This window comes from Alosa sapidissima, chromosome 16 (genome assembly GCF_018492685.1).
Source record: "Alosa sapidissima isolate fAloSap1 chromosome 16, fAloSap1.pri, whole genome shotgun sequence".
In the NCBI taxonomy this organism is placed as follows: Eukaryota; Metazoa; Chordata; class Actinopteri; order Clupeiformes; family Clupeidae; genus Alosa; species Alosa sapidissima.
The window spans coordinates 16,473,046-16,538,797 of record NC_055972.1 but is presented as its reverse complement, the minus strand read 5'-3'; the positions used below and the strand labels follow the sequence as shown (position 1 = coordinate 16,538,797).

At 43.7% G+C, this 65,752-nt stretch overlaps 5 protein-coding genes across 12 annotated transcripts in view; all 5 read right to left on the bottom strand.

Moving 5' to 3' along the window:
* The window catches only part of prom2 (prominin 2), a 16,465-nt gene extending 13,373 nt beyond the window's left edge, over positions 1 to 3,092 (bottom strand). The window contains exons 1-2 of the mRNA XM_042065967.1: positions 2,835 to 3,092; positions 2,108 to 2,429 (exon numbers count right to left, since the gene is read on the bottom strand). Coding sequence (XP_041921901.1) covers positions 2,108 to 2,363 — 256 coding nt within the window. The 5' untranslated portion in view covers positions 2,364 to 2,429; positions 2,835 to 3,092. The remainder of the gene's footprint in view (positions 1 to 2,107; positions 2,430 to 2,834) is intronic.
* Positions 3,093 to 7,348: 4,256 nt separating this feature from the next.
* ldb1a (LIM domain binding 1a) lies at positions 7,349 to 30,825 on the bottom strand. Of its 8 annotated transcripts, none has more exons than XM_042064979.1 (13): positions 30,474 to 30,820; positions 30,057 to 30,106; positions 26,516 to 26,617; positions 14,505 to 14,607; positions 14,283 to 14,327; positions 14,098 to 14,173; positions 13,722 to 13,824; positions 13,367 to 13,539; positions 13,047 to 13,169; positions 12,656 to 12,739; positions 12,231 to 12,354; positions 11,833 to 11,975; positions 7,349 to 10,860 (listed from the first exon to the last, which is right to left on the bottom strand). In XM_042064979.1, exons 3-13 carry the CDS (start codon positions 26,541 to 26,543, stop codon positions 10,630 to 10,632), a joined length of 1,233 nt encoding a protein of 410 aa, XP_041920913.1. In that variant the 5' UTR covers positions 26,544 to 26,617; positions 30,057 to 30,106; positions 30,474 to 30,820; the 3' UTR covers positions 7,349 to 10,629. The 8 variants fall into 8 exon arrangements, with proteins under 8 accessions (XP_041920913.1, XP_041920911.1, XP_041920917.1 ...); XM_042064977.1 differs by having other exon boundaries at positions 11,827 to 11,975; positions 30,474 to 30,816; XM_042064983.1 differs by having other exon boundaries at positions 7,349 to 9,821; positions 11,827 to 11,975; positions 30,474 to 30,815.
* Positions 30,826 to 34,609: 3,784 nt separating this feature from the next.
* On the bottom strand, positions 34,610 to 40,179 carry polr1c (RNA polymerase I and III subunit C). The gene is made up of 9 exons (XM_042064985.1): positions 40,037 to 40,179; positions 39,701 to 39,772; positions 39,505 to 39,612; positions 39,258 to 39,390; positions 39,048 to 39,167; positions 37,827 to 37,979; positions 37,148 to 37,297; positions 36,198 to 36,314; positions 34,610 to 35,441 (listed from the first exon to the last, which is right to left on the bottom strand). The coding sequence occupies exons 1-9, from the start codon at positions 40,106 to 40,108 to the stop codon at positions 35,323 to 35,325; spliced, it is 1,044 nt and encodes a 347-aa protein (XP_041920919.1). The 5' UTR covers positions 40,109 to 40,179; the 3' UTR covers positions 34,610 to 35,322.
* Positions 40,180 to 47,194: 7,015 nt separating this feature from the next.
* On the bottom strand, positions 47,195 to 52,789 carry si:dkey-191g9.7. Its single transcript, XM_042066264.1, has 2 exons — positions 52,474 to 52,789; positions 47,195 to 49,339 (listed from the first exon to the last, which is right to left on the bottom strand). Exon 2 carries the CDS (start codon positions 49,330 to 49,332, stop codon positions 47,686 to 47,688), a length of 1,647 nt encoding a protein of 548 aa, XP_041922198.1. The 5' UTR covers positions 49,333 to 49,339; positions 52,474 to 52,789; the 3' UTR covers positions 47,195 to 47,685.
* Positions 52,790 to 61,077: 8,288 nt separating this feature from the next.
* Positions 61,078 to 65,752, bottom strand: part of si:dkey-191g9.5 (rap1 GTPase-GDP dissociation stimulator 1) — a 14,408-nt gene continuing 9,733 nt past the window's right edge. The window contains exons 9-14 of the mRNA XM_042064908.1: positions 65,008 to 65,142; positions 64,475 to 64,600; positions 63,107 to 63,246; positions 62,779 to 62,905; positions 62,558 to 62,686; positions 61,078 to 62,245 (exon numbers count right to left, since the gene is read on the bottom strand). Of these exons, the coding sequence (XP_041920842.1) occupies positions 62,118 to 62,245; positions 62,558 to 62,686; positions 62,779 to 62,905; positions 63,107 to 63,246; positions 64,475 to 64,600; positions 65,008 to 65,142 (785 nt within the window). The 3' untranslated portion in view covers positions 61,078 to 62,117. The remainder of the gene's footprint in view (positions 62,246 to 62,557; positions 62,687 to 62,778; positions 62,906 to 63,106; positions 63,247 to 64,474; positions 64,601 to 65,007; positions 65,143 to 65,752) is intronic.

The window sequence follows — 65,752 nt, the reverse complement described above, 5'->3', positions numbered from 1 at the left end:
GCAGGTATGAATTGAAATTGAAATTGAAACACAGTGATGAAAGTTTGTTGAACATAAAATCAACATTACACTGATTGTGATGGGTCTGGGTAGAATGGCATTACAATTAAATTAGAAGCTGTGTAGAATATGAGGTAAATGAGGTCAATTTAACACTCACACAACACAAAACAACAACTTTTTCATGTGTTAGCACAACAAGTACACACATAAACACAAAAGGAGGGAGAGAGAGAGAGATTTAATACTTCTAGACTTGGCTAGATTGTGTATACGCAACAATTTCCTGTTGTGGTGGTTAGTCGCTTTTTGTGCTCAGACACAACCTTAAACTTCTCTGTCTCTTGCAGTGAGACACCAGATGATGGTTATTGCTCATAGAACACAGCTATGTCACCAGGAACAAAGATCAATAACACTATTGTTACACCATGCTGAGAGAAGGAAGTCACAACAAAGGTCTAAACCCTTTCAAAGTCCCAATGCCTTTGGTCAAAGACACACAGACGTTTTGTAGATCAGGTAGAATCACTCCCCCACAGGGTGCTAAGTTAATGCATGACTGTTTCTGACTGCGTTTCCTGCGGCTCACACAGTATTTCAGTGACACAGCCCATCCTGCATGTGAATGTGTGCGTGTGTGTGTGTGTCTGTGTGCATTTGTGTGTGTGTGTGTGTGTGTGTGTGTGTGTGCATTTGTGTGTGTGTCTGTGTGTGTGTGTGCATTTGTGTGTGTGTGTGTGTGTCTGTGTGTGTGTGTGCATTTGTGTGTGTGTGTGTGTGTGCATTTGTGTGTGTGTGTGTGTGTGTGCTTTCTTGTAAATGCTGAAGACTAAGAGTGCAGCTTGTCAATGATGGCATGGCACTGCCTGGTTTCTATGGCATTTGAAGCTGCCCTTCACAGTGGGCTGGCAGTGTGGCTCCCGTCCAAATGAGGAGAGAAGGGAGGGACCCAAGAGGATTATAGCCACTGTGTCTGTGTGGCAGCAGCCAGCAGGGAAGTGCTAGTAAATGGATTCAGTCTCCTCGGTCATCTTCAGAATTTGAAGGCAATTCAGATACGAAAGTAAAATCGCAGAAGGATTGATTTGTGGAAATAAAATGTATTTGCAAATGTACGTAAATGTGTTATAAAACATTGTTACTACAAAAGGGTAACACAATCATTGTTTTTGACCCACAAAATCTGATCAAGTTTCATAGTGAACAAGTTTCTGAGTATTGTGCTTCTGTCACACTACAAGGAAGTCCAACCACAAATTATGTGATACCATCTAATTTGGCTGAACAAAGGTAATTATCAAGCTACTAAGGAAATGTCAACAATTGCCTTGGGCCCTAAACTACTGAACATCAGAGTGCCTATACTTAATGAATAACTAGTGTCAGTTAGTAATGTAGCCACTATATTTCACTATTTCATGGGTGGATCTACGGAAGTCTCAGGAATATTCAAGAGAGCGTCTACTGTGATTCTCTCTTAAGTAAACAAGGATTAGCCCATTTCACAAGATGGGGCCGCTGTGTAAATCAACTTCCTGTGGAACAACACTGTCCCATAGACAGCAAAAGAAAAGTCCACAGGAAAGACAAAAGCAGGACGACGTTTTACCCTGCCAATTAAGGCATCATTAACATCAACGAGGCCGGACACCTGGACACTGAGAAATAGGCTTATTGAAAAATGTGGAGAACAGCAGATGCGGAGGCCCCATGACTGTGTTCACCTTGAGCCCCCAAAATACTAAATCCACAACTGAAATTATTGTTATGAAAATTATGTTTTCAGATAATAAATCAGTTGAAAATCTCCGCTACCTCTGATATATACCTCATATAAAGTATTCAGTGTGTTATAATACTATAATGTTGTATGATAACACTAAAATTAGAATAATATTAAAACAGACTGACATGTAGGTTCCAGAACCTATACATATATGTCTCCTATTTGTACTTGTGTTGACCCCTACTTCCCAATCCCAACTTCACAAAAAGTACTAAGTGGTCTGCAGTGTTCCTTCATACCTCGTACAGGGGCAGTCCGTGATCTCGACTTCTCAACTCATTTTGTTTACCGTAGTTACACCCCATGGGAGAGACTCACCTTTAGGAAAAGGATTAGGCTGGACAAGGCCCAGGAAAGAATGCACAATCCCCGTCATGAAGCCAGTGTCCAGGTCCAGATTCGGGAGAGGGACATAGCGGGGCTCCGACAAAGTCTTTGGGGTGTCTTGAGATGGACACAACGCCTGACATGTCCCTGGCTCTGGCAGGCAGACCAGCAGCAGCAGCAGCGGCGTGGTGGTCAGGCAACCCCAAAACGCAGGGCTGCGCCCTGACTTCCACAAGCCCCTTCCCATGCTCCTTTTACTGTTAATAGACTGTCCTCTGTGTTACCTCATGGCCCGGCTTCTGTTTCTCCGTAACTGAGAAAAGAGGAAGCTTGTGTTGAGATGAATGCAATGTGACACTGAAGAAATACAAACGCAACCCATAGATTTCAGTAGCAGCCATGACATATAGACATAGCCAACTGTGCTTTGTAAAAGCGTCACTAAAAAAGTTCCCTCCACCAAGACAGGATGTCAGAATGTGAAAAGATTAGTCACTGCCGACCCACATGATGATTGTTTGATGACAAAAAAGGAGAGGGCAGAAAATAGGTTTAAGGACAGTCGCCACAAGCTGGTTTGAGTGAAATAAAGCACTAACAAGCATGCATTTAAACATAAACATGGCGTGGTCCTGTTTACCCTACACACAGACCTGTCTCAAGACAGCCAAAGCTGTGGCCATGTCAAAACAGTTCCACAAGAAAAAAAGAACAGTACCTGATTTTGCCTTCCTTCTTGTCGCCGCAGGCGTTGAATGACCCAGGTATCAGTAAGAGTGTGAAGGACACTCTGACGCTGCGTGTCTGCCGACTGTATCTGGACAGGTGTGAGAAAGGTCCTCCGAGGGATTGCTGATAGGCTGTGCTCTGAAGTTAAACTTGAGTGTTGCCGGACTAATGAACAGTGGGAAGTTATAGGCAAAGGGAGGGGGGACAGAAAAGGAGGGAGAGGGGGAGGATCTGGAAGCAGAGAGTGAGAGAGAGAGAGAGAGAGAGAGAGAGAGGGAAGGAGAGCAGAACATAGCAGTGCCGAGAGAATGGGGGAGGATCCAAAGGCAAATAGTTTCAGGGGGTTGGCTGGCAGTGGAAGGCAACCACCCATACTGTATGCAATATTTTCCTCTTCTCACATCAAAATCTTGTCAGAGATAAACTGGGGCAGACTCTTTCAAATAATACCTTGGGAGTAATTTAAAATAGCACTGAAAAACAGGCATACTGCTTGTGCTGACACAGCTATTTGTTTAATCAGGATTCAAAGACTGAGAGTCACACAGAACACCTGACACTAGGCTATGTTTACCTGAGAGTAGTACAGATACTCTTATGAATTTGTTGTTCAGCATACATTGTGTCTGAGAGGCGCAAACATGTAACGGCACAACTCAAAAATGCAGGAAGTACCCTGAACAGAAATCTCTCACTCTCATTTTCTCTCTCTCTCTCTCTCTTTCATACACACACACACAGACACACACACACTCACACATACTACTTGATCAGCAAGTGTCCCTTGACTACAACAATAGCGTTGCCAAAAAAGCGGAATGTCAGTGTACCTCAGCTTTAAATTATATGGGGGTTGAAGAAAAGCTTCTTCCTATCATGAACAAATGTACCATAAAGTTCATGGCTTTCCCTATGCATGCACTGTTGACTGTCAAGTGTAAATACATAATACATCAGACTGCAGGGATAATAGAAAAAAATACTGGTAGCATTGCTTTCCAACCTACATCCTAAACAAAAAAAGAACCAGGTGTGTCGGTGTTAACCATGACTAAGCTACCAGGGCAGATTGCTTGCAACTTGCTGAAATTAGGACACAACTCTAAAGATGTATTGAGTAGTTCTCCCTTTGATAGGGTGTTCACACAAAACCCTGATGAATTCAAACAGTCACAAACAATCATTTACTAAGGGGCAATGACATTAAACATCCTTGTCAGTCACCTTTTACTGTGGTGTAAACACTTGTGAATTTCCAGTAACAGGGGTAGGCAACAAGGAAATGATTGTAAGCTATAAAAGCTCTTTACAGGAGAACAGACGACCTCTAAGTAGTCATACAATTTTCAGAGCTGCACTCTAGTTCCTCTGCGAAGAGATACTGTCTCTGATTTGCATTGGAAATAGTATTCAAACTCACTTGTCTAAACTCTTAGTTCAAAACAACACAAAAAACACTGATCTCACCTGGAGACTCCTTAACATTTTCAACTTGGACAAGGATATGGTTATATTTACCTGAAAGAGCTTTTAATGGCTCAGCTCCTGAATTACCACGCAACCACAATTCAGCACTCAATGGAGGCCATTTCCTGGTGCTGCAACCTTTGAACCCGCTCCAGACACAAGTAAATACTCAGCAAAGCACCAGGCATCAGCTAGACCACCGGCTGCTCCTTCCCATAGTAACAAGACACTCTAAAGTTCTTCCATGTTAGAAATCATTTTGATTCTAAACAAGTAATGCAAACCAAAGATTCTAAAGCACTACGCTTTTTCATGCAAACATGATTGTGATGTAAAGTCCTCCTAATTGTAAGGATGGCCTTTACATTCATTTACATGTATTCATTCAGCAGACACTTGTATCTGTCAATGTCATTATGTCAATTACAGTACCCTCCAGAATTATTGGCACCTCTGCTAAAGTTGACTAAAAACCAGTATACAAAATAATCTGTTGGTGATTTATTTTAATCTCACAATGAAAAATAGGAAAAATCCAACCTTGAAGGGAAGCAAATTTATTTTGAGAAAAAGGAAAATATCATAGAGAAATAAATATTTTTTAACAAAAACACATTGCTCACAATTATTGGCACCCCTGAAAAATCTTATATACAAAACCTAACAGAAGCATTTTCCTATCTAATTTCAATTTATTTAAGTTAATCAGAGTGTGAACTTTCAGAAGTAGTTCATGACTTTTTCACTATGGTATGAAAATAAAGTCACACAGAGGCTAAATCCTCAAGTCATTTTTCAACATTGGAAAGACAAGATAATACAAAAAAAAGTGTGTTGACATTTGTCAGAGAATATCTATGAAAACTAGGTACTTTGTTGAAAATGCCTATATTTACAGTTAAAACAAAGATTAAAAGGTTCTAATCATCTGGAAATGTGACAAACACGCTTGGACAAAGACCATTTTGCCCCCACGTACAGTGTGGAGGATGGTAAGATAGGCAAAAAATTCCATAAGAACCACTGTTGGAGAGTTACAGACAAAGGTATCATCTTTGGGTCACCAAGTCCCCAAAAAAAGCCTGTCTAGTCATTTAATTACCAATGTAAACGGCAGGAGTTACTGAATGGTACAGTAACTTTGTCTGGAAGTGTGGTCTAAAATTGCGCTCTTTAACTAGAAACACTTTAGGTCTGTTTGCCATACATAGAAGAATGACTATACTGAAAAGAACCCCATGCCTAATGAGAATTATGGTGGAGGGGCTGTGCTATTGTGGGGCTGTTTTTATTTCCAAAGGCCTTGGGAACCTAATTAAGGTGCATGGTATCATGGTATCATTAAAGGTTGATCATGATTGGATCATTCATCAGGTCAATGAACCAAAACAAAGGTCCAGATCAAAACAAATATGGTTTGCTGAACACAAAATCAAGCTTCAGACATTGCCATCTCAGTCCCCTGATCTAAACTCCATAGAAAAACAGTGGGGTGAGTCAAAGAGGAGAATGCACAAGTGTGGACCTAGGAATCTGGACGATCTGGCGAGATTTAGTAAAGACAAACGGTCTTAAATCCCTTGCTTTGTATTCTCCAACTTTATGGGGTGTCATAGGAGAATATTACAAGCTGTTTTATTGGCAAAGGGAGGTTTAAGAAGTATTACAAGCAGGGGTGCAAATAATTGTGAGCGACGTGTTTTTGTATTCTTTTTGAGATTTTCCTTTTTCTCAAAATTTCAATTTTTTTTTCATTGTGAGATTACAATAAATCACCAACAGATTATTTTTTATACCGGTTTTTAGTCAACATTAGCAGAGGTGCCAATAATTCTGGAGGGTACTGTTTATTACAAGGCTCAATGTCCCCGGAGCAACTCAGGGTTAAGTGCCTTGCTCAAGGGCACCATGGTGGAAGACGGGTGAACCTACAACTTTTCAGCCTACTGCATGCTAGCCCAGATCCTTAACCACTACGCACAAGACCACCACTTCTCTTGTTTTTTTTCCTCACCTATTTTGAATGTCTACAATAGAGTGCCATCTGTATGCTGACAGTACTTCTCCAAAAGTGTTACTTTGTGAGATGAACACCAGGATTTGGGGTCTAGGACAACTCAAAAGTCAAATGAATCTTTGATTTACTACGCATCAACAAACGGCAGAAAACCATACCTCAACCTTCTTAGAAAAGGATGCATTATTAGGTTTAGTCATTTACAGTACCAGTCAAAAATTTGGGCACACCTACTCATTTGACTGATGTCTTTTTCTCACTATTTTTACATTGTAGAACAAAACTGACATCTTAGTACTTCTGTAGAATCTGATTCCAATATACAGTATATATTTCATGTTTAATTCTTGTCTTCAATTTTGTCTTATCATTATTTCCACAGACTCCATATAGAGTAGGCATGTCCAAGCCTTTGATTGGTATTGTACATGACATGTTTCATGAATCAGATTCTTCAGACACTAGCGGCATCATCATAACATCATGAGCTCGATTAACATGAGTGAATGAAAAGCAGCATAGGAACTCCTTCAGGACTGTTGGAAAACCATTCCCAATGTCTAACTTAAGGTGGTTGAGAGATAGAAAGTGTGAGAAATGTAATCATTACATTGTTTACAACATAACCCTACATGTGCTATTTCTTAGTTTCCAGTTTTGTTATACAATGTAAAAAAAGTGAGAGACGGATCTGTCAAATGAGTAGGTGTGTCCAAATTTTTGACTGGTACTGTATGTTTTCAACTGTAGCCTCAAACACACCATCTAAATTATTTGGAATTAATTTGCCCATTTTCTTTCAGGCTTATAAAAAAACGTAGTATATTTGCATTGCCTTAGTACATGTAGAGTACAATTTTATATTATGGTTCTGTACATATGAATTAATATCAACCACCACGTTAAATTTACTAGAGCTGATCTACCATATCTCTCCAAATGTAAATAGCATCAATATCACTTCCCCTAGAGACAAGACTGATCTAACTGTTCAAAGAAACAACTGAAGACACCACGAATACTTTACAAGTGAAAATTATTTTTTATTGATACCATACATGAATTATCAATGGCAGAAACTAAGCAAAAATATATATCAAACTGCCCCCTGGATCAGGGGAACAGCAAAGAGGGTACATCACCATTCAATTTCTGCTGTCACCCTGCTAGTAGCTCCTTAAGATATCCAATAACTCTGCTACTGTTCATTTATCTGCTGAATTTTGGTTTCATATCAAGAACACAGAGCAACTATTAGTGAAAAAAGTTTCTGCAAAAAGACATTTTTTTTTTATATATATATCTCATTACACCAGTGCTTTAAAGCTGGTGAGGGTATGCAGTGTGAATAACGTGACATGTTTAAGAGTGCCTTGCAGTGCCCTCTGCTGTCTTGTGACTGGTATTCATTTATATTAGAGGTGAAAATACCCAACATCAGAAAGTAAAAGTCTACTACAAATTTGTTTCATCCATTCACTAAACCTGGTCATTCTAATTATCACAACACTTCAACCAGGTAGATTGGATAATTGGAAAAATCACCTGTTTTTAAGCGCACAGGTAGAATTTGTACATGGTAGGACTTTTACTTTCAGAATCCAGGTTTTCCTACCTCTGATACATAGAACCAAACCAATGCAACCCTGTGAGAGCTGCACAATCGTTACCCTTGTAACAGGGGCACTTCTTTCCAAATGAGACTGAGCTAGAAAAGAAACAAGACAATTACTACTCGGCTGTTTCCTACTGATGTTATGTCTAACTCATCCGGTGCTTAATAAATGATCAGGTTACACACAAATGTCCCTGTCGAAGAGTAGCAACATCAAATTCATTCCCAGCAAATATTGACATATTTTACAGAAAGACAAACTGAATCCAGAAAGAATACAATGACATGAAGTCAAAAAAATAAATACATTGTACATTGAAGTAAAAACTATAATCTACTTCTGACGTGAATGGTATCTGTACCCTTTACTTTTAAACTTCATACATTTCTTTATTTGACAAAAATGTTATTGTTTTTTTACATAAGACAGGGATGGTCTTTAGGGTGTTCTAAAGAGGAATACACTGAAGTACAGTTGTACAGAAACTGGCTACTGTCTTAAATATACAAGCACAAATACACAAAATTGAAATTACAAAATGAGGGGGGGAAACTATAATAAAACTCCCACACAAATGATTTTCTTGTACAAATTTATCAGAGGGGATCTTAAAGGATCTTGCCATCAGCTCCTTGGTTTGTAGCTTAGAAATCTTTTATAGAACTAAGAGGATGGGGGGGGGGCTAGATATTACCTTAAGAGACCATTAACAGCAGTGTAAAAGGAGTGGGATTTCTTTTCCAACATAATAAAAACAAGGGGGATTAAAATAGGATGTGCAAAGACATCCAAGAAATGGTTAGTTGCACACATAGACACAAAAAAAAATATTTTCAAATGAAGTCAACTCGGAGGTATTCGGCCACTTTCTCTCCTGTAGCTTGATCAGGAAACAAAGTGCTATGGGCAATTTGAATCAAGAGGGTCATGTTAAGAGTGGACCCTTGCACGTGTGTGGGGAATAGAACATGCAGGTTAGGACTTACACTTCTTTTAATAGAGTAAAGCAATGATGTTTAAAATGTCTGATGTCTGATTTTAAAGTCACAATTAAAGGTGCAGTGTGGAATTTTTGTTGTCAAATTTATTCAAAAATAAAGGCTTCATGATGTGTAGTTCTAACGCACTTCAGAAATAATTGAAATGCTGTTTCTGAAGCTTACAGCAGTTTCCTGTACATTCTAAAATGTGTGATTATTTTACCCATTATTTAATGTTTCCTCCATCATGCCATCAAAACAAATAATGAAATCACACTGTTGTGAGACTAAAAACATTTTTCTTTTGACAAAAAAAAAAACCTACTGCACCTTTAAGATAGTCTTTTCATGATTTTGTCTGATAAATCACATACACAGACCATGTAATTACATAATCATTATGAGAACAATGCTACAAAATATTTGACAGTAATAGCTTTTATACACATTTATAGATTTTACTCTCCAGTTACACTTTTCTGATGTTTTTCGCATGTTTTAATATTAAGAGGACTAAAAAGAACAGAGTCCACCATTATAAGAAAAATAGTTTGAGAAAACAGTGAAAACAGTGCAAAGAATATTCAGGGTGTTTTGTTTTGCTTGCTAGTTGGTTTTGTTTTTTAAAAAACTGTTATAAAAAATAAAAAACAAAACCCATGTAAAAGATACAAAAAGAAAGAAAAGAACACTTCTGCTGAGTCTGGGACTTTTTTGTGGTCAGTTCAATCTGATCAGGGTGAATGTGCCCCAAACTCCAGTACCTCAATCTCAATGCTTTGAGCTTTTTTGTACTCATTTTTTTAATATTCGTTTGTTTTCAGATTAAAAGGTAGTGGTTCTCAACTCCGGTCCTCAAGCTCCGGCACTGTACAGGTTTTTGTTCCAACCAGGTCCTACAAAACAAATAGTTGAGTTTTTAAAAAAAGCTGAGTGTTTTTTTTATCCTCTCTCTCTCTCTTTTTTATCTGAAGTGCACACAATACTTTTTGTCTCTACTAAAAGCGATTTAAATAAAATATATAATCCTTCATTGTGAAGTGAGCACAACAGAAACCAGAGTGCCCATGTCAGGCAGATTGCACACAAGAGACCCGAGGTTGGAACAAGAACCCACAGACGCAGCGGCCATTGCTAACACTGCTTAGTCAGAGACCCGGACCGCACCGGACCCAGCCATTGTATGCAGCAATGGGAAATCAATACACACCCACCCACAATAAAAAAAATAATTTAAAAAAAAGTAAAATAAAATAAAACAACACACTCAAAAGCACCCACACACTTCAGCTGAATGACCGAGAGGGAGTGTGCTGTGCTGTGCTGAGGAGCGAGAGCTGAGTTTGCAGTTTTGCTCTATAAAACACCCAAACGCACATCTGAGAAAAGCTTGTTAATGGAAACCTCCATCACTAGGGACCCTACAGAACAGTGAGCAATGACCATGAGGCCCGGTTTTGAGGACTTGTATTCTATTGTGTCATTATGATTCTACACGCATATCACACAGGCACGCAAACACACACACACACATAAACACACTCACACAATATATGAATATGTCAACTGTCCTTTAGTAGTGACCACCTCCCTGGCTTCAAATTCTCCCCTTTGTTTTCACCTCCACTTGCCCCCCACTTCAGTCCACCACCTGCCCCCCCCCCCCCCCCCCTCCAAACCCCACCGCCGCGCAAGTGCAGTAGTCTACTGGGAGGACTGGGAGGTGGGGTTGTCGCTCTTGCTCTCCTGGCTGGAGGGAGCTTTGCTGTTCCAGGGGCTGTTGGCGCCCAGGGCCGGGGAGTTGTTGAAACTGTCCTCGTCGTCGATGCCATTGGCCGCATCAAACTGCGTGTTCTCCAGCCGCGTGATCAGACGCTCGTCCTCGTCCCCGAACTCCCCGCCCATCAGCGTGGGCTCGCCCACCACCATCACATCCTGCAGAGGACAGGAAGGGCCGCAAAACATTATCCCCGCTACCGGGGCTGGGTCGGGGTGGGGTGGACAGGGCAGCGCAGCTCCCTTCACGGCTCCCCCACCCAAAAAAAGAGACCTTAGCAGAGGACTAACGTGAGTGAGGGGCTTACAGTGCTGAAAAAGCTCTGGAATTACCATGGAGCTACATGGGGCCCATTTGTGTGGATTTCCAACAGGATTTCCACACCTGTCCATTATCTTTGTTATAACTGGACCTGTTAACACTTTTAACTTGTATCTAGATACAGGACTGCTGAGATGCACTATATAAAACTTGTCAGGTAAATCAAAAATGCCCAAAAAAGTCACTTTCGCTTCCCTCAGGAGTGCCCATTGCAGGGCCGACTCAGCCATGACCCTGTTCGACTGCCAGACGGTCAGTGAAGCACCCGACACCTCGGATCAACAACAGTCATCCTGGGAGGCCATTACAGCTCCGCGGACGGTCTCAGAAGCAGCTAGGCTGGGGGCACAGACTTCTGGCAGCCTTCCAGGCTCACGGCTCAGTGGGCCTGCCCTAGTGACCAGGCCGGCGGTGGGCATCCCTGATCCTTGAGTGCAGCACGGGTTCAATTCCACCTCGGGTCTCGAGTCATTGGTCAATTCGCCTGTCAATCATTGCCAAACCAAGCATGTGTCAACCCACAAACGCGCGGTCCTGAAGGACCAGGGACTGCCCATCACTGGATCATGTCCTGGTGTCTTTTTAATTTTTTTTTTTTTAAGACATGGGGCTTACCTCGCATTGAAATCAGCAGATTAACCAATCCCATGCTTCCAGTAGCTCTCTCACACACACATACTCACTTACAACTAGGTAAACAGGTCCTTCCCAGCACCCCCTCCACCCCTACCAAGCCCACCCCTCTCCCCCAGCATGCACCACGTGTGTAATATAGAAGTTGAGGATCAGAATGTGATGCTTACAGGTACCTGGCTGGCGAGACCAAAGCTGCTGGCGGGGCTTTTCTTCTTGCTGTTGTTGTTGTTATTGTTGCCGCCGCCCGTGCTCATGGTGCTGCCGCCGGACATCTTGCGTTTCCGCCGCTTATTGGGAGCTTGTCTGGCTGGCTCGGCTGGGGGAGGTTCAGACATAAAGGGCTCTCGTCACATGGGTCTTTGGCACCTTTTTGGATTTTGATCAGTTCTGAAACTCCTTTTAAGAGCAATTTCTAAGTATTCGCATGCCCACCCCTACAATTTGCAATCCTGTATTTTGACCGCAAGATCGCACAATATATGTTACGAAAAGCTGGAAACATCATTGTTGTTCATTGTGCATTCACTGTAAAAGTGAGCTGTGAGGAGGCTGTATTTTGTATTCCCATTACCTGGTGGAGCCACCATCCTTTGCCACTTCTGAAACAAGCAGGTCTTGAGGCAGTCTCGGGGACTGAGGCTGTAGGTCTTATGCCTGGACATGAGTTCCTGCATGGGCTCCAGGATCACACACAGCTGATGGAGGAGAAGGATGACATGGCAAATTACTTTCTGCAGCAATTCATTGCTTCCTAAAGTTAACAAATTACCCCCCCCCCTCTTCCTTTTATGCGGAACAAACACCACGACCACATGAGTAACTGGTCTGACCAGTCTCTAGGTCAGTGCACCAAACTGGAATCTGAGATACAAAACCAAATTTATTCTTTAACCTTTCAAGCCCTATGATTTACGCAAAGCAATACTGCGGATAATGCTGCTGCTAGAATTCAACAAACATACTAGACACTGGAGTATCTTTTAAAAGCACACTTACTCGGAGGTAGTTTAACGTGGAATTGGAGAGGCCGCATCGTGTGATGTTTTTTGACAGCTGCTCCAACATCTGGGGATCCTGGGCCTGACACGAACAAGAAGGTCATGATTATTTACAAATAAACAACATGTGCTTCTTGACATGTACAACACAAAGTCATCCTTGTTAGAGTATGTATTATAAATGTCCCTATTCTGTAAATAATGTTGATAACATATGACTAGGCACAACCAATTATACATTAATCAATGTCCACCGCTGAATTGTTAAACAATTTTATAAATTTCTTTTTGTTTTCATGTCTAAGTTTTTTTTTTTTACCACTCGCAACTGGGTAGGTCATGAGACAAACTCAATGAAACCCACAATCTACACAGTTGGAGATTCTTACATGCATGGCCAGGATGCTGCGGGGTACCACCTCGCGATGCTGCCGTATGCTGAAGTGCCACGTCTTGATCCTCATCATATCGTCAAACATGAACTCAAGGTACAGACGGCCCTCCACGTAGACCTGTGTGGTAGGTTGAAACATTTTATATTACTTTATATCTATTTTTATTGCTTGTACTTGTCTTCTATCAAAACAGTTATTTCACATTAAGACAAACCATTTGTTTACAATTCCTAAAATTGTGTTGACAGGATCAATCTCAGAGATACATTAACAAAGTGGTCTTATCTTATTTAACAGCAATGGTGGTGCTATACCTGTGTGAACATGGGCTTTCCATTCTGTGTGACCATTGTGCACTGATCGCAGTCCAAAGACACAAAATTGTTGTGAAAGGACTCCTTAGGATGCTTCAGAACATAAAAAAGCTCTGTAGCTCCCCCTTCAAAGATACTCCGGAAGTATCGGGGAATCAATGTCCGACCAATAGCTGTTGGAGGTAGGGGATAAATTGTTTTCCGTTATTACAATTAACTTGTAGGCGCTGTTAATTTCTTTATTTTTAAAATAAACTACTGATCAATGTCAATTATTACTTTCTTTCTTTGAATAACATAGGTGATAAATAGCACATAATGGCGTAGAAGATAACAGAACATTATTTAAGCTTACTATATCGTTTGGGCCCATCTTCCAGACAGAACGTAATGGTGAGCATGGCATCATCCTCAAAGAACTCGGTGGTGAAGGCATCCCACCATAAGTTGTCACAGTCCTGTGAATTCAGACCAAACACAGAGATGAAATATCAAAGCTGGCCCAGATGTGTTACTTGGTTATGCCTCTCTCTCACTGAACTGATAGCATCACTTGCTAACCAAACGAGAACATATCTATTCATTGGGAGCATAACATAAACATAACATACTTTATGTGTCAAATGACTAAAAATGCAAGATTAGCAGTTCACAGTACTAGACTTGCCATTACTCACATTTGTTTTCTAACCACGCCAATGTTTTTTTTTTTCTTCAAACAACAGTCTTACCTCTGTCCAGTTCTGTAGCCGTTTATTAAGCTCAAATATTCTGTAGTCTGTCTGGTTCCCATACGGTGTGTGCCTCCTAAGAAAACAGAGATTGAACAGTTTAACAGTATACCAGGGTAGACGGGGTGTTTGGTTAGTTAGCTACTCTATAAAAACGTATCACCATGCAACAAAAATCTACCTACCCTATTCCCGGCTCCAAGTATGTAGGAGGGTACATTGGTGTGGGGCTGCAAAGCCACAAACATGCAGTTAAATCTGATGCAATTCTACACAAGCACTCAGTAGAAAAAGGGCATATCTAAGAAGATATCTGCTGATGGCTTATTAAAAAAAAAACTCTCTCGGAGGAAGTAATAAGCTGATGATTATCTAACACAAGCACTGGGCTCTGTTAGTAGACCTACCCCACATCTCTGTCCAGCATGGTGCCTGGGTGGAAGGGGGGAAAGGCACTACCGTTGGGGGGCTCCTTTGGGGAGTACAGCTTGAAATTTTTAGAGGAGCAGCCTGCCAAGACAAGAGAGAAAGGGTTGCTGAGTGAGCACCTGCGACATGGTCAGAGTTCCAACACAGCCTTAAAACATTCCAACGATGGACCATAACAGGCAAAGCCAAAATTCCACACAGGACATGGTTGCTGTGTCCATCATGGCACATCCCACATTTTGTAAGTTCTTTCATGTTAACTTGACATTATTACAAGGTTCTGGCAAATTGCATTTCTGAATGCAAATTGCATCTGAAAAAAAAAAAAAAAATGTTTTTTTTCCTTTTGCTAAATAGAGGCTACCAATGTGTATTAATACCAACTAGCCAACGCAAGAAAATAAATCAGGTACTACAAATAAATACTACAAAATATTCCTGAAATAAAACATCTTGTGATGATCCTACTGTTATACATCTAGATGGCTTCTTGCATTCAGAGCCATCTCCACCCCTGATAAACACTCATTCCTGTCCCTGCCCAAGAGGGAGGGACCACGTGATCCTCTACTGCACTGCCTCCATCTCCTTCCCTTCTGTGTGTGTGAGAGAGTGTCACCCAACCCCCACTCGCACTCCCTCTCGCTCAGCCAGCCAGCAAGCATTGTTAACCCTTGACGTTCCAGCTGCAGCACCACTACAGCCATGGAAGCTGGGTGAGAGGAACCATTTTGCAACCCCCTTGGCTCCATACCTCCCCTCTTCCTTCCTATAGATTCCACACAGACTTAGATGACACTTTAAAAAATGCCTTCTGCCCAGCTGAGCTTCCCAGTTTTGTATGGGAAATGGCAGTCATTAGTTGCTCAGGGCAGGGTTCATTAGCAGCTGGAAAGGGGGAGCACGGCCGTAAAAGAGTCCTCAGTGCCCTCCTTCCGGTCTAATGCACAGCTGTGTGTGAATGCCGGGGCCCATTAAAACAGCCCTCACATCCCCAAGAGGAGACCTTGTGTAGCCTGAGAGGGTTATTACTATCATTATGATTTCCTCAGGAGATGAGTGAGTGAGTGAGGGAGGGAGAGAGAGATGGATAGACAGAGGGGTAGAGAGAGAGAGAGATTCCAATTTAAAGGGGATTGCCATTATGAAAACAGGAGGCTGCACACAAGACTGCAGCCTTAACAGCAAGAGTTGTTTTTACCTCCCATCCAATTATGACTGGGGCAGGTTGACTCTCACTATGGAGACCAACGTGCCTCCAATGTCCCAACCCCCACTCCCAGTCCTCCTTAACATTCACATAAACCCAGTTTTTATGAGCCCACCCTTGCTTAACTACACCCAAAGAACCAGAACTTCGCTTAAAAACTAGTGTTAAAGCTGTAACATCTGGGTTACAGCAAATCTGACCATTTATTTCTGAACAACCTATGAGCTGCATTAGGTGCACCATTGGTTGTGGCTCCATGACACTTTACAAATTGCCTAACCAGTAAAGTGCCACTGCAGTGTAAACAATGTTACAACCTTTTGGTGTCCTGCCGAATTTAAAATCCAGAAAGCCACAAACGTAAATTAACTAAATAAATGTATTGTTTAACAACGTTATCTATAAGTACGTTTCATCATTTTAAGGTTAATTGAATTTGACAATACTTAATGCCATTTAAGAATAAAATGTTTCGCTTGTGAGGTACTCATGCTGACGCTGGCAGTTTAGTACACAGTAGTAGACAGATCAAAGACACTTCAGGTTTCAGAGTATCATAAAGGACAAAACACTGGAGGAGTTAACGACGGTAATGCAACGTTATTGATACTTCTCACGCCAAAGAGAATACATTTTCAAGATTTTATATGATAATAAAATGACAAATGCCTACATGTTAGCGCAAACTTGCCTATAGATGTGTCCTTTAGAATATACACCAGTTTTTTCAACAGCAAAACATAGCCCACACAATGACATGGCAGGATAACGTACCGAATGAAAAGCGATAAAGGGGGTCGCTCGGTTTAAACAACTAAGTTACACCCCAATTCAAGTGTGTTCAATATTTATGGACAGTATCTCTTTTCCCGATGGCCAATTTAAAATATATACGTCTAATAAAACCAAAGACCGTGCAAAGTGTATTACACGAATAGCCCATTAAGTGTGCATCTGCCACAATGTTCGTCGTCAACAAAAACATGGTTAGCTACTAGGCTATGAGCATTAGCTTGTAGCCTAGTGTGCCATCTTTAAAATATTGCTGGAAGTAACCACGCAGCAAGTTATAACTAAATAAGTAACCAAGAATACAGTACAGCAAACATTTGTCTAACTTTAAAGCAGAATATAACAGCAATGTAACCTTAAATCTGGAGCTGATCGACGATTAAATCCTGCTAATAAGGTTAGCTGGACCCCTTTAGTATACTGTCAGCTAACGAGAGCTCTGACGTTAAGCCTGCTAACTACAGTTAGCTTCAAGATACCAGCTGCAGCTAGCTTGCAGTCAGTCGGGCCCGTGGCGACACAGTTTTTCTCTAGGTTTTGTAAAGCAATGGAGAAAACTTCGAAATCAAAAATGGGTAAATTGAATACACTTCTACTATCGATAACATGCACAGCATCCACACTTACCTGCAAGAAAGTCTGGGCAGAAAATGCTCCTCTATTCTAGCTACTCTCGTCAGCTAACGTTACAGTTAGCTAGTTAGCAATTCCGTTCACCGTCCCAGTCGAGAATGACAAAAAATCCCTCTAAATGAAAAACATTTGGTAAGCAACAGAAGAGACTAGAAGCGATACACTCTAACCGAATGCACCACAACGATTAGTTTGCAGTCGCTGATAAAAAGGCCTTGTGTACGGGTAATTGGAGGTAGAGAACCCCGAACAAGCCTTTGTTCCTGGCCAGGCTTGAACAATAGCTAAAGCCCTCCTCTCTGGTTCCGCGCTTCCCCCAACATGCACTCCCCTTTCTGCCTCCACATCAACCCATTCGCATTAGCCCGAGTGAAACCCCCAGCAGTGTTCAAGCTTACTGCAGCTACCCTCCCCCCTCAGGTCAAACCTCGGGCCTACAATTCTTGCTACATAGATATTACGTTACAATTTTTGATGGGTGTTAATTCTAGGGTAATCCTCATTTCCTTCACCTAGAAAACACTAAAAAGTCGATATGTGATAAATTATGTAAAAACATAAATAAAAAAAAAACATGAACAGCCCATCTTAATTCAAGCCTTTTAGAATTTTTACTAAATAAATCTTGTTATATAATACACTATAATATTGCACTTAAATACATGCAACACAAATATTTAATACAAAATCATCCTTCACAACAACTCGCTGTCTTCAGCAGGTAATATAGAAATTTCTGCAGCAGTGATTATTCGGACTCAGATGAATCAAGACCCTTGTCTCCCTGAATAGCCTCTCTGGTGGATAATGTGATGGCCTGTCCCCATCACAGACGCAGACTGATTATGAGCCACTGGAGAATTAAGCCCTGCGGGCACATCTCACTGAATTATATGATGTACAGTATATTTCATAAAAATATATATACATTACATAAAAAAATATTAAAACCCCCATGATATTCAAGCTAAGTAACTAATCGGATCCTTCATTACAATCTAGCTATGTAAAAATGAACATCCCGGATGAGATCATCATGGGTAATAATGCGTGATCAATGTTCCACAAAGTAGCAAAACAACTAGGCGAGGCTGTCAAACAAACAAATTAGCTTGCTAGGACATTTGTGGACATATGCCGTTCTCAACTGGATGTTACAGCAGAGAGGAGATGCACGCTCTCTCACAACATGTTGTGAATTAATTATTGGGGGTCGCCAATGTTTTGTGACATCAAAATAGGGTCACCTTCCAAAATAGGTTGGGGACACCTGATCATTCCATCATACATCTACAGTACATATTCCCAAAACAAAGCAGTGAGGAAAGAAAACAGCTGGTCTAATCCTCTAGTCATTACAGTAACACTGGAGTGTCAATCTGCCATCACTACCATACTGTCATGGCTGCACCAGGAATAGAGGGCCCCGCAGCATCAAGACCAGCAGCACAGGCGGGGGGGCTCCTGAGGGGAGACCCATTAAGACTCAGACTGCCTAATTCTAAACTGGCTGTTTGTCCCATGTGAGGAGCATGTGATGGGTCATGCCTCTCCTGAGCACTGCTGCTCTCGACATTAAGGGAGCAGCACGCCGCAATGATGTGAGACAGTATCTCCATCTACTGGCATTATATCTAACTCCAGTCTTACTGATAAGGCTCTGCTGATACAGGCTGCAATCTCTATACAGCGACCTGATCCAGCTTAAGCAAGCTTAGATGTATGTGCTATGCATAATCTGGGCCCTGTACAAATAGCATATGACCTCATTTAGGATTAAAAACATTTTTCATACAACTGTGATCAGAATATTTAATGGCTTTTTGAAATCATTGTTTTTCTATCCTTCAGTAAATTTAGTGGATTGGAACATCAGATGTACACTACAACACAACAACTTTTTGCGCCATATATTGAGGCACAACAACCACAACAAAGATGTTTTAATCTGCTTGAATTCTATTGTTTTCAGTTATTTTTCAATGCAGACACACTTAAGCTACTATAACGTAACTTCATTGCAGTTAAGTGCTGATAAGGTCTACCACTCTTACTGGCCGAGTGCTCTGCCTGGTTTATTTACTCATTTTAGTAAGCTGTTCTGAGAGATAGTCTTCACTGAAATCTCTCGGAAAATGTGTCATAGTGTCCTATGAGCATGTGCCTCCACACAACCCCCCACCCAACCAGATGGGGGAGTTGCATAACACATGTCATTCAAGCAAATGCCAGTATGCCAAGTAAAATTCAGTTATTTAACTCAAGTCTGCCTTTCCCACATAATAACCAGTGTGTTTTGGCTTGTTCTACCACATAAGGGTCCAAATTTCAATAACCCCCTCCCCCCTCCCCCCTCCCAAAACATCCCTGAATGTCACCCATCCACACAATGTGGATTCTGTTTCCAAGGTTAAAATCCTCCACTCTGAAAAAACACTTGACTGACTGGCACCGCAGGGGGGTTGAAGCCAAGCCGCTGCACAGAGTTGCAGTGTGCTGCGCTCTGCCACACGCATGCCCATCACTGACCAAATCTTCCACGCGGATGATAAGTTGGCCTGCCACTCCTAGCTCCAGGGGCTCTCTGATAGCCTGCCTATCCACAGCCCAGCCCCCCCCCCCCCCCCCCCATCAGAGCTTCACTCACGCGAACCACTCCCAGCTACACGGCTGGCAGAGCGCGATAATGCACAGGCGACAGCCGCCGCATGTGTGAGTGCCATACCAACTACTGTTAAGAAGCCGGAGGCAGAGAGGAGAGCTTTTTTTCTCAGTCATCCTGGATCATTTCCTGCCACCATGTGCCCTGGTTCAGTCTACATTATTCACGGCCAGGTAGCCCCAGGAAAATAAATACACCAACAGAAATACTTAGTATACGAGAGGTCTTTTATAAAATGAATATGGTAAAGACAGGATGCCGAAATGGCATTTAGATAAGCATTCTCTAATTCAAAACATACTTTTTGCGCCATTTTATAGAGCATGTTAGAAAGTTGCCTATAATAGTAACAACTTCCGAAGGAGAAACATGATACTAATATAATAAGAAAAATATTTCCCTTGGCAATCATAACCAGTACTTTACTGTCAACAACTCCCGGGTAACCTAATACTCTGTCGCCACCCTGTGGTGACTTTGAACATTAAAACATTTGTGGTGGCTAGTGGGTCAACCTAATTACATTAAGTGCATCTCTTTATGAAAAGGCTTGCTGTAATGACAAATAATTACACATTTATGCCTTATGATTTTGCATCCCCACATCATGTTCCATATTCTTAAGAGGACTCCGTCTGAGTGTTGTTCCTCCAGAGCACAGTGCAAAATAGACTCTGAAGTTGACCCTGACCAGCAGGAGAGCAGGACAAAAGGTCTTCTGGTGCGTGGGGACTAATTAGCTGAGCTAGAACTCCTTCCACTGGATCAGCACCAGAATCTCACTGGATCAAACAGAGCTCTCTCTCTCTCTCTCTTTCCCTCTCTCTCTCATTGCCACAGAACATTACTCCAGAGTGGGCTGGCCTGCCTCCACCATTACAGAACTGCTGAGGGGGGAATATTTTGACCGGCGAGGGCCAGAGATGTGGCTACCTTAGCTGATCTCTCCATCTCCAGAGCTCCACTCCATTACCACAATACATGCTTAGACATTAAAGGCTTTCTCTTGAGTGGTTATGAAGCAAAAAAAAAAAGTGTACTGAATAACTTGTGGTTCAACAAAGGTCAGACTTTGAATTGTGGCACTTTGAAGGTGAGCCACCTCGCCAGGGTCCATTAAATCTGGTCCAGTTCTAATCAGATGGTATTTTGTGTGAAGAAGCGGCTCTGATATGAGATCTAAAATATCTATGTAATGTTCCCCACTGTTCCATTCTCCACTTCTTGGAGCAGATGAGTGAAAGAAAAGCATGTTCATTCATTTAAACTTTCAGGAAAACTGGAGTTACAGGGGGATATAGGGCAAGACATAAATCATGAGAACCTTCCTCCTAAGAGAGGGAACGACAGAGAAAGATGTTTAACTTGGCTTCCCCTGACTATGATTCATGTGACTGATGTTATTTTCATGACATGCTGGGTGCATGCTTTTGTAACAAAAAACGATGTCGGGATTGTCACAAATGGCCGCTGGTGGTTGTGATGGCAACAGGCAAAGCCGCCAGCAAAGCAAAGACATCTGCTTCTCAGTTGCTGTGGTTTTGACATTAGCAGCAAGTCAGAGAAGGGGAGAGAACATTGGTATGTTCATGTGAGTGCAAGAGCACAAGTAGGTCTGTGCGTGCGTGTGTGTGTGTGTGTACATGTGTGTGTGTATATGTGTGTGTGAGAGAGAGAGAGTGAGAGAGAGGAGGCAAGAGAAATGGAGCACTCATGCATATGCAAGGACAAGAAAAATATATGGACATTAGAAAAAAATAAATAGTGAATGTTGATGTGGAACATAAGCGTATAAACTGTGAATGCATGCATCTGTGTACGGTACGCACACAGATACATGCTTCTTTGAGAAAGACAGAGAGAGAGAGAGAGAGAGAGAGATGGTGACAGATAAAAACAGCATAGCTAGCTGTGCATGCCTCTACAAGTGCGCACAAGTAAAACGGTCACAGCAGCAGAGCAACTGCTACCAAGATCGAGGCATATCTGTGGCGAGATAAACAAACCAATTTCCAACCATCCCCCTCAACCTCCCCAGCACACAGGTGAGAGCCCAGAGTGAGTTGGAGGTGACTCCACTCTCTCCCTCTCTCTCTCGAAGTGGGCACAAGCAGTCGCCCGTGGCAACGTACGCCGCGGGGTCTGGTCAGCGGAGTGGCATGAGTGTGTTCCTGCCCGGTGAGCAGAGCAGAGCCTTCATCTGAACGTCATCATGAGCTCCTTTACACACACACACACACAATCAACTTTGTTGTTTCCTTTTCTGTAATTGCTGAGTGTAAAAAGCTCTTAGCCATTCCTCTCGATCAAGCTTGATAGTATCAATGGTGATGAGTGCGCTGTTAATTCCACACTAGCAGAAGTCATCAGTAAAAATTGTAGGTGAAAAATTACAGAGATGTACATGTTGATTACCATATATTTTATCATCTGATGGATTCTCAGTGAGATGAGGGGGAAAATGCCTGTGTAATTTGTATAATTATTAATGTAATTTATTTTGTATCCAAAAGAGGTCACTAAGCACAGAACCTGTTTGCCTACTGATAAAAAAGCAGCGGGCAAATCTTTCTCCCCAAAAAAATCCCCATACACAAACAAAGGCTTCCTCCCTCCCTCCCCATCTCATCTCAGCTCTTCCCCTCCACTCGAGTGTTTGGTTGGCACATGCCAGCTCCCCGCGACCATTCTCTCACCATCACCGACACGTGACATCCCTAACGAGTGCCTGCATCCTCGTTCCAAGCTGCCAGAGGCTGACAACAAGAGGAGTGCTGATTTTCTGCACAGGAAGCCATTTTGTTCTTGCTCGGTGTAATGAGACAGTTCTGTGCAGCTCGGGGGTGGGTGAAGGAGAAATGGGAGGGGGGCAGAGAGAGAGAGAGAGAGAGAGAGAGAGGTGAGGGGGGGGTGGGGGGGGGGGGGCGACTCACATCGCAGGCAGCACCAATCCAGCAGGGAAACAGTGAATCAGAGCGCTGTGTCTCCCTCTCTTATGCTGTCTCTCGTTCTCTCTCGTTCTCTCTGTCTGTCTCTCTCTGCAGGCACACCCTGCCCTGGCTCTTGGCTCCTCGCTTGGCTCCATTGTGCAACACCAAACAGCCTGGGCTTTGTTGAGTTGCCATTTTAGCTCTGCTTTTAGTCGTTCCCCTCTAATCAGTGGAGTCATGTGACTTTCTGCATGAAGTAGCACGGCTCCTGCTGATATTGAGCGCTTGTGTGCGAGAGGTAGAATGAGGGAGGGGAGAGAGGGAGGAAAGAGAGAGAGAGAGAGAGAGAGAGAGAGAGAGAGAGAGAGAGAGAGAGGAGAGAGAGAGAGAGAGAGAGAGAGAGAGAGAGAGAGAGAGAGAGGAGAGCAGAGGAGAGGAAAGAGGACAGGGGGAGGGAGAAGTGGGGGCGAGACAGACAGACAGCGCGAGAGACAGACAGAGAAAGCAGAGGCAATCTAGTTTCTTGCCATTTTGTCTCAACAAAGGCTTGTGCTCCCTTCACATTAAATATAAATAGAATGCCTCACATTCTGCTCAGGATCACACTTGTGTATGAGCATGTGGGGAAGGAAAAAAAGGGGGGGGGGGGGGGTCAGTAGGATTTCAGCACTGCAAAATAGAGGACAAAGAAATCCCCTCCATCAGTCTAGGCACCATACCAGTGAAATATGGCATCTTTCAGCAGGGTCTGCTTAGTGTGTGGGATGGGACGACTGGACTGGGGTTCCCCAAAACCCTGTGGAGGAGAAGTGCAGCACAGCCCACATCCAGACTGGAATGTAAATAAACGGGACTTCAAACAGGACCTGTCTGAAGAGAGAGGAGGGATGGGGGGTGGGAGGCCGACTAGGAGTTAGAGGTGAGATTACCTCTTGTTTCTGGCGGCAGCCAACATCAGGTTTTATGAAACTCTGGTGTCCTTTACAAGGGGGACCCCAACATAAAGATAGCGTGGGGCCAAAGGAAGAAGAGGCGAGTTGAAACGAGAGCGAAAAGTTCACCCCAAAAACCAGAATAGTTTGGTTTGTAAGTAAAAAACTGAACCCAGACAGTTTTCCACCATCTCTCCTTCTTTCCCCATTCCATCTTGTTCTCGCTCTCCCTCTTTCCTTCTCTCTCTCTCGCCTCATTTTCTCCCTCAACCTCTCTCTCCCTCTTTCCTTCTCTCTCTCTCTCTCTCTCTCGCCTCATTTTCTCCCTCAACCTCTCTCTCCCTCTCCTTCTCTCTCCTTCTCTTCTCTCTCTCTCTCCTTCTCTCTCCCTCTCTCTCTCTCCTTCTCTTCTCTCTCCCTCTCTTCTCTCTCCCTCTCTTCTCTCTCCCTCTCCTTCTCTTTGCTCTGCTCTCCCAACCACCCCCCCACCACCAAAAAAAGAACAATCAAACAGGACACACGTCTGTGGAAATTTCCATGACTGCGCTCATAAAAAATGTACCCCGGGTGAACATAATCTGCTTGATTTTAAACAAATGTTACGCGCCAAATGTTGGCTTGTTTATCGCCGGAGCTGCCAGAAAGGCTTTCATGGCTGGGTCTTGGGCAGAGATAGGGATCGCACTTGGGTAAGCGAAACGCCACTCGCCCGCGGCTGGAGGTAAATGGCAGGAAGCTACGCGCTGGTCCCAACTTGCCCCACAGCCATTTGGGTGAGGAAGAAGAAGAAGAAATAATACCCAGCATTGCTAATCTTCACCCTCATCGGCCATGCAGAGTTTTCTCGAGGAGCCAACACACATGTGTGTCTGTCGCCGATGGCCACCGAGATGCAAATTCAGTACTGGTATAGCACAGGGCTCTCAAATTGTTCTGTTTTCTTCGGGAACCTGGGGTTTCATGGACTTTTCCCCCTTTTGTAAACATGAAGCATGTGGACTCCATTAAAAACACATTTGGATTGGCAGTTAAGAGTCACAGAAAGAGAGAGGGAGAGCGAGAGAGAGACATAAAGAGAGAGACAGAAAGATAGAGAGGGACTATTCCTGTAGCAGCCAGCTGGTATCAGTCAGTGGTCTCTGTTCAGGTGCTATTACACTCCATTGTGATAGCTTTGTTTACCGTTCCATAGTGTGCCACATTCCAACTCACTACAGCGACCTCTGCCTCCTCTGGCAGCTAGTCGAGGGCCACTGACGCAAAGTCATACCTCCATACCAATCTCATAACATCCATCATTTCTTATTTCTGCCAGCCAGTCCTCTGTAACGGTCTCAGTCAGAGTTGACCTGGAAATGGGCATATGGCTGCTGACATGATGTGAGCTGATGTTGATTCATTGGCCTTGCAATAACCTCTAATAGCAACATCAGAGTCAGCTAGGGGGGAAAACAGCATGTTCCCTGGCTAAGTGTCGCGGTTTAACACAACAAGGCCCTTGTGGGGCCCCCACTGGTTTCTCGGCGAGCCTCCCTTGAAGCGGGCAGATAACCTCTCTCCTCTATGGAATTTAATATTGCCATTAAACTGATGGGCGGCGCCACAATTCAATCTGCCGGTTCTAAGAGTCCCGGCGTGGACGGCGCCTATTAAATTCAGTGGCCCTCAGATCCTCGGCCGCTTGTAATTTGTGTCGCTACCCCTTTTTTCTTCTCCTCTGCTCACTGATCAGTGCCAGCCAGCGGCACAGACATCCAACCAGCCACCCAGCCTCAGAGAAAGAGAGGAAGAGAGAGAGAAAGAAAGAGAGGGAGAGAAAGAGAGGGAGAGAGACTGGAGATGTCTCCCAGTGACGTTCCTGTGAAGGTCTCTGTGTGTGTATTTTTCTCTGATCTACTGTTGCTTCAGATATTCAAATTACCACATTAGCTTCAGATCACAAATATGACTGTACACACCCGAATCCCAAGACCATCTTGTCATAGTACTTAAAGTGTCAGAGGAACATGCAGTGGAACAAGATATAACCGCATCGTAAGGTATAACTTTTTAATGAGCTATTACGCAAAGAGAGAGAGAGATAAGAAGATAAGAGTGGCATATTACTGTGGAGGCATTAACATCATGCTTTTAGTGCTGGAGTGGGCAGATCGAGTAATACAGACATAACCAAGGCTCCCATTCAGCATCATCACACATAGGCTACAATGTAGCATTGCATGCATGGCCTTATGTACAAGTACTTCCTGACTCACCAAAGAGTTAACCACCCAAACACTGCCACTGTGGAAGTCCCAGTTGCAGTTGATCGGTTTATAAGAATGTCAGTCCTTTTGCGAGAGCCTTAAACTTTGGCTGACCTCACAGGCACTTAAAGCAAAGGTATCTCTCTTTCACCAACGAACGAAAAACAACTTCCTTGAAAGTAAACTCAAAACTCAGAATGACACAAACACTTTGCATGTGTGCCCCTTGAATTTCTGCTCACTTTCTTAAAGCACGTTAACTAGACAAAACCAAATAGCCCTGGTGATGAAGAAATTGTTCAGTTTAGTTAACGAAAAAAATACTTTGTTGACTAACTACGAGCCTTCCAGAAAAGCGTTTAGAAACAGAGCGGCATGTTGTTTCAAAACATGACACAAGATCAGAGCTTAGCTCACTGCTGATCACCCCCATCCCTCTTGCACACTCTCTCTCCGTGTCTGTCTCCGTGTTTGTGACGCACAGGCTCAATACGCACCTCTGAAGGAAGCACCTTTTAGCGCCGGCTCGCGGGAATGACAAACGCACTAGCGCACGAAAGAGACCATTAAAAAGAAGCTCTTACCTGGGCAAGCACAGCCTCCTACCGACATCTTCTCACATGTTTGGTTTCGCTCAGAGAGAAACGTCTGGGTTAAGTCCACACGCTGTTAGCATGGGGCTTCTTCTGAGAAACAGAAACAGAGTGAGGAGAAAAGGGGAGGGGAGGGCAATGAGGAGGAGGAGGAGTGCAGAGAAAAAAAGAAAGAAATAAAATGAAGAAACAAGAGCCCTCAGAGAAGCAGGAAGCACGACATATTCCTGCTCGGCTAGCAGCGCACCACCTCATTAATATGCAAATTGCTGTACTGGTAGGAGGGGAAAATGAGAGAGAGAGAGAGAGAGAGAGAGACGGGAGGGAGGGAGAGAGAGAGCAGAGTACGTGAAAGAGTGAGAGTGAGGGAAAGAGTGAATTAGTTAGAGCGAGAGAGCTTAAAGGAGTGAGCATTGTCAAAGTGACCTGTGAGGCAGATAGGAGAGAACATGAGCCCTTCCTGTCTACATGCGTAGGCTATGTTTGTGTCTGCGTGTGTGTCCTGGGGAGTGGTGTGTTTGTTTGTGTGTGTGTGTGGGGGGTGGGCATGTTTATGTGTGTGAGAGATTAATGTGTGTGTATGTGCTTGTGTGTTTGTGGGCATTACTGATTTTTGTTATGTGTACATGTGAGTGTGTTAGTGTGTATGTGTTCTCTGTGTATGTGAATATGTGTGAGAATGTTTGTGTGTGTATAAATACTGTGCGTGTGTATTTGAGAGAGAGTGTGTAAGTGTTGTGTGTTTGTGTGTGCATGTGTTGGCTATTTTTGCCTGCCTCTCGCTGCCTGGCTCTCTCTCTAGCTCTGTGTCGCTGCGGAGGGAGGGAGATAAAGCCTCACAGTGGGAGCCCACAGGCAGAGGCTCATTAGCGCCGAGCCGAACTGCAGCTCTCTGCACCGCGCTCCGCTCTGCCGCCCCGCCTGCCCTCACACCTCCCTCTGGGGTGCCAGATCTCTACGCTCCCACTCTGCTCTCCCACCTCCCTCTCCAGAACAGCCTGCCCAGTTTGGGTCGTGCGTGCCGAGCAGAGCAGAGCCGAGCCGGACCGAGTCGAGCAGAACTGAGCTGAGTTGAGTTGAGTGAGGCCAGACCCTCCTGCATGACTGACCTCTCCACTTTTCCACTCTCCTCTCCTCCTCCTCCTCTTCTCTCTTCTGCTCTCTCTTCTGCTCTCCTCTGCTTTCCTGTTTACCCACTTGTGTGCATTTCTCTCCACTCTTCTTTTTCTAAAAATACTCCTCCTTTCCCCACTTTTCTGGCTCAAACTCTACGCATCCCTATTTGCTCTCCATTTCTGAAGACATCCATGGTCTGTCCTTTTGAAACATTTGTCCTCCATCTCCCATCCCTCCGCTACTACTAACACACAACACAACCAGCTAAGAATATCAGGAGTGGGGAATGTTTGAGTGTGTGTGTGTGTGTGTGTGTGTGTGTGTGTGTGTGTGTGTGTGTGTGTGTGTGTGAGGGGAAACTCTTCATAAACAAACCCCCCTCATTTTCTTCTTTCCTGTGTTTCAAGTGAGACCTCCCACTATTTCTCCTTCATTCACTTCTTCTCATCTTTCTCCTTCTCTTTTCCCCTCAAAATAATCCCCCCCCTCCTTCTTGGTTTTCTTCGCTCAGTGAAGAGTCCTGTTTGTCTCTCCTCCTGCACTTTTTTCCTCTGGCTTTTGGGTATGTGCTCACTCCAGTCTCCCTACCTCCACTTGACTCCCCCCTCCCACCACCTCCCTCTTTCTCTCCTTCTCGCTTTCACTGACTCCCTCGCTCTCCCGGTCTCCCTCTCACTGCCATTCAATTACCCTCTGTCATTTGGCTGAGAGGAGAAGAGGAGCCTACTTAATGACTACAGTCAGTGGGGATTAAAGACACAATTCAAAGCAAAACACGCATACAGAGGCCAAAAAAAACACAGACACACCCTGTGAGACACCCCGCACCCCCCCCCCATCTCTCTCTCTCTCTCTCTCTCTCTCTCTCTCTCTCTCTCTCTCTCTCTCTCTCTCTCTCTCTCTCTCTCACACGCACACATGCAGTTGTTTCCTTCTGCACAGGAGCCCATATACACACCTACGCACACATGTTCACACAAATAAACAGCCCGGCTTCAAGGTTATGAAACACCTGCAAATAGGCTTTGTCTGCCAGCAGAGAAATTCAGCCCTGCCTCACGACACTCCTCATTGGCCAGGTCTGCCTGACAAGTGCCACCCCCTCTCCCACCTGGACCTACGGTGCCCCCCCCCCCCCACATTGTGAAACTCACACTCACACACACATTCTCACACGTGCACGCACGCACACACGCACGCACACACACACACACACACACACACACACACACACACTAGCCTCACTTCACCTTGCCTCTCCTTAAACCCTCTCCCTGGAGCGTCTGCACTCTCTAAAGGGATGAATGTCACACTCCGCTAGCTCCCTTATGCACCCAGTCATCCCTACTGCACGAGCAGCCTGTCGAGCCCTTCACAATGTCAGGGCTGAAGAATGTTTGAGTGTAAGTATGTGTGTGTGTTTGGGGGGGGGGGGGGCAACACACAGACACACACACACACACACACACACAGGCATCAGTGCCTTTTAAAAACAGCCCCTGTGACCGTCTGCATTTCCCGTGCATGGCTCAGGATCAATACGCTGAAGACGACAGCGATAAAGACGCTGCTTCAGCACCGGCAGCCTCCAGCTCCGGCTCCTCCACCACCGCCAGAGCGCCACCGAGGAGCTCCTGTCACACGCACGGCGCCGTTTGTGGGAGTGACAGGACAATCAAAGGGAGAATGTCATACATGCTGTCAGACGCCGCTCTCTGGATCTGGAGCAACAACTCTCCGCCTCCAGGGCCATTACATATGTTCTCCATCTCTGCCTGTCTTTCTCTCTCCCTCTCTCTCGCTCTCTCTCTCTCCCTGCCTCCATCCCTCTCTCACACACACACTCTCTTTCTCTATCTTTTTCTCAATTCTTCGGTTTCTCTCTGTGCCAAACAGACAATGAGCAATCACATTTTATAACCCCCCACCAAAAAAAGGAAAAGGAAAAAAAAAGGTTAGGCAAGAACAAAGAGACACAGTGTGTATATAAGAAAAGTAATTTCACAATGAAAGGTTCTGTGTCTCAGTGCTGCAGCTTTGGGGAAATGGGCTTTTTTTTTTTTTTTTTTCTGAGCCAGAGATTGGGCTTTGAAGCCCAGAGCCTCGGGAAATGCACTTCACCACTGACTGCACAATCAGGTCTTCTTTTGCACGAACAAACTCTCTCTCTCCCTTCTCTTTCCCTCTCTTTCTCTCTCCCTCCCACACACACTCAAACTCATAGCCACACAGCGCTCCTCTGAAAACAAAGATGGTCCAACCAAAATCTCTGTCGTTTCTACCTCCCTCTCAGTGTTTTTCTGTTTGTCTCCTCTCCCTTCTCTTTCTCTCTCTCTTTTTCTCTCTCATTGTGGAGCCCTGTGTTTCAGACTGGCACGCGCCAAAGTGATTGTGTCGTTGGTGAGGTGTTTCATACCTGTCCGCACACACCTTTCCCCCTGGCACCCCCACTGAACGTCCAAGATCCTGTGGAAACAGACACACATGTAAACACACACAGACACAGACACACACACACACACAAACACACCAAGGGTAAACAACAACACCAACAACATACGGCCTCTAAATCTGACACATTAGCATGCACAAGGATGCAACGCAAAAAAAAAAACACACGCACAGAACACACTGGAACAGACAACAGACACACGCTGACACCACAGTGCCTGCGCTCTTGACATGGACAGACACTGAAAGTAGCACATTCATTTCTCCCCCTCGCTACACTTGCCTAGCAGACAGCGTACAACACCACCAGTGTCATTGCCCCCCACCACCACCCCCCTGTTAAGTTAGTGTATTAGAGTACGGATGCGTCAGTCGTAGTTACCTTGTTCCCTTTTGTCTGGACCTTCAGGCGCACCCAGCAGCAGCATGCACTGACGACACCGAGCGAGGTCAATTAACGATGATCACCAAAAAAAAGAGAGAGAGAGAGAGAGAAACAGACTGGACTGACCAACGTAGCGACAGCGAGAAGGAGAGCGAGAACAACAGAGTAGGAATGGAGAGAGTGAGAGCAAGAGAGAGAGAGAGGAAAGAAAAGGACCAGAGTGGATCACAGGAGCGGGAGCAAGAACAGGAGGAGGAGGAGGAGGAGGAGGAGGCACGAGCAGTCAGGCAGTCAGGCAGGGAGGCAGGCAGGAGGGAGACAGCCCTCGCCACACAGATCCGCTGGAATAAATATGACGCAGAGCCAGAGCAACTTCTCCAGCCCCACGTACCCAGAGAGGGCACTGTCGCTATGGCAACGGCAGAGCAGCGATAGCAGCAGCAGCGCCGGGGCACACGTACACACTCTCACTCACTCACTCACTCAGACACACACACATATATACACACAAGGCACGGCATTATTCTCTCTGCTCGACTCCCTGGAAACGCACACAGCTCCAGGCAGCAAGGCAAAAGAGAGAGAGAGAGACAGAGAGAGAGAGAGAGAGTGAGAGAGTGAGAGAGTGGGCAAGCAAATGCAAGCAGGCAGACAAGGCAAGGTAGCCTGGCAGGCAGACCGGCGCCTCCGATTCAATTAACTCCACCAGACCCAGGCAACTCCCTCCACCTCCTCCTCACTCCCAGAGCCCAGTCACCTGTGAACACGCTGGGGTGGGCTGGGGAGGGGAGGGGAGGGGGAGGAAGCTGAGCACCACCATCAGGAGGGAGGCGGCGGTTAGAGACGCGTGTCGGCTGGTCAGCTCCATCGGCTGGTGGAGAGGGCTGAGACGTGTCTCAGATAAGACAAATGGGTGGAAAACTGCCCGTTAACTGCTTAGTCGATGGGAGGAGGAGGATCTTGGGCCGCGCGCATCAATGGGATGAATCGGTAATATGAATTGATTCCGAAAAGGGTGACAGCGGCGGCAAGATAATTGAGGCCCAGGAGGCTTCTGGGAAGGAATGGAACGCCAAGCTAAATGGAATATGACTAATACTGCACCATCATCAGATCACATCCCACCATGAGCACCTACAGCCGTCAGAGACATTGCACTCCTACTCAACACTGTCTCATACATTCTCTGATCACCTCCAGTTACTGTCTCCCCGAGCCATTATGCAATTCCATCAAAGAGACAGAGGTGAATGCATAATAAAGGAACGATGTCTCACTGACAGACTCTGTTGCGGTTTGGCAGTCAGGTTTATTGATGGTGACAATAATTTGCAGCTGTGGAAGATCAGAGAATCAGGGCTGTTTCCTGTCAGAGAGGCTGTGTAAATCGAAACAGTCCCTGTGTGACTCAATGGCCAAATAAGTAATAGACAGAACAGTGAAAGCTTAAAAACAAGTTTCTTATAAAATAGGCTTTCACTCAAGGTTATGAGACGGGTAATTCACACGAATATGCAATACCAACAGAAACATTTCCATGCTCATAGAAGTGTGATTTTTTGAGATAAAGAAATTCATGCGGGAGTGAGATGAAGTGGTTTCAAGACTGTGACCTCTTTGTAATAATCAAATTTCCATAAATATGAATTTGGAGTTGCCTAGGGCCCACGCACTCCTTGGATTCAGTGGAGCTCAGGGGTCTGAAGACACACCAAAAATATTTTGTTTGTTTCAAACTGAATTCTTCCACCCATGCCAATTTCATGTTGAAAATCTGGGAGAGGCACTATGCACACAGGTCGGAACAAGCCCCAGGGCTTCTGAAGTGTCCCCAACAGAACTGGAGTGAGGGCCTGAGAGCTGTGTTGGAGATCTACACTGTCCAGTTAGACTGCTGATTCAAAAAGTGACCAGGAGTCATTGGGTGGCCAATACAGGCAGTGAATCAGAGGTCTTGTGAGAAACTCATAGTAGAGGAATGCACACTCTGAGGTCTGCGGGGGCTTGGTGCTGCCATCTGTGTTCAAGAAAAAGGAGGGCGCATTTGGATTCACTTAAATGGCATTTTTGCCGTCCAAGTAAAGGCAGCCAGTGATTCTTCAGTTGCTCAAGGGCTGCCGATAAGGATCGCGTCCGTTTAGAGATGGAAACAAAGGTGAGGGGGACCTCTCCAAATCTACAACAAGATCAGCACACACAGGAAATACATGTTTGCAAGATGCAGGTGACAGAGAAAAGAATGCTGAACAAATCACCCCCCCCCCCTCTCTCTGCCTTTCTCTCACTCACTCATTCTTTCTCTCTCCACAAGTGGCTTTGAGAAGGAAAGTAAGCCCTATAAACAAAAACTACGGCCAGAAAGGATATGAGGTCCCCCCTCATCCTCCCCTCCCTTTCTTGCTTTTTATAGGTTTGAGGGGTAGGGTCCGTTTCCTGCCAAAAGCCCAGCGCAGTAATGAGCCAGGCAGGAGAGCGAGGGAAAGCAGGGGTGGAGGAGAGAAGAGGAGAGAAGTCAGGAGGATTCTGCGGATGTCTGTGTGCCCGGCGGCCTCAGCGCCTGCCAACCAGGGCCCCCAGAGTGGCAGCGACTGTCCTAATGATGAGTGCAGCACTACTGGAAGGTGACCCACTTTAATGTGCCTCACCACACACATATACACACACACACACACACACACACACACACACACACACAGCCTTGCCTTCCTGCTCCAGCACCTCCCTCCCACGGCTGGCCATCAGTCTCCAAAGATACTCTGGCCCACTTTCAATGATCTCCTGTACGACACACACACACCTCAATATTTATTGTGTTTGTACCAGGCAAGTACATGCAAACCCAATTAGTCTCACTCACATAGACACATGTACTCCCACCAAGACTCTTCTTTCTTTCTTTCTCTCTCCCTCACACACACACACACTCTCTCTCTCTTTATGTCTCTCTCTCTCTCTCTCTCTCACAGACATACACACACACACACACAAACACACACACACATCACTTTCTCAAAAAAATATTCACATTCACAAGCAGGCGGGGGTCATCCTGGTATGGTCAGTTTGCTGTGATCCCATGCTGTTGTGTGGGGTACTCTATATAGTAAGCCCAGCCCTGGTGTGCTCCACACTGGCCCCACCTGGAGGCCCACCTGGATAGGCAGTCATTACCGGTGACAGCACTACTGCCAGATGTGTACTTGGAAATCACAATAACAGAATAGCACTTTGGCTGACATGTCACATCACCATAGCTCAAACTCCCTGAGGTCTAGTCTATAACAGTGTTTGTAAGACAAATGTTGCATATCACACACAATGTCCCTACCTCAGATTAGGACAAAGTGGTCTGAAAGTGACTGACATTTTCTTTAATTAGGTCAAATGGATTTTCCTTAAGGGTGATGATACATGGGGCAATTTTTCAGACAATGTTGCTGCGCAACCACATAACTGTTTCCATGTGTTCTGATTGGATCATGAGCTCTCCAGAAAAACGATTGTGGCCCAATATTGACGAGAACGTGCCAGAACAACAATACTTAGGAACACTGCCCAGCAATGTTGCTCAAAACGTTGCCTTGTGTATCATCAGCTTTAGGAAACACAGGGTAACCCATTTACACTAAACAGTCAACACCAGAACACCATTTTGTATCTGACAGAAGACCAAAACACTTGCAGTTTGTGCAGTGCGGCTCCTGTTTCAAAACCAGACTTCCTCCCATGTGTTGAGTTTCTCTAATGCCAACCACAAGTGAAATGGCAGCGAAATGAAATCTCTCCCGCCTGCCATCTGCATTATTAAGGTGAATTGGGGAGGCCAGACAATTCAGCAGTAATTAAAGTGGTGTAAGAGGAGCGGCGCGAAACATGCACCCGGTGAGTAATTAACTTAAGTAGCGCTCAGTGCAACAGGCAGACATGAGCAATCAATCAATCCACCAGGAGAGGATGAAGCGCAGCTTCACTGTCCGCAATATTGCATTACCCAAAGTCAAATTCTGATTAAGACGAGCCTACTTATTGCCCGCGTGTTGCATTATTCATAGTATTTGGAGAGATGGTGGTTTTAGACCGCTTGACAGGGTTTCAGACAGAGTGAATAGTGTTCGCCAAAGATGGTTCATGAATACGTACAAATGTTTTCCTTTATTTTTTACATGGAGCCATCATTACTCACATATCATGCCTGGGTGGTTACAGACACAAGCACCTTCTGAACAGAAGAGGTCAGACTGCCTTCCTCTGAGTCGAGTGAACACATCCTGCCAGGGCCTAACACAGAACTTGGAGTGGTCCCTAACAACGTTAGACATCAGTGCACCACATTCGCTTAAGCTGCATTTCATGAACTAAACTGCAATGTTTTGTTACTTTTGTTGCACATATTTGTAACTATTTTTAATACCAGTGCCATAATTCCCAGGGCAGTTTTACATAAATTAATTGAAACTAAAGCCATACAGAATTACACTTTGCTATATAGAAGGTGCTTCCCCTGCGGCTTATGCAAAGTTAATGTGAGACCATGACTGACAGTGAGAGCAATACAAATCACAGAGTGGTTTGCCAACACAAAGCTTGACTTTGGCTGCTGCCATGTAGCAGTGGCTATTGTGTGAATGAAACTCAGTCAGATAGATCCAGCTTCAATGTGAGCAATGGGATTCTTTTTTTTTGCCTTGTAACCGAGACCTACAGTAGCTGGACATCCAACAGCTATGGTCAAATCAGCACAGACAACTATGCCGTCGTCGTCGTCGTCGGCGTCATCCTCCTTCTCCTCCTCCTCCTCCTCCTCCACCCTTCAAGGTTAATGTCTCTTTGGTCCCAAGTGCTTCTTCTACTCCATGTCTGTGGAGTCCAGCTCGTTAATGAACCTCTGGCACTTGGCCAGGAGGACGTTCATGGATTCAGAAACCAGCACGTCAGGAGGCAGGATCCCCGTGGACTCTACTGAGACTGCACATGGGAACAAACGCAAACAGGAAGAGTTAATTAAAAAAGAAAACAAGAAAAACAGATTTATTCAAAAACCCAGTAAAATCCACATGGCTTGACCGTGATATCACATTTTAACAGTATCTATTGTGGTATATAGTCATAATACTTTAAATTAGAAGTTTGGCACAATTAGACTTAACCTCAGAACAGTATCATAGTATCAGAATATATACACATGTCTATGTAACTAGAACAGCAAGGGACACATTTATGAGAAATGGTTACAATAGTGCAAAATGGAGCCAGCTATAGGGTTTTACAACAAACCTTTAAAATCAACAATGTGCAAAACACCTTCTAAGGTGTACTTGTTGATTTATTTGTAAATTAAAATGTACACCGGCACGAAAGGTGCTGACCGGATAAACGTTCAGGTTCATTACTTTTATTTCTCGTTCCGCTGGATTTACAATGGAATAAAATCTTATAGGAACACCACTGGAGAAATATTACCCTTCCCACTTAATTCTGACCATTCCTACACTGTCTGTTTTATTTGCAATGCTTACCAGTAGCCCCATTTAATCTTACCATAATCTATTTCTAATAAATGTCTTAAGTCTAAGCACATGCAATTTGTTTGTTTTTTTTAATTAGTTTTGAAGGAAACAAACTTTTATATGACTGCATCTATCTATCTATCTATCGATCGAACTATATATCATTTTACAAAAACCCAAATAAAAAACTAAATAAAAAAATATATAAACTTACATATGAAATGGTCTCGCACTCTTCCTAACTTCACCAAATTCTTCAGATCATCATGTCGCAAAACTTCCCTGCTGCATGTGTCTTGGCGACTGTTGGCCACCTTAGCAACTTGTTTTCCTGAGAAAGGAAATAATGGAGGTGGCTTAAAAAGGGTTAGTGAAGAGGGACAATCAAAAGGACATACTAAACATATAACTCCCTGCAGAACCTTGCATAACAGCACTTACCACTCAGGGGTGCGTTTCCCAAAAGCATAGCTGCATAGTTGCTGAGTTGACAGTACTTGAGTCACACGTTACAGATATGTTAAAGATACAGAAATACGGTGTTGATATTCGTCCGTATTTCAGTCACATTTTAGTAAGAGCTAACAAAGATGCTATCATTTTTTAATTTTCCAAAATGAAAAACTTGATGTGACAATATGAAGCTTAAGTGCATTGGTAACCCAAATCTACGGACTCACATTTGGCAGTGACACTACTATCATAGTAAGCAACTATGCTTTTGGGAAACGGGCCCCTGGTTAGCTGACTGACAGGTGAACTTGGGCTTTGTTGACATGGAATCTGTCTTAAATTATTCTACCTTGTGTCTTTTATTTTGTCTTTTTAATCATTATCTATTTTAAATGATTTTACCTTGTGTTTTATGTTTTCTTTTTATTATGATCTTTACCTTTTGAACTATTCTTTGACTATATTGCCCTTCTATGCTTTTATTTGTTATTATTATTTGGTTTTGTTTATGTAAAGCACATTGAATGACCTCTGTGTATGAAATGCGCTATATAAATAAACTTGACAAACAAATCAACCCTTTAGTGAACAACGGTTGTCTCCTCTCTATGAATATACCCATTTCAGTATTAACGATATTAGGAAGAGTTTGACAAAAACCCAAAGCAAAACCCTCCCCACCCTCTACTTCAGTAGGAAAGCCTCTCCTACCATCTTTGTTCTCCACTTCGATGACTCCTGGCGTGAAACAGCGCTTCAGCCTCTCAGCTTTCTCCCCCTCGATTGGCTGCAGTAACGTGATCTCCGGAAGGAGACGGTAGCTGGCCGTGGCCACTGGGGAAAACTTGGCATGGTCCTTACCTGTGGAGTCAATACACATATATGGGTTGGCACTGACTCCACAATACGACTGTACAGACAGTGGATCTTAGTTGTATAGACCCTTTCAACAATAAAAACAAAAACAATGCTTGAACATTCTATTTGGGTCCCAATCTACTTCCTCTGCATTAAGATAACATATGGAATGTTAAAAAGGAAGTCTTGTGGGGCCAACTATGATGCTGATAATGGAACTCTCTTGAAAGGGTCTATAACATACACATTTAGCTTCTACAGATAAAGCTCGAAAGCATCCTCAATAGTCATTATTGTTGGACAAAATATAACTGAAAGTAACAACCTAAGTTAAATAAATTAAATTCTTCACAAATACATAGACATATTCCATGAAGAGCATACAGTTTTAAGATAACATCTGTTTTATTTGATATTATGTATACTGAAATACTATATTTACTTTTAAAAACTGCATTGGTAAGATACTTTTTTTCATATGTATATAGTTTGTGCATGAATGTTGTAGGGTATGGATGAATATGAAACTCACCGATGCCCTTCACACAGTGCATAACTATGTCCAGCTCTTGCCCTGGTCGCAGCTGTGCAAGGAGGATGTCCCCATACACTGGACCAATACTGGCCTCCGCAAACACATCGGCTTGGTTCCCGATAGGCACCCATTTCATGTCTTTGGAGTAGACTTGAGGTGAACACAGCATAGGTTACAGATCAGCTAGGTCATGGGTACAGAACAGAACAGTTAGGCACAAGAGTAATGCCATGGGAGAAGAACTATGGGAAATCTATGGAAACATGGCCTAACACTGCAGAGAGAGGTGCTTTGGAAACAAAACACTGGCTAACATCACCGCAAAAATTGCAAATATCGCCCTAAAGTGTTCTCAAGGCAATAACAGAATACAAGCCTAAATCCATACAAAATCCAACCATTTCAGGGTTCTTATACTTACACCTCGTCCTGCTGAAGTACAGAACTTACATTATAAACACGTGCATCTTGCTGCACTTGTGTAGTGTGAGCCATCATTAAGTCGCAGTTTAAGTGGCATCAGTCACTCTGTTTCAGATGGCACACAGGCCATGATTCCAGTCCACTTCATTCATAATGCCTAAACCTAGACCAAAATGCTTCTCAGGTGACAGTAAAGCTATTAAGCACTGCTCATGCAGGCCTGAGACAGACATGTAGGCCCATCTCTAATGTTATGTTTTTGAGTGAGACTGACCACTGTTATTGTCATAACATTTTATGTAAAGTAAGAGAAGGAAGGTGCCGCACACTCAGAGTAAATGAAAAAACGTTTAATAGACGATAACGTTTTGGCCTACAAGGCCTTCATCAGATCGCATGCGCAGGCCGAAACGTTATCGCCTCTTAAACGTTTTTCATTTACTCAGAGTGTGCGGCACCTTCCTTCTTTTACTTTAGATATACCGGTACACACCGGTAGCCAGCACATCTTGGTGTGTGTTACATCTCTCCTCTATAACATTTTATGTAATCATATTGTTTGGGAAGAGACATATGCACTCATCATTCTACTAGAGTAGTGCTCATCAGCTCAATAAAAACTTGAGGAGTACCTGTCTGCATATAGAGAAGAAGTAGCTGAGAACTATGTGCCATTATTAAGCTATCGGTTTTCACTCAGAGGCATCTTCACTTGTATACCAAAATCAATCATCCTTTGTATATGAATGCATGATTAAGGTGCTGATGATTTACCAGTGAATAACTAAGACTCACCCATGTGATTAAGGTAAAGTTCACGAGGATCAGCAGAATCCTTTGGAGCTCTAGGATTCATTGTGCACTTAACCTTAAGCTGGAGTTGAATTGTGTCAATCTCTGTGCCTTCTTCATCACCTGGGGGAAAAAAAGTCATTTTTATAACTCGTTCACATTCTGTATACTGTCCAGGCTGGCAAAAAATAGTAATATCAAGCCAATCCCCACCTGCATTTCTGTATTCAAAGAGACGTGGATCAGCCTTGATGGGGATTAATCCAAGTCTGTGAGCAAGGATCTCGTCCTGAATGATGGATGTGTTGTTGTAGATGAACACTTTTTCAACAGCCATTGTTGGGATCTAGAGTAAACAGGCAAGTCCATCTCCTTCTTTAATGCTAGTGTAAATGTATCCCGAATACACAACATGTAAATTAATGAAACGTGGTTTTATTTGTTTTGTATGGGTAAATACCTCTGCAAGCAAGATCCGTCGGAAGGCATTGGCAATGGAAGCATCTATGCCGACCATATCAAACTCCATAGTATTTTCATCCATTTGTACTATGTCGATCCTAAAATTCTAAGACAACATAAAAAGGGCAGCTGTAATAGCTTGCGACAGGTAAAAGGTATGTCCTCACAAAACACTTCTCATTTCATTAACCTACCTTTTTGAATTTCTGAAAATTCCATGTGTCATCATACCCAGGGTAGTTACCAGGATAGTCTGTTGTATGAACCTGGAAAGATCAAACACGTTTAAACTTCAACGGGGAAACACAGGAAATATATGAAAAGTACCCCTGTACACTACAAGTTTTACATGAAGAGTTTAGTAGCCTAAAGCATGCTACTACTAGCCATGTTTACACTACATGTGATGCGACAGAAGCAAAACACAGGTGTCGACTTATATGTCATCCGGCCTTAACTGCTCTACATGGAAACTAACAGCTACTAAAAATGTAATACATAAAATATTCAACTCGATGTTGTTGACTTACATTCTTCACGCCAAATTCACCCAAAATGACTCTGTTCCTTATCTCGTCCACGTTGCTCATAGGAGCCGCCATGTTACCTCTGTGAACAACTCGATGTTAGGAAGAGTATTTTGTAGTTCTTTATCGCCCTCTATCGATATGGAATATTGTAGCACGTCGCTGAATCAGAGCCACTGAAACATTGAAATATGTGCTGAAAGTTTTGACGGGTGTTGAATAAGCCTTCACCACTCCTGAGTAAACATGTAGGAAGGGCACAGCAAGGTCGTGAAGGGCTAACCAAGGTAAAGCTATTTAAATGTTTTAGACCTAAATAAATAGGATTTGTGTGCGTGCTTCAAGCTTTGTGAGAACGTGGAGGATATACCTTTCGTTAGGCCTATGCCCTTACAAAACATAAACTGCATAGCCCACTTCAAGTGTCAAAAATGCTGTTTTAATGGATTATTTGTAGTTAATATGTACAATCATTTGAACATTGCTCTACATATTAACACTTCAGGTGAGGCTACTGGAGAAATGCAATATTTTGGACATAGAAATAGGCTACTGCATTGTATTGTAGGCTACATGAGAAAAACTGTTTTTTTGTCCCATATCTGTATCCGTTTTATAAGGGTAGGCTAAGTAGGCCTAAATGGCCATGGTCCATCAAGCTAATATTTCCATTCACACATTATTGGCTGTAAAAATCTTAATGGAGCCCTCCACCACCAGCCTACAAGCTTGAAAGACTAGTCGTAGGCTATAGGTCTATATTAACTGGTATGTTATTTACAATTAAATCTTATTAATGAAACATAAGCTAAGGTTAAGAAGCTAACTGATAGTCCAGATAGGTCCAATTATTTCAATGATAAACAGCTATAATAATAAAAATAAAAATCAGATGTGGCTTACATCAATATTCCATTACATCCTAGTGAAATATTATTGAGATATGAATTGTGAAGATAAAGATAGCCTATCAAATGATTATGTAACTTCAAGGCATTTAAGGTGTTGCGATGTTTGTAAGATGTTTGTTCAAATGATGCAAATTAACAAATCTTGTCATATGTAGGGCTTATAATTGTAAAAATATCATTACATTGCCCTGCAAACTGTCACATTGCAGGTGCTTATACCTCTCTTCTATAATTCAGTGCAACCACATTTTCCCATGTTGAACCTGAAACCACCACTAGATGGTGTGTGTGTATACTACACTATAGCAAAACCCCATGATAAGGAACATGCATTATTTACACGCAAACCTGGTAAGGATGTTAGTTTTTATATTTTTTTATTTCAAAATAAATACTAAACAAGCCTAAAATATATCACCACGTTTTGAAATGTATAGTAAATTTCTCTAATACATAATAGGTGCTTCAGCAGGTTGGATACAAACATTGCTTTGATTCTAAGATCTTTGGAAAGAAAATGACTTGACATTAAAAAAAAAAAAAGTCAAACAAAGTAGGGACATATTGTTTGGGTTCACAAAATACAGGTACACAAGGTAGGACTGTACAAAAGAGGGAAATTCTCCCCTGAGAAAGTAAAATATACATCTTTCAAAATAATACATCACAACAAAAAACATATAGGCCTACAAAAGAAAAAGATACTGCATGGTCAATGCAATTTTCCAAGAGGTCAAGAGAAATGAAAATAAATCATCTTTAATATGTAGCAAAAACTTGTTATAAAAGGCAAAGAAACAAACAATGACTGTAATTGACTCCAAGGTTGACACTTTTGGACTGAATAATATATTTGCTTTGTATACATATACAGCTAACTTAGGTCAGCTTCAGTAATACAGAGGAGACAGACGCCAATTATCTAGAAGCTGCAACACTTACACTCAACGCTTTACAGAGAATTTATTGCTAGCCATAATTATTCATCAGTGGCATTCCATTTTTCCAGAATGTTCCCTCTTTTTTCTTGTGGCACTGGTGATTCATTAAACAAATTGTGCAAAGACAGGGACAGCTTTTCAAATTGAAGCAAGCATTTGTTTCAGACCTCTGCCAGATCTTTTCATTCTGAGCCAAACAGCACTGTTCTTTCACACAGTGTGACTGTAAAAGAGCTTCTCTGTCCTCAGTGCCAACATCAAAACCCAGCCTTTCAAGCCCATGCTCTGTTGCTAAAGTGTGTCGTAGACAATGTGACATTGTGTCTAGAGTGTTCAATTGATACATCTCTTTACACTAACACAAAAGACATCCCTCACTCTTCTAGTCTGTAATTATGTTATTAACAAAGTTAATGGGATCTTTTCATTTTCAAAATGTGAACCACAAAGTAGGCTAGTTCTAAATTAGCTTAATTGCTAAATGTACATTTGGTGATTTTCAATATTTCAAAAATACTTTCAGCAACCAGGGTGAATCCATTAACCAAAAATGTAAAGCATCAGTATCTCAATGGCACATAAGGTACATGTACAGTAGTATGTCAGGGCACAACTACAACAATACCGGTACTAGATTCTGCATATCTAAAATGATCACAGACCATAGATCTCTTTTCTGATGTGTGGGATGTTTAACTGGTTTAGAATGACTGACTGTCATAACCTAACCTAACCCGAGGTTTATCGATAACTGAACTATTATGTGCTATCTCTGGTAAAATCGTCTTAATGTTATGGAAATGTTGGGGATTGAGTTCATAGCCTTGAGTTGAATATACATGTACATTTAAAATACATTTACATTTCAATTGATTTTAATCTACAAAGCCTAATATTTTATTTGTAGAACCTATGCAGACTTTTCTGCGACAGCTCTGTGGCCTAGAACAAATTGTATTAGACCTCTTCGCCTTGCTAATGAAATTGCCTTTTTGATTGGATCAGTTTCAGGCAACACTCTTTAATTTTAGGTCACAGCCACACTATAAATTCTGCGCCATTGTGTGCATTTGAAGTGGGTAAAGTTATAGCTCTTACATAATCAGGCAAGGTGTCCTGCTTAGGTGAAGCACTAGGTGGAGATCCACTAACAGGTCAGGTGCATCACCTGCAGCTATGCACCTACTGGGCGTAAACTCGGGGGGGAAGGGGTAAAGGCCCATACAACTGCTGCCATTATACCCTGGGCAACTTCCTAGTTCAATATATCTGCCAGAACAATTAAGCCTGTGCATTTTGGCACCTCACAAATCCTGTTTTCCCTTGCAGCATCAGAATATCTTTTTTTGCTTGCCTCAAATATATCATATCATCCAGTGTTTACGGTCCAAATTTAGTTTGTTATGTCTAATAGATTTGAATAGGGAATAGGGTTTGTCATTTTCAGATGCTGATATCAGTAAGTAAACTGCATACATAAAAAGTGGCACATCAATGGCAAAATCATTGGACATAGGGGTATACTTTTGGCTGCCCAGTGTTAGTGTAACAGCAGAGTCATTTTATGGTAGTTAGATGAACATTTATATTCTAGACTGGAGAGTCATAAACTTTCATTTGACAACTGATAACCTGTATTATCCTAATAAAAATAGTGACATTTGTACACCAAAAATATAGTACATGATCAGCTGTATTTCAGGTTTGGTGAGGGGAGACTCAGAGCCAACACTCACACATTGCTAGAACTTAAGCTGGTGTACCGGTCAATCCAACTTCAGTACAATTTCACTAGAGATGCACCGATATGGAATTTTAGGGCCGATAACGATAACCGATATTTATTGGTTTGTTGTGGCCGATACCGATACGATAACCGATAATATTACTCTTGAAAAAAAATTGTGAAAAGTGATTTGGGGAAAGCATTTAATAAGCATAATTTTATTGCAGTAATTTTACCTACCACCAAATGATAGGACAGAACTCATAATAGTCCTCAATAGTGCGGCAGTCAACAACATAACAGTAGCCTAGCCCTACAGTATGTGTGGCTCCTTTAAGTGAACCTGACGTCAGTGAATTGCGAGTGAGTGGCTAGAGAGTATGAATCGTTTTAATTTAGGACTAAATGCTCATAAACGGCTCAGCTGGGAATAAGCTACAGTATAGTGACCAAATCAGAGTTTGTGAGGGAAACTTATGTTTAGTTTCAACCAAGGCCGTAGTCATGATGTCAATATTGGGGGGGACCAAATCTGTGGTGGGGTCTGAGGGACCCCCAAACAGAATTTCAATACATTTCCTACCATGCAAAAATATTATTAAAAATCACAAACAAGTCGTTAAGTCTGTCAATTAGGGTATTCCAAACATTTGACGGACATAGCATGGCATGGATGGATTATGAACCACTGGGCAGAAATGCCCCCCCCCCCTCTCCTCCAGATAGAGGGGTCCTGAGGCATTCTCCCATGGAAGATTTTTTATTAAAAAAAAATGACCCTTTAAATGATGACTTCTGGTGAGTTTTGTGAAAAGAGAAGGGTGGAGAAGAGGCAACTTTACACAGAGGCTTGGGCTTCAGGGTCCCCTGAGCTCTTGGGCCCTGAAGTAGGCCCATAGGCCCATTCAGTAATCCATCCCTGGACCTGTGGTATGACTCCATTTGTCTTCAAAATGTATACTTTAAAATAAATTACAAACTAGAGTATCTTTGTTAAGCTCTATATTACACAGAATGTGGTTCTTTAACTTGTTACTTACTGTACACCTGAAGATTTTTTTTAACTAAGGCTTAGACTCATAGGTTTGGACCTATAACCTAATAAGGTTTTGTCTTTTAATTTAGATTGTATTATCAGTCCCTCCAGGATTTCACGAGGATTTTTTGAGATTGTTGCGATCTAAAATGCCTGATTTCGCGACAACTTTTCTAAAAAATTGCGATGGAAGTTGCGGTGCTTTTAGCTGTTTGTTGCGAAGAAATTGCGGGAGGAAGTGAAAATTGCAAAAATATTTTTTTTTTATTTTTTGTTTTTAATTGAGGGCAATTAAGGTTAGTAGGGTAAGACCAAAATCACACTGATCATCTTGATGTTTATTAAAAAGGATAAGTAAAGGTAAATAGTAAGGGTTACAGAAAATCAAAGTAGGCCTACTTTATTTGTGTAAATACTTTGACTGGGGTAATTCACAAAGCAGTAACCTTTTGTAGAACTGTCCAAAAAACACAGCCCCCTAAAGAGATGGCATCATGTCATGTTTCATTCATATATGTTGTAATTCATATTAAGTTCATATATTTTTAATAATTCATATTCTGTGATTTGCATAATTACTAATAGCAAACTAAGTATCTAGTAATTTCATATTGATTTAAACTATTAGACTACACTTTTCTTTAATGTTATTAGGCTACATTGGTGGTGTGTAAGTCTAATTGACTGCCTGCCACTTTAAGGACGTGAGAGTAGCGTAATTACATTTCTACATGTAAGTGGATTAAGGCTTGCATCTCAATGTGTTCGGCTATGAGTGGAACTTTTTGCATAGTGCATTACAATATGTGGATGGAATTCGGGATGTTGTCTATGCCATTAGTTAAAATAAATGTTAAAAAAATAACTGTGAATGAAATCATTCTTGGATCACAGAAGAGGTAAATGTATTGAAATGTTATTAATTTCTATGATTTTGGTAGCACTACACAAACTGAGCAAACATGACACAAGCTAAAAGGAGGTGTAAACGTTTGCCAAATGGGTACTGTAGCCTACTCAAATGTCGGTAAAGTAGGCCTTAATTAACTTACTTTCATAGTCTAGGTAGGTTAGTAACACCAGGTTGAGAGATGCTAGTAAAGCAGATCATTAACGTTAGCCTTCTATTTATTGTCATCACAACTGCAGAGGAGTGAACAAACAAGTTATAGGGCAGTCTCTGGTGTCTGCAGAAGTGAGTGTGGCATCTGACTCAATATTCTGCGCGAGGGACTGTTGTGGTAGGCCTAGTTGAAATTTCAAGGGGAAACCATGATGATTGGTGAAATTTGTGAAAAAGTTGCGGTGTTTGGACAAAATTGCGAAGTCGCCCAGAATTCACGAGGATTTGCTGAATTTGCGTTAATTGTTGCGATCGCAACATCGCGAATTCCTGGAGGGACTGTATTATGCTGGTGGCTACTCACACAATTTTAACGTAGTTTGAAAGGGACAGGATTCAGGAATAATAGGCTACTTACTAAGACAGGCCCCTCTTCTGTTTGACTCACGCATTAGGCTATAGACTGGCTTCTGACAGAAATGACATTTTGTGCCAACACTAGGCCTACTAGCCTTTAATTGGTGAATGGAGGTGCAAATTCCTTTCTTTATTGTCCGTGATTCACATAACTGTAGGCTATCACCGCCAGTGCATTGTGAACGTCTTTTTCAACTTGTGTGCCGTCGCCACATTTGAATCCTACGTTTTGCCTGCATGGATGCGCGATTGAGTGCGCATCTAAATAATATGCAAGATGCAAAAGCCATTTCTAAGAGGCCTAAACGGTCATTTCTGGCATTACTACTAGCATATGAATGCATTATTTATGTTGAAAGACGTGAAAGAAATGAATGACACAGGCTTGCACAAATGCATCATTTAAAAATATAATGTTTCACTTTCGCTATCATTGCGAGAATAGGCTACAATATGGAAAATGTTTCAAAATTCCCTTTGAGTCTGATACGCTCCAAAAATGTATGGGATGTCCTTCGCCTGTGCTACACCTTTCCAACAAGTTTTGTTAAAATTGTACCGGTAGCTTTTGCGATATTGTTGACAGCCCTACCTTACCGCAGTAGGGTGCAGTAAATGGAAGCTTTTAACAGCGCACGCCACTAACGAAAAACGAAAAACCACCAGGACAAACCACTCAGGGGTGTAGTCTACTCTGGAACCATCACTAGGTCACTAATTTGTGCGTTATTTACGTTTGATTACATTTCAGATGCGTGTTGGTTTCCTGTAGGCCTAGTCTAGCGCTTTTTTCTTTCTTTATTTTTCCGTATATTGGGGGGGACATTTTGGTCATATTTGAATATTGGGTTCACGATTTTGAGATGCACAGATTCCCAAATGAACGCATATCCACAGATTTGGTTAGAGTGGTGAAATACATTCACACCGCTGACATTATATTGAGGAAAAAGTATAGCCAACCAAGCTCAAGTAGCTCAGTGTAGCCAGACGGACCTTACGTAGGCCTAAATTAGGAATTAGCTAAAATATCGGCGCAAATTATCGGCCAGAATTCTGTTATCGGACTGATAATAATATTTTCATTTTTTCACTTATCGGCCAATAATATATCGGCCGCTGATATATCGTGCATCCCTAAATTTCACACATTGTGTTTTTATCTGGAAACTGCAAGGACAATGACAAATACCTTTACCTGTATGTCGCATCAATAGCCCTTTGTGACAACCTGTTGTCTAAGTGTGGTAGCATAAAACTAAGGAAAACAGGCACATGTCGTAGCCAAAGTTACCCTCCTTCTTACCAATTCAGTGAGCTATTGGCTACTCCAAAAAAATTAATCCATCATATTTTTCCATATGTGACGTAATGTAATTTTCATCTTATAACAGTCCTGTTAAATGTAGCAGTGTTTCATCCAGCTAAATCAAATGCTTTCCAAACAAGCTTTTAGTGTGTTTTTGTGTGACTGTGTACATGTATTTTGTGAGGTTACATGTTTACAAAATGTCCTACCACTTTGCCTGTACAACTGTCTAATAGAAGAGTCCCCTCCTCAGTCCACGGCATTGGTGGTGCGCGTACAGCACCCCGGGCCCGTCAGCGACCCTCGTAGGGATCCCATGAGTCCCCCTCTCTTCCTGCGCCGGACGGCGCTATCGCTGCCGTTCCCTGTTCCAGTTCCTGTTCCGGTCCCTGTGCCGGCAGTGCCCTGCGAGGCGCTGGTGTTCTGGCGGGAGAGCTTGGCGGCGCGGCTGGCCGTCTCCTTGATCTGCAGCTCCAGGTGTTTCTGGATGGCCAGGCCCAGCTCCTCGGGGTCCACCGAGGCGCCGTACACCTCCCAGGTCATGCCCTCCGCGTCCCACTTCACCTCCTTCACAGGCGACTTGGACTGGGCGGCGGCGCTCTTGCCCGCGGCTGGCGCCCCGTTCACGGCCCCGTCGTCGTCCGCCAGGCACACCTCGGGGTACATGTGGAGCGGCGGAGGCGTCTTGGCCACCTGCTCCGCCTGCACCCCCACGTCCCTCAGCTCCGTGCGGGACGTCATGGTGCCCGCATCCCTAGTGGCGACGGCGGTGGCAGTGGTCAGAACGAGGTGGTGGCCCTCGTCGCCCACGTGCGGCTGGCTGCCGGCGCGGTGCAGGGCCGGGGCGTTGGGCCAGGTGCAGTCCAGGTTGCAGCAGCGCAGCATGCGCTTGGCGTCCAGGCCCGTCTCGCTGATGGAGGAGATGAGGCGCGGCAGGGCGAGCATCTGGGCCTCGGCGCCCGGCAGACCCCGCGGTGCCGGCACCGGCAGCAGCTGCACGGCGGAGGGGATGGGCTGGTGGTGGCAGTAGGCGGCCAGCGTTTCCTCCATCGCCCCGGGCACCATGGCCACGCCGTACGGGCCGCAGCACACCGCCTCTTCGTAGTGCGGGTGCCAGGACTCTGCGGCCCCCTCGCAGGGCGTGTTGGACGGCACCACGGAGACGCAGCCGTGCTGGGGTTGAGGCTGGAGCTGCGGCGTGGGGCTGGGGCCCCTAGCTGAGGTGGTGAGACTCCCACTCTGCTGCAGCTGCAGAGCCTGCTTGCACACCAGGCCCGGGCATGGCTGCTGACCATAGCAGTGGGCTTCATGGGCCAGGTGAGCCGGGTGAGATGGTGAAGCGGTGGATTCACAGTGGGGGTGGGGGTGCGGGATGGGACTCTCCCGCAGAGCGCGCAGCGTGTCCGAGTGGCTCCGCTGCACAGGCAGGGCGGCGGGGGCCAGTCTGTGCCCGCTGAGGTCCCTCTGGGAGCAGGAGGAGCCCAGTCCTCTGTCCCCACAGCAGGGGGCGCCATGGTGCTGGTGATGCTGGGGCAGCTGGTGCTGGTAGTGGTGGTGGTTCAGGTCCCCCTCCAACAGCGGCAGTGCTTCCATCCCTGTGTGTGGCTCTGCCATGCTGCGCGGTCTCCCCGCGTTACGGACCACTGGGTGATCAGGGGTGCTTTCAGCGCTGTGGGCACCAACTCGAAGAGTCTGCTTGCCGCCGTTCTGGGCATCTGTTGGCAAGGAACCGGCGCCGGTCGGGCCCTGGTTGGCCTTGTCCAGTTGATGGGGAGATGTCACCATGTCTGTGAAGCTCTTGGATAGGGACAGAGCGTCTATGGTGACCCTGGGGTCTGCTGGGGAGGAAGCCCCGGATGGGTAATGCTCTGACTCAGGACACTCTCTTTCTGCCATAGGGCACCTGGGATGCATCAAAGAAACAATGGCTTTTAATAATAAAGGCCCATTCACACCAAAAACGATAACGATAACTATAAATAAATATCGTTCTCGTTAATATGAATGACAACGTTCACACATAAACTATAACGATAACGACATGAAGAACGATATCGTTGGGGATCACTTTCAGAGCGATTTTCACAACCATAAAATGCTAATAGCCAATCAGAACCCATCGAATTTTAGCCCTCACATTTATTAACACAATGAGAGACTTTGTTTATCGTTGTTCAGTGTGAACGCTTTTATCGTTATGGTTATAGTTATAGTTATCGTTATCGTTCTTGGTGTGAATGGGCCTTAACTTACATATAAATATATTACACAGAGTTTATCATGAGAATATTTCCTGGAGCCTAGATTAAAAGCTTTTTTTCAGCACAGATTTTCATTGAAGTGTTCTTTTAGCCCTACAGTAGATTAGGCTTAATCCAGGAGCAGGAAACTAGCCCTGTATGTCTGATATTCAGCTTTGTGTCCTTTAATTAGTTTCAAGATGAGTCGTCATCATGCACCTTTAAAATGGTTATTACACCAGATACCAGTTGGGATCCTTTCAAATGAAATGACATTGTATTCTTAATGTGAATGTAAATATTTTCAAGTGTCAGTAGTAAATTCAGGCCCAGAAGTACAGGTTTGTCATGATGTAAAGGAGGGTTCATAACTGACTTAATAATTAATGATGCACGATTCATCATTGAAGGGGAGTTTGCAGGTGGCATAGGAGGTATCTCCAAGATCTCCCGCCTGAGACTGTACAGTGTTTGTTGTCATACTGCTAGCTTGTCCACCTCAATCACCTTGTGATGTGGGCACCAAGGCAGGCTTAGCCAAACTAGGCCACAAAGGCAGAAAAGCTGGTGACCCCAGTCACCAAATTACAGAGCAGCAGACGGATCGAGCCAGGGGTACAAACAACTGAGGCCCTCTCCTCCTCACAATGGCTAGAGATTAAACAGATGAGATTAGGTGAAGATCTGGGTCTGTCTGTGCCAGTCACAGAGATTACATGGGCATAGTAAGGCAGCCTTGACTATGGTGACAAAGCAGTCCAGTGAGTGACTATGTGTGTTCTGACATCAAACAAAGGCATATGTCATGCAGGTGTCAAGAGGCAAGCCGAGGCACCTCCTGTGAGCCTTGTTTTTCATCCACAAACAATCTCAACATGGACTCATGTCCCTGGTATGGTTTTATGATTGCAGTGATCACTGGGTGATAACCGCTTTTTGAACTTCAGTCTTTACTGTAGAGAGAGTGCCAAAAAAGGAGGAGTATGACCACAAACAAACCAGCAGTCTCTCCTCTTTCCTCTTACTCATCTATAAATGTCTTTTGAACAGCAAGCCCAATACAGCAATCACACACACACACACACACACACACACACACACACACACACACACACACACACACACACACACACACATGGTCACATACAGATATATATTTATATATATTTATATAGACCATCCAAATAACCTCAGAAGCCCTTTGATTCTGGTTTAGCTGGACCCAAACGTGCTCTTTAAGTAAGGGCTCATCCCAGAGAGCCTTTTAGTGAGCTGGTTGAGCTATCAAAGAGCAATGTGCTGACAACACACACAGAGAGAGACTCGACCCAGGGAACTGAACGCCTTGGGCTTTGAGCTACCGAGAACCATTCCCATGGTGCACCTCTCCTACCCTTTTGTCTGAGCTCCGCAGGGACAAAAGGCCAAAGATGGAGCAGCAAAAATGACAATAACCCCAACCAAATGTATGATGCTTATCTGACCCCACCACCACTATGTGCAGTTGTCAGTCAGGTGATCTGCCGCTGCTGTCATGTCCACGCAGAACCAATCACAATGCAGCGCTGTTGCCTCGACCAATAGGATTCATGATGGGGACTGTGACTGAATCCAGTGGGAGAAAATGACAGAAGATTAAAAAATGGAACCAGTTGGAGAGAGAGAAAGAAGGAGACTTGCATGAAAAGCAGTCCTAAACAGAGTGCAGTGGAATCACAAAATCCAGACGACACCCCAACCCCCAGCCTCACAAACAGCCGCAGGTGTGACTGTTACTCAGTGACTAATGGCCCGAGAGCGGCCAGTCGGATGCTGAGGTCAGCGTGCTTGGAAACGGCCAATTTATCCGCGACATCCCTCCAGGCTCTCTCTGGCAGCTTAGAGGCAGCTGGAGCGCCACAGCCCCTAGAACAACAACACCGCCTGAACTCATGTGACACACCTCAACCTGTGAGGGAGAACCCACCAGGAATGCTATTTGTGTGTGTGTGTGTGTGTGTGTGTGTGCCATTAACTGATAACTGAAGCTGAATGAAGAGTAAAATCTATAAATATGAATGATGCACTGACTGGAGAGCACTTGTACGTTGTTCCTGTGACAATGACAATAAAGATCTATTCTATATGGAACGATGGAGTTATCCAAAGTACATCATTCATACTGTATATGACGACAAACGACAATATGTATGTATATGCTGTATATGAGGATATACGTGTGCAGGGTCATTTTGGGGCTCATGAGTACAACAATGACATGTCTTTGTGTGGTTCCTTTTTAAAGAATTGGTGAGGTCGATATGTTACAGATCTGTTGTGTGGATGACCACTGCCACTGTTTGTAATCATGTGAGGCTAAGGCACAGCATAGCCTGTAAATGTACACCGACCGCTTCTGACGCCAGCAGAGCAGAGTGAGAGGGAATGAGAGAGAGAGAAAGATAGAAAGAGAGAGAGTGAGAGAGAGACGGAGTGTGTGAGGCGTGTGGCGTCTCACTGGGAACATGCCCAGGTGATCAGTGTGTGGTTTGGCTCATTCAAGGCCTGTCTGCATTTTCTCTCTCCTATATGTGCTAAAAATACACCGCAAGGTAACACTGCCCCCCCCCCCCCCCCCACTCTCCCCTCCAGCACCTCCACCCACAGTTGTCCACAACCACCCCTCCACCCAGACCATTCAACACCACCCTCTCCCTTCAACCCTTGACTGATTGACAGACATCTGATCTGTGGTCTCTGACAAAAGGCATTGTATTGTGTGGTCTGAAATGGAAAGAGATAAAGAGGTTCATCTTACCTTAGGAAGGAAAAGAGTAAGGAATGTGTCTTCCCCTTTGCCTCTTGTTTTCTCTTCTCTCTCTCTTCTTTTGATCTGTTTCTCTTCTTCCTCTCCTCTCCAGGCCGGTCTCTCCTGCTCACCTTGCCGTTTCCTACTAATGTCGGAGTTCAGTCATCTCCCAGCCTTCCCAGTGTGTGCATCAGAGCGGACCTTGAAAAGGTGGAGAGCAGACGGTCTCTGCTCCCTCCAGCTCATCCACAGGTGACCCCCCTTTCTCCTCTCCTCTCTCTCTCTCTCTCTCTTTTTTTTCGTCTTGTTTCTCTCTTTCGTCTTGTTTCTCTCGCTCTCTCTCACACACACACACACACACACACACACACACACACAGATACACTTACGCACGCACGCGAACACTCACACACTCAGTCACTCGTTCGCCTCGGCAAACCCCACCCACCCCTGGTCAAGTCTCCTCCTTCACCACCGTCCTCCTTCTCTCCTCCCGGCAATAAAGAAAAAAAAGATGGAGGCTGCCTCAGGATAATCTCTTCTGTCATCTGATTACAAACGAGAGAGAAGTCCCGCGTTGTGGATCTTCAAATCCTCATCTGAGGAAGAAAGAGAGAGAGAGAGAGGCAGGCAGACAGACAGTGAGTGTCCGTGTGTGCGTATGTGTGTGTGGTGTATGTATGTAGGGTGTGAAGTATAGGGGGTTGGGTCTGTGTATGGTGTGGGGTGGGGAGGGGAGGGGAGGGGAGGGGAGGGGAGGGTGTGTGTAGAGGCTCTGGGGAGGATGTGTGGTGTGTGTGTGGGGGGGGGGGGTGGGGTTGAGGGGAGAGGAGATGCTCTGATAAAAAAAACATGTACTGCTCCTCTCACCTCGTTCACCTGAGGGAAGGCACTAACGAGAGCGGTGCATGAATGAACGTCACCGAGAGAACGGACAGGAGGTGTTTCCAAAATGTCCACCCACTTCCACTGACACAGTCACTGTTTCCTGCACTATCCTTCCATCTCTCTCATTCTCTCTCTCACACAGACACAGTCGCACACCTCCTCCCTCCCATCTCTCTCTGTCTCAATATATTTCTCCCTTACACACACACAAACATTCACACAGTCACAGCATTAGCCATCTCTTTCACTTCCTCTCTCTCTTTCTCACCTATCCCCTCTCCTTTGCTCTGCTGGTTTCGTCTCACTGTCGCTAACCATCACTCTCTCTCTCTCTGTTGCTATGGAAACAGCATTGCTCAATGGGAGCCCAAATGAATGTTCATTTTTGTATGCTTCTCCATGGTGACAGACAGGAAGTAAATCAGAAAGGCAAAACCCTATTCATGCTTGTCAAGTAATGAGTGTAAATCTACTTATGGTGCACAACGCTTTTGCATTTATTTATTTGTGTTGGAGAAGCCCCGGCCAAAGATGACAAGAGCCTGTGTACTCTCAAACAGCCTCAACCGGATATGAAGCAGCCCGAGACGCCTCCTTACCACGTTTCAATTAAACGTCTCTCTTGCATACACACAATGTGCCTGATCACATGTTAAAAAGTTTACCAGTTTCTCTAGCATGAGTGCACAAACTTTGATCAAAGAATGCATCAAAATGCACAAATCCTTTGCACGCACAAAATGCAAAATAACTTCATGATCAATTGAGCTGTTGCATGGCGCGTGAGTTTTTTCTCGCTGATAGAATTGTCACGAGAAGCTTTACTGCATGGCTGAGTGCACAGGATCTTCCTCCAAAGTTTGAACAGCAAAACAACAAGGAGGGGAAACATTCTGCTGTGTGATAGCCCATATCCAGGCTGTAATTCATGCTCTGTTTTTATCTCCACCACCTCATCTATGCCACAGGACTTCTTTGCATGAGGCCAACAACTTATGGGGACATCATATGAATAACAATGACAATGTGGAATGGGTTTTTAATGCCAAATTTGGATGTTCAGTTCAGTCCCATAAGCATGCCCAAAGCCAAGGGATATGAATAGATTGTATCAGATGCTGGCAGTTGATTGTTGACAAGCATGTTTAATCCCTGGGACTTCGAGAAATGTTGTTTGCCTTGTTTTTAATCCATGGTGAAAAATTCAACAGGAGAAATGTGTGGAAATCTCTCATAGGTTTGTATTGTAAAGATTAGTATTTGGAAGTGGTAAAGATTGCCATTCGGGCTGTATAAGCACTGTGAGTAAAGTCTTGTAAAGGTGTCAGTGTGTCTCTGTGAGTTACGTGTGTGGGTGTGTTTGTACCTTATTGTGTGTAAATGAATGTGTGTGTGTGTGTGTGTGTGCACATGGCTGTTTGTGTCTGGTTATATGTGTGTGGTGTGGTGTGGGATTACCCGAGCATCAGAGTTCCCACTAAGACAGCTGAACATCTGGAGAGGAACAGTCACAGCTGTGAGAGGATTAAGCTCTTGTCAGTGCGAACAGAAAAGCCCCTGTTTTAGACCGAAGGATTCCACAGAGACAACCGTGCCTTGCATAGGGCTCAACACAAAGGCACCTAGCCCCAAATAAATCCACCGACACAGTAGGAAAGGAGAGAGGAGGTGATCACGCTTAGTGTTATAACTCTTGGCATCTGCTTTAAGACTAACAAAAGCTGTTCAGGATATTTAAATCAGTCACATCACCCATCTGTGTGTGTGTACATGCAATCATATGTGTTTGTTAATGACTTGCTAAAATACCTAATGAAGCTTACTTAAAACATCTCTGTTCCTTCAATTACATAACACTCACTCAACCATATAAACATATAAATGGCAGTCTACCTTGGACATGGAATATATTTACTTATACATTTAAACTTAAGAAAGTTCATTGGATATGATTGGAGATAAGATTCCCCCAACCCATCTGTTCTGCTGTGCCTATAAAGTGTGCCCTTGGCTGAGGACTCTGACCTCTGTCAACCTTTTCTCATCATGGAGCAAGAGGCAGGAGACCCAAACAAAGAAACTATCCCCATAAAGGTCACAGCTGAAACCAAGCTATTGCCATCACATTGAGGAAGAACATTGATAGATTTGAGGCTACTGAAATGGCTGGTGTGCAGAGCAAATCACTGGAGTGAAAGTGCCACACACGCTGTATTTATTATCACAGAGTACATAAACCCAACGGCACCTTTGCACAGTAAAACCATCTACACCAGACAGCAAACCATCTTGCACATTCACACACTTTCATAGAGGGAACCTTTTATGAATGTCTTTACATTTTCTAAGCAGATGTGTTCCACTATTTCAAATTATAAAGTCCCTCAGTGATGTGCCTCATACAGCACCGTAACTTGCTCTTGGTGATATGGACACAAAAAGTAAATTTTTCAGTATATATCTATGTTTTTTAGAAGAAAGTTTGAAGTGCTGTTTACCTGACACTCACCTGATTGTGTCTGCAGTGGATTGATTTTTCTTGCTGGTGCTGCTGCGGTGGGTTGATTTCTCTTGTGACTGTCCCACACACCTGTTGTTGTGAAATGTGTCTGTTTTTGCTGGTGCGAAATGCTCTGTTTGCTGGTGTAATGGCAGTTCCAAAGTACACCATTGTTTTAGTTGCTCTGTCTGACACGCCCTCTTACGCAAACGCACACCACACACGGATACAAACACACACACTTTGAGTGTGCACTTTCTCTCTCGCTCTCTCTCACTCTCTCACACACACACACACTCTGAGTTTGCTCTTTCTCATACACACACAGATGCACAGTATGGTGGCATAGGGGGTAGCAGCTGAAGCATGAGAACATATGTTATAACTCTGGCCCACTGCATTGGAACATTTAGAAAGTGCTGAGTTTGTTTGTTTTTATTTTCTAACTAAGTACATTTACTTGATTTTTGAGTATTTGTACTTTACTTGAGTATTACTATTTTTGGAAACTTTTACTTCACTACATTTGAAAGACAAATACTGTACTTTTGACCCCACTACATTTGAAATATGAGCATGAAGTATTTGTTACTTTTAATGAGTCTTTGAATGCAATAATGCGGCTGAAGTTATTTTTTTTCCAATAGTCCAATTTGAACTTGGCTGAATTGGCTGTAAGGATGGTGACAATAGATTCATCAGAACATCCTCCATGTAGCCTGGGAGAACTACACAAACCTGTTTGCAATTGAGACTTGAGAAGTGGTCTGGTGTTTACCAGGTTATCCTCCATGATCATTGTGAAACTGGAATGAAATTAGACAATCACCTGACATTCACCACAAACGGTAGATCTTTAGCATACATCATTAAACGTCTACTCAAAACTAAGTTATCTGGTTTTGAATTTGGCAGTTAAAATGTTTTTAGATTTGTGAACAGAGAATAAATAATGATTTAAATTATATTATTGCATCCATTTGAACAGTTGCAAGGTTATGAAAATAGGTAGAATGTTTTTGTTGGATGTATGAGTGACCAAATGATGTACACCCTATTACTGTAATGACCAAATATAAATTACATTACAATACATTAAAATGGACACATACTTGTACTTCTGAATACTTAAGTATTTTTAAAAGCAAACTTCTGTACTTCAACTTAAGTAAAAATTTGACTTTCTGCAACTTTCACTTGTATTGGAGTAATATTTGACAAGGTGTATCTACTTTCACTTAAGTAAAAGGAATTGTGTACTTCGTCCTCTGCATTCAGTGCCTCAGCTGATCAGGTTTCCACTTTCCTCTCTCTCTCCTTCTCTCTTTCTCTCCATCTCTCTCTCCAGCAGCTTAGGGATTCCGTGACCCACAGTCTGAAGGGTCAGAGGGCGGCGGTCAAACGTGCCAATTGAGTTTCAGATTAAAGGGTGGCCAAAGTGTGTGGGTGTTTGTTTGTGGGTGGGGGCACGTGACCAATGGTTCACAATGGATGTGTGGTTTTGACCCCATCACTCATCAAAACAGTTGGCATCCTCATCACCACCACCTCTCATTTGATAGCCTCACTTGTGCACAACTCCAAATAGACAATATTGGACAAAACCTCCCCACAAATGACTGATCCAGCCTCCTCAATAGCACACGCCGACTGTTTTCAAAAGCATTTTCATACACAAATGTAACATAAAGTAGAATTGAATTAAGAAATGAATAGAAAGACAATTAAAAGAATGAACAAAGATCTATAATAACAAAAGAAAATAGATCTGATGACACTTAAGAGCATACAATGATCAGTAAATTATATTAAAAAAAAAAACATCTGAGTCTTAAGTCTGTAATGCAAGACCCCATAGCCAATGTAGAGAAGAGACCTCAGCATGTGCTTCACAGTGGTGAAAAGGCCATCACATTTAGGGGCGGGGACCGTCCGACATGTCCCCAGCTGACCTCTACTCTGTGATGGCTCTGCTCTTCTTCTCAACCACTTCATAAATATTCAAGTTTATGTTATACAAGTAATGCTTGTTTTTCCCTTGTGATTGGCCACAGATTGTGGGTGTGAGGCACTGACAGAGGTGAGAAAAAAACTGATTTGTGAGAGATCCAGATGTAACAGAGAGAAAGAGAGAGAGAGAGAGAGAGAGAGAGAGAGAGTTGTGAGACAGTGCTGTGAGACTCTGTCAGCACTCAGCTCATTGGGTGCAATAAATGAGCGGTTGCCATGCCAACTGACACCACACAGGCACTTGCTGTGGTGAGAAACACTTCAGTGAGTGGCATGGGAGACTGCCAGACATCATGTAAAACAAAACAACAGTGTGTGTGTTTGTTTTGTCCGTTTTACTGCCCATATGTGCTGGTCACATACTGCCCTCAGTGAGAGGTAGACAGACACTGCCATGGATTATGATGCTTGCTAGCTTGTTTTTGGAATCAATTTGAGTATTATTTGAGTTAGATATGGTGTATTTCTACTGATTGTCACACAGGTTGCTCTATCAGATGGTGCGGTAGATGAGATGGACGTGCTGTCTGTGTGCTAGTGTAAGGAGCAGAAGAGTGTATGAGAAAATGGTAAGTGATAGACGGGACAAATGAAATATGGAAAGAGAGAGAGGGTGATAGAGAAGGATAGTGAGAGAAAGAGGGGGGTGATAAGGAAGGATGGAAAGAGAGAGAGAGAGGGAGGTGAGTGAAAGAGAGAGACATGATGATGCCTAGGCTGGCAGCCCACTTCCTCACTCTCCCACAGAGATGGCCCATATGCTGCCCACAGACTGGGCAAGGACTTGCAACAACAACAACAACACACACACACACACACACACACACAAATGTATGATGTAAATGTACAAATGTAAATGTGAACACACAAATTATGCACACATGGACAAAGCACACATGACAGAAAAAAAGATTTAGAAGTTGACATTGGACACAGAAACACCCAGCACTGCTGTAGCAAACATTCACAAGCGTGTCCTTCCAGTTTTTTTGTCAGTCTCAGAAGTTTCACTGATGTGTTTCTTCATCAAATTACTGTAAATATTCCAGCCCTGAGCAAAACACCATATACAGGTGTATACATAAAATAACAAGAAAAAGATTTACTCTCCACAGGCATTGAGTAATAGGTCACATTGTGTAAGAGTCCAAATTCTCTGTATTCTGTGGATGGTAGAGACTGCCTTTATGAAGAAGTTTTTGGCATATATATCGTGATAGCAATAATTTTAGGGTTAAAATGAATAATAATTTAATTTCAAGACTAGTTTCAGTTAGCCATGTGGCCCCTCTTGGCATTAAACAGAGACACCTTCCCCTCCCCCAATGAAATGCTAATGTACTGGTTCCAAGGGCTATCAGATCCACAAGACAAAGGAAGTTACCTTGCTATAATGTATACATGTGTCATGAAATGTAAATATATTCATGTTTGGTATCATTGTAATAGTCTCAGTACAAGGATTGTAATGATTTGATTGTGAGAATGTTTGGAATATTCTATAAGTGATATTTCTGATATATAAGATATCCCTCCTCATGCTCTTCAGATAAGAATGGGTAGGTGTGAAGTAGGTGTGAGTAGGTGTGTCTGATGCCAAGTGGAGAACCAACCACGTGGGATTGTTTTGCCGCCAATTTCTTTCTTTGTTTAACCCATACAAAAGTGACTAACTTGCATTGTAAGAAGAAGAAAGGGAGAGGTTGATCCAACAGAGGCCATGGTCTCTGTGCCATGGCCTACACAGACCATAGACCATTTTTCTACCCTCTCTGCTTGTAACAAAATAAACCTGATTCCTGAGTGTTCCTGAAGTTTGCCAGTCTAAGTTAACATTAAATAATTATTCACCACAATTACTTTCAATGGTTAAAAGCCAAAAACCAAATGCAAGACCAAAAAAATCCTTAATCAGTGCTAAACCACTCACAGTCAACATATCACTCTCTCTTTTCAGCCCAATCTAGTCTGAAGTACTGCCTTTGGCTTTTTGTTCAGGTGATGTCAAGCTTGCTTGTTTTGTACATCCTCATGGGCTCAGGCTGAATGGGGAACTCAGTATAATGTCTCCACTCAGTGGTCAGACGTGTGTATGACCATCCCCTGAGAACAGGGCAGTTGGCAAACCAGACAACGCTGCCCCTGCCTCACAATAGAAATCCCTGTCAAAGTAAAGATTCCGCTGATTCCTGATCTGCAAAAAGAATCTGCTTAGTTTAGCACCAGTATATGTGACCTGTTGAAGTGTATTTCCAGTATTTGAAAGCATCCTGCCTGAAGATAGCAATCTGACTCAATGATGCTAAATGTAATATGGTGCTCTCAGCTAGCATTATGCCAGATGTAAATATATGTCACACATTCAGGCATCTACATAAGTGAGAAATCATTCAGTGTTCACAATAGTTCTCCTTGTATATGGCAACAGGTTATACTGAAGCTTTTTACTTTTTGGTTGAAAAGGTGCTTTCCAGAGACATGTGCAGCAGTGAATATAGACTAGGTCTGGAGAGACGGCACCTCCACCAAAAGGCTAAATGAGGCGAGATGTGCAGCATCAGTATTCAGGTCAGAGCCCAGGAGCATGGCACACGGCCATCTTTTGTGTCAGAAATGAGAGGCAAAGGTCAGTCTCATTCACATGCTCACCGGAGTGGAGAATCACTCTCACCGCCACACTCAGCAAATGGCTGCTATTCTAATTTAACATTACACCCATCTCTCTCTCTCTCTCTCTCTCTCTCTCTCTCTCTCTCTCTCTCCTGGCTCCCAAATCTGTTTTCTTTATGCCTCTCCTCTTGATGGTGGAGCACCATGCTGTTGTGTTTATCTGGCCCAGTGATTCAGCGGTCTCTCTGACCGCAACATTAAAGCGCCCCTAATAACAGGCGAGGGCCTTTAGAGATGCAGCGCCCATTGATCCTTCTTTAATCAAGCGGCCTCAGCTCTCTGCGTGATCAGTGTCCTTTTGAGGGGTCAGATGAGAACAGAGCCTCCTCATTCACTTAAATGCTTGCTTGAGAAACCAGCCATCCCCCTCCTGGCTTTGTAGTTGCCCCTAGTCTGAGAGAATGTCTTTTTAAAACAAACAAACACACACACACACACACACACACACCTTTATACATACATTATGTAAAAATTAAAGGATGTAGAACATAACTTGTTACTCACACAAAAAACACATACGTCTGTCAATCACAATTGTTATTGCTTTTATGTCCCTTTCAGAGAATTGTAATGTTACATATTGAATCCAGCAGTCAATGATCTATTTGCATCACATTCAACAGAGTTCCAAAACTAGATTACACATCGATTATTGTACAGCTGCTGTTTTGATTCACATGTACGGTATATGAGCAATTGACCAGAGAAAAATAAAACAAAATAAAAAAAAAAACATCCATCCATATAAAATTAACACACACCAATAACAGTGACAGGCTTCCTTTCAACATTAAATAGCTTTGAATATGCTACAAAAACTAGAGTCTATTCTAGTTTTTTTTTTCTAAAGTGCACACAAAAGGATACAGCTTGACATATATCACTGGTCCCTCATGTTAATACACAAGTGCTTGTTAGACAGCTGACTGTGCAGTAAATTGCTATTTCAGTTAAGGATTGCTAGTGTAGTTAGATTATAAATTAATGTACTGAACTGATTTAACCCCAGTTAATATTGTGCTTATGTGCTAACGGCTGCAAAATCTTCACACCCTAAGAAAAGGATTAAATGATCTTTTTCACAACTTTTGACTTTATCTCTTCCCTCCCAATTAGACTCGACACACTGACAAATACTTTCACAACACTGCAAAGATATCCTATTTTCTCAAGGTCAATCCTTCTCTAAGAGTGTGAGAATTGCTTCTCCTTGATGAGAAGAGGAGTGGGTGAAGTTAGGACGACACTTGATCAGGTCCTGTGCTTATGTTTTTGCTGATTATGTTTTTGTTCATAGTCTTTCACATTTTTGCCTTAGGCTTCTATGGATCGTCCAATAAAGATGACGGCATGCACCCAACCCAACCATCCCCCCCCGCCCCCCCCCCCCATGGAACCCCTCGTCTCCTTTGGGTCCCGATGCTGCCCGGGATGGAAGATCACGCGTTTGGATTTTGGTTTTGGTCGGACTGGAGTGTGAAGCTCAGGTTCGGTTAGTCTGTTGGTAGTGGCAGGGGCTGTGGCGGCGGCACACGTGGTGGTGCTAATAGTCTATCGTGGTCCGAGGCGGTGTCTCTGGCCCGCTTTAGCTGGTCTCGGCCAGAACGGCCAGCACAGTATCCGCCTGCGCGGCCAGCTTGGTGTTGGTGTGGCTGGAGAGCTGAGTAAGGCTGTCCTTCAGGTTCAGCTTCTCCATCTGCTCCCGCAACATACCTGAGGAACACAGAGAGAGAGAGAGAGATGGAGGGGCGCAGTGATTAGACGGAAAGTGAGGAGAGGAGGGTGAAAGATTGAGGGAGTGGGAGTGAAAGAGTGTGAACGATTGAAAGAGGGAGTGTGAGAAACAAAAGAGAGAGAAGAGAGAGAAAGCAAGCAGAAAGCAGAGAGGTGAAGATAGGTAATAGTCAGCCTCCATGTCTATTTGCAGCATGAAGCACAGCACAGCATTCAGCAGTTTTCCCTACATGTCATTATCTATCTCTAAATCACATCTGGCTCGCCGCTGCAGTCCTGCTGGTTACGTACTGGAGTTGGCCAGGCTGCAGACGAGGCCCATGGTGCTGAATTTGACCTCCACGGCCCCCACCGGGTCCTCCAGCATCTTCTGCAGAGTGGGCAGCAACTCCGCCTCAGCAAAGGACTCCTGCACAGCGTCTGGACAGGCCAGAGCAGAGAGACGTGTATGTACACATATTACACAGGTAGGATATTAACGCTGATCTTAGGTGTCAGGGTTTTAGTCTCACCAATATCTATTGCCGAAGCAATCGCCAAAGCAACCAGAGCTTCGTTCTGCATGATGACATGTTCGCTGGTTGCCATGGTGATAAGGTGTTGCATCCCCTGGGCATTGACAACAGAGTGGATAACCTCCTGCAGGATTAAACACAGCAGAATACAGAATAAAACAAATTTAGGAGAGGAATTGGACTGAGTCTGGGGGCCACTCTCGTAATTTGTTTCTTGAGTAAATTTGTGTGACATTTTGTGTTTTCTGTGTCTTTCTGTTCTGTGTTTGTGTTTGTGTGTGTGTGTGTGTGTGTGTGTGTGTGTGTGTGTGTATGTGTTCCTCACCGGGTCTCGACTGTGCCTGATGAGAGCAGCCAGCAGGCGGTTGGCCTCTCCTCGGACCCCTGCGTGATCCTTGGCCTCACACCACTCCATCACCCGCTTCAGCAAGCCCTCATCCTTCCCCAACACAGCGGCGGCTTTCTCTGATGGAGGGAGAACGGAACAGGAGAAGACAGATGCAGTGAGGGGAAGAAGAAGAGAGGAAGAAGAGAAGAAGAGAGAAGGACAGGGGGTAATATACAAAGGACAAAAGACAGGCTGAGATAAACATTGGGTATGTCCCACTCCAACAACATCAGGTCATCAGAATAATAACAAGCATTTGACCCATAATTACAACACTATTTGTGTCAGGCAAGGAGAGTTGAGAGAGAGGCTGGCTTTATTACCGTGTCTCTGTTTGAAAGGTAGACTGTGTAGAAGCAATCGTGGGTGGTGAAGATAATTGCATGTTTACAGCTCTAACGCTAAGGTTGTAGTCAATTTAAGTGTCAACAAAGAAACATCAGTTGTAAAGAACTATAAAAAGCGTTCTTAACAATACCCAAAGGGATTGGCAAGCACAAGGGAACAGTTGGCCTCTGCTGCTCAAATTGAAAGTAACGTCTGGTGCATACTCTACAATATTTTATCCTACAATGCTTGAACATAATTTGATTTACATATCAAAAGAAAAGGCAATTAGATGGCACAATTACAGTGCATTCTTGTGACATCAATCGGGTGCTAGTATTCACAGGTTGTGCTTTGTTAGCATTTTGTGATCCCCAGTTCTTACAGTAACACTTAATTTTTTGAACCCTGCTTCACCTGACTAACAAAACCATGTCATGTGGCTTATGTTACACATAGATTTATAACAGTCATGTCACATTAAGCTATTATGCCACTGAAAATTCTAGCAACTCTCATGACGATTACTTACAATGGTATCAGGACAATCAATTGGCAGCATGTTGAATCTTGTGTATGCAAGCTGTCATGATGACTTATGACAACGTATGGCACCTACTATGACACATAGACAGAGGCCAGATGTTATGTTGTTAGGCCATTGTATGGTTTTTTTGGGTAGTCACTTGCTATTTTTAGACAAGAACTCCATATTGCTGTTCTTGTTTAACTATAGCATTACTCAGCAGCAGTGCTATTTTATTTTTTCTTTATGTGTATACAAAGCATCTTACAGATGCCAATTAATTGCAGGGACACCCAAGAGCAACTCAGGGTTAAGTGCCTTGCTCAGGGGCACAATGGTGGCAGCTTGGAATCGGACGCAGGATTTTTCAGGCTACTGAATGCAAACGCGTCTCCTTATCCACTACACTACCATCGCCCGCTACTACACTTCACCCTCTCATAGACTCTTACCCTGTCCGTCCACCATCATGCGCAGGGTGCCCAGCAGCTTGAACTGGACAGGGGGCATGTCCGAGCGCAGCAGGGTCTGGATCCTCTCCGTCACTCCGTCCTCCAGCATCCGCACCTTATTAGAGGCTGAGACACGCGCAGGAGGAGTCAGAGAGGGTCAGCACAGGTCACACTCGCTCCACTCACAGTCCGAGCACCAGCATCATTAGAACCGTATGAGTGATGATGGTGACTAAGCCACCAGGATAATGGGACTGCTATTAGATGACACAAGGCGGGGACAAGAGTCAATTACTGATGGCAGCCTTGTTGCATTAATCAGACCACCTCAGCAGCCTGAGTCTGCTCATAAGGACTGGCATTAATGCTGACGTGGATTCAGTTTTATTTAATAACAGTGCTTATAAAAACTAGCATTCTCTGAGAAGTGTAAACATTGAAGCGTATACAGGAAGTATAGTATAGCACTGTGTGGTGATACAGGGAGTGTCATTCATAACATAAATCATGCTGTGGTGAGGGGCAGTCAGTACCAGGGATGGCCAGGTTCCGGAGAGCGCTGAGGCCCGCGTGCTGTACAGACACGTCCCCCTCGTCCACATGCTTCTCCAGCAGGTCCAGGATGTGAGGGACCACGCCCAGCTCCAGCATCTTCACACAGTTACTGTCTGCAAGACACACGTTACCGTGAGCAACAAGGACGTTATGGTAGGTCAAAGAATTGTACGCCACTGTCTCATTACCAAGAGGTATTTCTTCAAGTTGTTAACAGAAGACCTAAAGATCCCAGCAGCGAGTCTATGAAAACGGTGCCAAAGAGAAATCTCCACTATGGCAATAGGAAGAAGCCTTGACCAAATCCCAAATGCATGCTAAAGTGAGGCATCCACATGACTACTAGACTGCCCCCTAGTGGGCCAACCCACACCTGACAGCCATCACTGCTGTTTAGGCACCTAAGTGGAATGATAGGCCTTTGTGATGTGAATGAGTTCACCAAAAAAGATGCTCCCCATCACTGTTTGATGTAGACAGAACCCCTCTTGCTGTTATCTGCCGTTTGCCCAGAGTTTAACATTGGTGGCCCTCAGTATCCTCACATCCCATGTCTGAGGGTGTTTGTCTGTTGGCAGGAGATAAATGCCCACTTTCTTGTGCCACGTTAATGACAAGAGTGACCTTTTTCATATCTCCCTTCTTTGAAAATGCCACTCACATGCATCCTTTGACAACTCTTGCAATGCAAAATGAAAAGTGCTCTTTGAATATCGCTTCTCT

What these genes read in the sequence shown, in the direction of transcription:
- ldb1a (XM_042064977.1), bottom strand. Translation starts at nt 26,543, where the DNA reads ATGTCGGTAGGAGGCTGTGCTTGCCCAG. An exon ending in AGATGGGCCCAAACGATATA is followed by an intron (nt 13,540 to 13,721) that starts GTAAGCTTAAAT and finishes TACCTCCAACAG; the next exon opens with CTATTGGTCGGACATTGATT. An exon ending in AAGGATGGTGGCTCCACCAG is followed by an intron (nt 11,976 to 12,230) that starts GTAATGGGAATA and finishes AACCTCCCCCAG; the next exon opens with CCGAGCCAGCCAGACAAGCT.
- polr1c (XM_042064985.1), bottom strand. Translation starts at nt 40,108, where the DNA reads ATGGCGGCTCCTATGAGCAACGTGGACGAGATAAGGAACAGAGTCATT. An exon ending in ACTTTACCTTAATCACATGG is followed by an intron (nt 37,980 to 39,047) that starts GTGAGTCTTAGT and finishes GTTCACCTCAAG; the next exon opens with TCTACTCCAAAGACATGAAA. An exon ending in AGTGCGAGACCATTTCATAT is followed by an intron (nt 35,442 to 36,197) that starts GTAAGTTTATAT and finishes TCCCATGTGCAG; the next exon opens with TCTCAGTAGAGTCCACGGGG.
- si:dkey-191g9.7 (XM_042066264.1), bottom strand. Translation starts at nt 49,332, where the DNA reads ATGGCAGAAAGAGAGTGTCCTGAGTCAGAGCATTACCCATCCGGGGCT.